The 67,723-nt window shown below is 36.9% G+C and overlaps 1 protein-coding gene across 3 annotated transcripts; it reads right to left on the bottom strand.

The window, feature by feature from the left end:
- Positions 1 to 29,071: 29,071 nt before the first annotated feature.
- On the bottom strand, positions 29,072 to 63,482 carry ari-2 (E3 ubiquitin-protein ligase ari-2). 3 transcript variants are annotated; one of them, XM_067123823.1, is made up of 8 exons: positions 63,176 to 63,482; positions 53,527 to 53,721; positions 45,935 to 46,223; positions 44,018 to 44,249; positions 38,208 to 38,325; positions 34,828 to 35,052; positions 34,135 to 34,347; positions 29,072 to 30,861 (listed from the first exon to the last, which is right to left on the bottom strand). In XM_067123823.1, exons 2-8 carry the CDS (start codon positions 53,719 to 53,721, stop codon positions 30,706 to 30,708), a joined length of 1,428 nt encoding a protein of 475 aa, XP_066979924.1. In that variant the 5' UTR covers positions 63,176 to 63,482; the 3' UTR covers positions 29,072 to 30,705. The 3 variants fall into 3 exon arrangements, with proteins under 3 accessions (XP_066979924.1, XP_066979926.1, XP_066979925.1); XM_067123825.1 differs by having other exon boundaries at positions 63,133 to 63,270; XM_067123824.1 differs by lacking the exon at positions 63,176 to 63,482 and adding an exon at positions 62,838 to 63,148.
- Between the last annotated feature and the right edge of the window lie 4,241 nt (positions 63,483 to 67,723).

Below are 67,723 nucleotides of genomic sequence, written 5' to 3'. Positions count from 1 at the left end.
AAACTCTCATTCCGAATATCACTTGCCAGCATTATAAAAGCGATCTGACTGCGACCAAAATAATTCACAATATCATTTTGACGATTTAAGCCAAGCAGTTTCATTCTCCTTTCCTTACATTTTTCTACTGTGGATCTTCTCTTCGTTCTTACTGCCTTTTTTTTTTTTTTTGTCCATTCCATTCTCTCCCAATCACATAATCCGTACATTTTTGCCTTGGGTCTTCTGCTTTCTCACATTCAATTTCCTTCTGGAATTTTCACACCTTTCACCGCTTACGAATTCCCTTTTTTTCTCTCGGGCAATTTCATCATCCTCTTCCTTTACGGCCTTTCCGTTTCCATGGTGCCCTGTCATATATCAATTTCTCACAATTCTTTTTCATAAAGGCACTTTACACGCTTTATTTGTGACCCCGTCAACAATTCATTAAATTCGACTCCAGGGGAAAAAGGTAAGTAAAAAAAAATTGAGAAAAATACTTCAATATTCTTCATACATAAAAGCTCCAAATACTGTTATATTTCATGGAGACTGAAAAATGCGGAGAAAGAATAGACCTTATCACCAAAACCTAATGAGCCTGGACAATAACTTTTTACAAAATCTATTTCAATTCTCTCTTTAATGCACAGCTTGAAGCTATCTGACAATACATCAATGACTATATAAAAATTCGGAGAATCAAACGTCTTCTGAAATCAACCCTTGGCTTTTCAAAAGCACACATCCAAATAAATTCGATTTCTCATTAATTCCATAAAAACAACAATAACAACATCAAATTAACCAATAACTTGATAAAATACCAAGAAATCGAATGAACAAGCAATGTATGACGAAGAAAAATGTTTTCTTAACTTTCTCGAGTTTTATGACAAATGTGAGACCTATGATAGACCTATGATACTATAATTCAAAGACTGATTCAAACGTTTCACCTGCTAAATCTTCATGTAAAAAAAATTTATGTATGAAAATTAAAACCGTGTCGAAGGGTACACAGCACCCAAACATATTTTTTCGATTGAGACTTGTTTTCATTACGGGGATATTAAAAGATTTTCATTTCGTTACAAAAGTTCCAGATATTACAGAAAATTATGGCTGTTAATCTACAATAACTCTCAATACCATTCGCACTGTTTACAGTTAAATGAATCTGGTTGCAATAATAAGAAATACTCTGGCAGCAACGATATGCAAGAAGGCGGTGCCCTTTTAGAAAACCTGGAGCGTTTTCCTGGAGGTTCCGCAATGGTAAAAAGATAAAAATAATTCCTTATGACTTTTAACATCAATAATCATTTAGACAATGTACTCATGAGTTCCAGCTCCAAGTCCTTGACTACGTGATATGACAGATTATTAACAGTACTTTTATTCGATAAGATCCTTCCTATTTCTGTCGGGCATACACCAAGTAAACATAAACGGAGTCTCCGTATCTGTAAATACCTCCATCCCACTCACTGAGGAAAATCAAGTGAAAAGTCTTGCCTTTCACAACTTCATCTGATGCTTTACCTTCACACCAACTTTGAATGAAATTCCTTCAACCGTGATGAAGTTGACATAGCAACAAGAGACAAACTGACAGAGACTGACAGTCTACTCGTACAGTTTTACATAATGATACACCTTTGTACAAAATCTGACGAGAATCGCTTCTCTCAAGTAGGAGGGGCTGAATGAAAAGCTAAGCATGAAATGCACAATGATGGACTAGCATGCGAATACTGACCAACAGTCCCCTTCGTACATCTCTATACATGATTTTCTGCCTTTTACCTAAGTTTGACTTAGATCCCTTCAACCATGTAGGGGTTGTGATAAGTTAAGTATACCTTAGTTTTACCAGACCACTGAGTTGATTAACAGCTCTCCTAGGGCTGGCCCGAAGGATCAGACTTGTTTAACGTGGCTAAGAACCAACTGGTTACTTAGCAACGGGACCTACAGCTCATTGTGGAACCCGAACCACATTATAGCGAGCAATGAATTTCCATCACCAGAAATAAATTCCTATAATTCTTCATTAGCCGGCCGGGGACTCGAACTCGGGCCTAGCGAGTGCTAGCCCACAACTCTACCGACTCGCCCAACGAGGAATTAGGAGTTGTGATGACATGGTGTGACATACATACAATCAAACAAAAATTTCACACTGTTGCGCGACTATGAATGATCGTCTACCTTCGTGCAAAGCTTGACTTAGATCCGTTCCACAAGGTAGAAGGGGCGGCAATAACAAAGTAAGAATGGAATCACACTAACATACAGGCAAACAGTCAGACAAATGAACTGACAAAGTACATTCACACACAACTAAGCAACTACCAAGTGAGACAAATCCCATTAACCGTGCTGGTTGATAAGGTAAGGGTGAAACACACTGATGGACAACAAGCAACGTCCCTTCACGTGCATCTTTGCATGGTGGTCTACCTTTGTACAAAATTCGACTAAAAACCATTCAACTCTGCAGGCAGATTTGCAATGATAAGGTCTGTATGACATACTGCAGGCATACAGGTAGTCAGAAAGACGGGTGAGCTCTCATGCACATCTATACATGATACCCTTTGTATAAGTTCGTCAGAAATCCCTTCAACCATGTTCGTGGAACTGCGTGGCAATATAAACACGAGAAATTGGCTGACATACAGACGGACAAACTAATCGACAAACAAGCTTTGTCACTGGGGAATAGTAATACAATTCTTCTAGTTATTATTAACACCGTCCTTTAGGCGGTAGCTCCAAAGTGAAACAATCTATTGCAACCACAAACCTTTTAGGAGAAACTAGTAGGAACAAGCTTCTGCAACAGCTCATAAATAGTAGTGACTGTATCCTAATGAACGAACGGGAATTCTGCTAGGTCACAAATGCGTTACTGCTACTGGCAGTGGTAGACCCCATAGTGAAATTTCATTCTTACTGAATAAGGCAAAAGGCTACTGATTAAACTAACAGGAATCCAGATATTTTGCACTTTAGTGAAGAGATAGAAAATAGCAAAATAAACGAAAAAAAATTTCCAACTATCAAACAACGGCCTGAAGTGTGTTCGGGTAAGTCATAAGCGAAAACAACCTAATACAATGGAAAGCAAAGACCAAAATTAGAAAATGTTGTTTATTTGGACCTCAAACGACGTAATGCAATTAAGGCACAAAAAAAGCACAGATTTCCCCCCCCCCCGCCCCTCCATACATCATAAATGAATGGAAGGTGTGCAGAGCACCCAGAAAGACCAATAGCATTAGTTACATCAATCATTAGTATAATTATTAATAGCAGTAAAAATCAGTCCTATCTCAAGAACCCCACACAACCACAAGACCTGAAATTTGCAAATTACTACTTACCATATTACAAATACACGTGTTAATAATTTGGCCATGAAAGTAAAATGGAAGGCTACGAGAAATTCTATTCAATCCTTACCTGATTATACTATCATCGCTCGCGTGCGATACTTCTGCCCAACTCATCCTGGCGAGACTGAAAACCTTGGTCGGTTATCAAATGCTGGCTGTCTTAGACTGAAACAAGAAAAAAACACATTATAAATAAACCATTGGCAATATTTCCTTCTCAAGCTTTCACGCACTTTTGTATTAGTTCAGAAGCATTTCTCAAAAAAATTAATAATAATTGTCACAGCCTACCCACTACATTTTTTTATTGCATTATGTACGCATGCAAAAATTTCACTCCTCATAAAAATTCAATTCCCTCACACATTGCTGAAACGAAAATTCTGAATTAAAGGAAATAATTTAATTTAATGTACACTATCTTACCGCAAAAACGATATCTGAAACCTCGGCAATACGCTATCACGAGGAGGTCTCGCTACTACATAAGAGCTTGAAATGCCTTCTAGGTTAGATGTCAGACTGTATTTGACGTTATCTCTCTTTCTCTCTCTCACACACACACACACAAAACACAAACTTTCTCTCGCTCTCTCTCTCTCTTTTCCACCATAAATTAAGGATAGTATGCTGAGCGCCAAGAATCATTAACTTTGTTAGTTTCAATCATCATCAATATTTATATTGTTAGTTTCAATCATTATCAATATTACGACTATCAATAGCACTGAAAACAGTCTAAATAAAATAGACTTAACCCCAGTACTAATAAAAGAGCTGAAATATGAACACAGGTGTTTAAAGTAATGAAAATGTACGTTTCAAAATTTGAGAATTTACATATAAAAATAATGAAAGGCTACGGGGCACTCTACTCGTTCCTTACCTAATAGTAATATTACCGCGAGCGATACTTCTGTCAAGCTCTCATCCTGGAGAGATTCCTCAAAGTCTGCGCGTGTCTCAGACTGAAAGGTGGAAAAAACACACAAGAATCAAACTGTCTGTAAAATTTCTTATTTGTAACATACTGAAGAATATAACAGATCAAAACAGTCTTATAACCAAGTTTTAAAAATCACACAGATTTATTTCTTATTGCATTACGTTAGCTTGTAATCATTTCACTACTAATTAATCATTGGTTTGAATCTAACAAGCATCTAGTCAAAACAAAATATGAATGTGAATTTTAAAGGATATTTCTATTATTTAATGCAAACTATCTTATATCATAGAAATATCTTAAACTAAGCAATTAAAGTGAAAGGGAGAGAGAGAGAGAGAAAGTGGTCTCGCTACATGCTTGAACCATAACATGCCTCACAGGTTAGATGTCAGGACTGTATAAGACGTTGTATCGTCAGTAGATCTCACGCACGCACGCACATACATACATATACACACACATATATTTATATATGTATATATACATATATGTATATGTATATATACATATAATGTATACAAATATATCTAAATATATATATATATATATGTATATATATACAGTAAATATATAACATACTATATAATATATATAAATATATATATATATATATATATATATATATATATATATATATATATATATATAAATATATAACATATACTACATATATATATATATATATGTATATATATATATAAACATATATATATACATATAATATATATATTATGTATATATATATATATATATATATATATATATATATATATATATATATATATATATATATATATATATATAGTGACTATCTATCACTTGAACTTGCGATATCTAAGCAGTCAGAGAACTTGAGAAAGGAATAAAACGATTAGTTGACCTAGCGCTTTCGTGTTTCACATACCCTGAGGATTAAGTGATATAAAATTCATTATTAGTTACAAAGTCATCTCCGCGGTAGCAATACCATAACATAAAAACTGTCGTACAACTACTTAAAACTAACTGTCTAAATATACTGTTTACAAGTAGTTTCGTCCAATTTGTAGAATATGTTAATAAGCTGGCTGTATATACGAGATTTCTTGCGTTTAGTGTAATAAACACTATGGGCGACAGTGGCAAGGTTCTCGCAATAAGATTAAAACAACATAAATATAATGTCAGAACAGGGAACACTGCAAGCAGTTTATTCCAGCATATGAATGAATGCAACCACACCAACTCGCAAATGCAAACCATTTTCTGTCAAGACATTACGAAACAAAACATTATAGAATCTTGCATAATACAGAAAAACCGTGTTGATTTAATCAACAACAGCTCGGGGATCTACAAATTGGACTATTAGCTTTTAAGTAGTTGTACGACAGATTTTACGTTAATGTATTGCTGCCACACAGGTGACTTTGTAACCAATAATGAATCTTTGTATCACCTGACCCCGAGGTGGTGTGAAAATAACACGAAAGCGCTGGGTTAACTTCTCGTTTTATTCCTTCTTCCAGCTCTCTGACTACACACACACACACACACACACACACACACACACACACACTATCTATCTATCTATCTATATATCTATATATATATATAACATATATACATATACATACATACAGGATACTGTACATGATAAACTTGTGGTAATGATCAATTATCATTCTTACTATCAACAATAACTCAAGTTTCCAAGGACATTTACGCGTAACACTCTAATAATATCAGAACTTTAAATTGTATCAATTACATCCACAATACTTCGAATTAATTACACTTCCGAACAGCTTCTTATTATCCTAAGATATAAACTCTTCCAAAAACTTAGCTTTGAAAAATAAATATAAACGCTTTTTCTAATACGAAAAAATTAGGCCTATAAAACTGACTTTGGTTTTATCTGATTTAAAAGAGAAAGGTTTGTCTTGCAACAAGCAAGCAACTACAGAGACAATGACCACTGCCACATCCACACGAACTCTTAATTAAGGATGAACCCAATTATAGAAAATGTCCACAACACTCACCAACGGATGTCGTTTCTGAAGTAAGAAATCGGCTCTTTCCTCGAGGAAATGCAAAATCAGCAAAGTACCATAAACCTATAATAAACGAGTGAAAGAGAAAAACATTATTAACAAAAGTACCGTTTACGTGGTTTGTAGTCTTATATACACAGATATATAGAAACAATAATTGAATGTGTACTAGAAAGAGAAACAGGCATATTTCCAACAAATGTGAGAAATATGAAAATAATAAGAAAACAGATCTGAAGCACTAAGCTTATACAAACCGACTGATATTCCATACGGGGCATGACGTCACTCCGCTTACGTAACCATTCAACACTGGAACCGCTTCGTGACGTCACTCGGATGAAGAAACTCGCCACACCGAACACGCAACGCGACACTGATTTGGTATTCAATGAAACGTTTACATTTAACAATGAATATCATTTGCTTCAAATGAATTTCAGTGTTAAATGTCTATAGAAACTCTTGATGATTCGTTTCGTACTTTATTGATATGCCTTTCCAATATTTGAGCGAAACAAATGTGACAACTGTCTCTCGTTTCCTGAAAAACTATTCTGGATTTGCTAGACAAATTCAGAATAATTTTTTCTTTCATTTCCTTGCCAAACGAGATCACTTTCGTAACGGTCTTCCCTGTCGATCCACAGAGGAAATTCTTCGCAGGAAAATAAGAATCGGGTCGATTTTTCCTTTATGTGTCTCACCGGAAGGAGAAAAATCCGTCTGAATTTAGCGACCAAAAACCAGTCGGTTTTTTCTCCCCAACTACGCGAACGAGAAAGAGTAGGCGCTCCGTCTTGCACAAGGGGAGTTAACCAGATTACGCGAGGCCTCGCGCAGATTAAAGGCTAACGAAGCCATAGGACCCCTTCCAATTAAGTCTCAACCTGAATGACATAATGACAGATTAACTGACCTGCTCCCGGGATTCCCAGGTGGAAATGATAAAGGCGTTGCTGGAACTCTCCGATGACGGCACCAGAAAGAATTGGCCTCGTTATCGCTGCTCGTGATTAGTTTTGCAGTTATGGGGGAAAAATACAGAGATATCGCGTTGTCCAGAATGATAATCAGTTAATCAGTAAATGTGAATCAGAATGTGACTGTTAACTAGTAAATGTGAAAAGCAACTTAGTTCAAAAAGGCATCGCCAGGATCCTAAAACAACTGATGTAAAAAAAAAAAAAAAATAGCAATCATTTGCCACTCTACAATGTCTATCAAGTTTTATAAATAAGTAAAAAACCATATCCATACACTCACATACACATACATAAAAAAAGAGAAAAGTTCGAGAACAAAAACACCTATTCACACACACACCACATGAGACCTTGAAAAAACCTTTAATATTTCATTAGCCGGTTAATTAATCAAAATCACAATGATCACTCCGACCGCGTCGCCAAAACTTCAAGAAACTAATCAAGAGAAAGAAAGGGGGTCAAAAGTTCCTCGCCAGACGCAGGGAGGCCATTGACGCCCTCCGACGCTCATCGCGATGAATCGTCCTGGCGTATTTGGTCACATCCGAAAAATCTCGCCCCCGATGACTCTAATTTAACTTCGCACTGAATGGAATTCTTCTAGTGGAAAGCGGAACCGTTATAAATAAAAGTTGGCGCTCGTCGAAAATCCGCGTGTTTACCATGGCGCTTGTAAATAGACCTCGCGCAGGTTTCCGCAAACCGATTATGTATCAAACGCGAACAAATACGGCCTTACTGAACGGTATACACAAGCTCTATATATATATATATATATATATATATATATATATATATATATATATATATATATATATATATATATATATATATATATATATATATATATATATATATATATATATTATATATATATATATATATATATATATATATATATATATATATATATATATATATATATATATATATATATATACATATATATGTGTATATATAAATATTATATATAAATGTATATGTATATATATATATATATATATATATATATATATATATACATATACAATATAATTAAATATATATAACATTATATATATATATATATATATATATATATATATATATATATATATATAAATTATATAAAATGTTATTTAAGACCATTCAATGCCAAATGACTAGAAACGGAAAATTTCTTTATTTAGAACATGTACATTATTAATACTACGCTAATGCTTGTTGCACAGCCAGTTTTAAACAAAAATCGTAGGAACATTTTTCACATGTAAGAAAAAATTTTAATGTAAGATTAAAATAATCAATCACACTTCTTAAAGCACTGAATTACAGGACTTATAAGGTAATTTTTAATTACTTGAAAGCTAAATAAATAGGTAAATTACGATGAAATGTAAGGTATTTATTGTACTAGGCACTGCGTGAAAATACTTAAATATCTAAAAATAAAAACAGGACGTACTGGAAATGATTTTGTATTAAAAAACATTATACAACACAAACCTAAGATTCACAAAATTGGATATATATATATATATATATATATATATATATATATATATATATATATATATATATATATATATATATATATATAATGTCTTTTCCTGTAATACTACAGTGTAATATGAAAATAAGAAGGCCCATAAAACACTATTTAAACGTTGAAACCATATATTTCAGGCACTTGTTTCTGTGCCCTGTTCACTAATATGGACAGGTGGAAAGTTACAATGGTATATATACAAAAACATGAAGGTGTGGCCTTAGGCCTCCGATGTTAAGGAGGTGGCGTTTCTTAAGAAGGAGGAGATTGACCAAATTCCTAGTGGTTTTGGCCTCAATCCCGTTTGGCGATGGATCTGGCGGTCGCGTTTCTTGGGTCATCTTCTTCAAAAAGGGTGCGAGGATTAAAGGTGTCAATGGCGTCCGATTTCCAATGTCCTCCTGACAGGTTCATATTGTTGGTTTGATTGATGATAGCAGATTCCAGCATCTTTCTTTTGTACGGACAGCTACTCTTGAAAACCAACTCCGCCCACTGAATGACATGCCCTGTATTTCTAATATGTAGGAAAATTCCCGAACTCTCGAAGCGTAACGTACTGATCTTTTGTGCTCTGTTATTCTTTGCGAGAATCTAAATTTGACATTTAATTCGCTCTCGCAAAGAATAACAGAGCAAAAAGATCAGTACGTTACGCTTCGGAGAGTTCGGGAATTTTCCTACATATTAGAAATACAGGGCATGTCATTAACTGGAAAATTTTCAAGAAATATGTCCGTAAAAAGAAAGATGCTGGAATCTGCTATCATCAATCAAAAACAATATGAACCTGTCAGGAGGACATTGGAAATCGGATTGACACCTTAATCCTCGACCCTTTTTTGAAGAAGATACCCAAGAAACGCGACCGCCAGACATCGCCAAACGGGAGCTTATAATCTCCTCCTTCTAAGAAACGCCACACACCTTCAACCATTGTAAGTCCATATTCACCAGTGAACAGGGGCACAGAAACAAGTGCCCCAAAATAGTGTTTTATGGATTTTCATATATATATATATATATATATATATATATATATATATATATATATATATATATATATATATATATATATATATATATATATATATATATATATATGGCCGGACCTATGTTATACAATGTGGCTGCAACCTGTACATAAATATATTTGAAAATACTCAGACAGCGACAAAAACAATAAAACAGTAACTTTCGTTAAGGCTGAAAATTCTTTTAATTTTAAAATACAGTCAAAGCGATGGCCGATACCCCCCCACCCCACCCCACCCCAGCGGGAATCGATGTAAACTTTCAGTACACACCGAGTGAATCAGAAATAATTTCCAAATTACATTTTGGACATTCTCTCTCTCTCTCTCTCTCTCTCTCTCTCTCTCTCTCTCTCTCTCTCTCTCTCTCTCTCTCTCTCTCTCTCTCTCTCACACACACACACACACACACACTCCAGAGCTCACAGTATATTACTGGTAATGTTAATTTAAGACATCTGAAGATATTTTATAACAACAATAAAGTTAATTACAGCACACTACATTACTAAACTAGTAGTCCATTTCGCGAATGAGCATTGCAAACGATTAAAAATATCACTTTAAACCCAAAACATTAATAAAAATACTGTTGAACTAAAACAACAGGACACTAATTTTATTGTTAAGGTGAAGCTGATTTCAGAAAATATGAAATTTGAATTATACTTCCCTTTAACAGAACACGAATGAATATAATACATCATTAAAGGATTCACAGAAAGAATAATAGGCTCAGTTTCTATAATCGCTGGCTACGCTTAGGAATAACTTTCGTTTCATTCTAGTGATGACAAAAGCATGAAAATAACTGACTAATAACCTTTCATAATCATTCTGGACAACCTGATAAGACACCAATTACTATGGAAATCACAGTCCAATATTAACATAAAGCAGACAAATATAAGCATATAAGATATTCATCGCTAAACTGAATAAACATTAAAAATACAAAAACAGCAACAGCATAAATATATAAAAAAGAAAAGCGTATGATAACCATTACAGCTAACAAAAATAATTACCAACCCAGCCTCAAAAAGGCACCAGTCATTTCAGTGATTAAATATATACATTAAAATACATGAAATATACAAACATCAAATATTCAACATACAAATATGACACATACGCTCATTTCACCTAGGTGCATTCCAAGCGTGACACCTGGGAAAATAATGACACCCACAAAAAAAACGGTTTGTAAAACAGCGCAGTGGCCGGATAAGGGATGCAAAATTCTAAAGCCTTACAAATACTGTCTTTACAGCCAAGGTCACCCTTAACCTAAGGAACACCATTTTGGATGGAAGCAACATCCCCTATGTACCTTGCAAATAACGGTTTGGGCAGAAACATGTTAGTATCTCTTGGGAGTAATAGTTTGAAACGATAGAACATCAGTAATATTTCTAGGAAATAATGGTTTGCGCAGAAACAAATTATTACCTTTTGGAAGAAATAGTCTGAATTGATAGAACACCAGTAATATCATTCTGAAATGATGGTTTGGACATAAACACATTTTACCTCTTGGAAGTAATAGTTTGAATTGACAGAACATCAGTAATATCTCTCGGAAATAATGGTTTGAACAGAACCATTTAGTATCACTTGGAAGTAATAGTTTGAATTGACAAAGCACCAGTAATATATCTCATATATAATGGTGTAGCCCATGTTTAAAAAATGCAGGCTTTAATAAAAATCAATATCAAAACCAAAAGCATATCTACAACTCTCAGGAAATGCAAATATAGTAGGATATCCAAATAAAATCATCGTCCTAGTAACAAGTGAATAAGATTTAAAAACATATTTTTGTGTTTCCATAGCAATGTGGTGTCAAAAGTCAAACCACTTACCTGCACCAGATGAGACCTGGAAAACAGAGAAGAAATACGACATAAGTATTCCAATCCGTACCTATTTACAAATGCCTAGATATAACTGTTTCCCTCAAGAACCCCCTTCACTGCTTCCATTTTCCTGATCTTACGCCATACCACAATCAAGTAAATGTGTCTTTCGCATTTTTCGGGTTTCGGTCCCAGCCATTTTTTCCCCCTTTTAATTTTCTTGTCTTTCTGGCCTGGGCTACAAAAGGCATAAGAGTTCCACGTTGCCTTTGGCACCGCATCAATCAAACAGTATCGGTCAACTAATTATGTGAAGAAATAATTAGTAATATGTATGGTAATATCGAGCGAGATTCGAATTTTAAGCACCTCCAGCACTGTACCGTGTCAATAAATTACATAAATTTTAGTTACCGACAACGGCTGCATTTCAAATATCACAATACGAATTGAGGTAATTTTTTTTGAATTAAATCAGTCTACATTGCCAAAAGACGATGCTTGAGCTCAGTCCTCGTATTCAATTAAGAAAACAGTGTGATCTGACTGGAGATAAAAAAAAAAAACTTTATAACGAGAAAAACAATCATTACTGAAACACCAGGAAAGCTAAGATAAAAATTAAAATACAACATTTATTAACAGCCTTTTATAAACATGAGAAAAAATTAATGGGATGCAACATTTCTTGTAAGAATCACCTTGAAACAACAAAAATCATAAACGAGAAAAGAATTGTCAAAGGACTGCATTACAGTTTATATCACAAACCAAGAAAAGAACAGAAAATACAAAATAATATTATTTATATATATATATATATATATATATATATATATATATATATATATATATATATATATATATATATATATATATATATAAAAATAATATTCAGCCAAGGCCACAGGAAAAATAAAAGGAGTACCAAGCGCTTTCGTGTTATTTCAACACATTTTCGAGGTACAATGCAAAAAACACCGAGAATATCTAACGAAGTAAACATAAAAGCTGAAAAAACGGAAACACAAATATTCAAGACCGGGTTAAAACTAGTACAGACAGAACAGCTCAACAGGTGATTAAAAACAAACAATCTTATCTCTTTAACTACAAAAATCTAGTTTAGTGACATAGCACACACAACATATACAATATACACAATATAATATATATATAAAATATTATATATATATAAATATAAATATAATGATATATATAAAATATATATATATATATATACATATATCGAGTAATCTTATTTTCTTTGAATCTGAATCCTGATTTGTTTATTTAGAGAATACTTAATACATACAATTATTGTTCAGTTTCCTACGAAGGCTACACATAGCAATGAAATGTACAGAAAGATATCTGCAACATACATAGAAACTTATACATAATAAACGTACCACACCGGGAGTCTGCATCTACATTTTTTTTTACTGACTTACCAGCTCATCTGAGTGATGACAAGCGACAGTGATGTCCTCGACTGCTTACTTCGAGATCTTTAAACCATACAAAAACTGATGCGTGGAACACCTGAAAAAAAAATAAAAAATTTTATGAAAACCTGAACCATTGTAAGAGTCACTCTAATAATAAAAAAAAATTCTATGATTAATAGATAATGAAGTTAATATTTCCTTAAGCAGAACATTATCACAAGAAAAACAAGGTAACGAAAAAAAAATCATTTTCAGACAAGAGAAACCAACTAAAAACAGCCGCTGCACGAAGTTGCATATGGAGCAGCTTAGTTATAAAATAAATATATTTCCATGCCATAATATCTATTCACATCAGGCTACACCTATACACTGATTAAGTATGACTGCATTACTATAACTTTCAGACCCGTTCAACCCTTTCGGTGGGCAGAGTTCATCTGTAGGGGAAATTCATCGTGACTATACATCCTTTGACATGCAGCAGCAAATGCCTGAATATAGAACTTAGGCCAAAGGCCAAGCACTGGGACCTATGAGGTCATTCAGCGCTGAAAAGGAAATTGGCAGTAAAATATTTGTAAGGTGTAGGCAGGGGGAAATCCTCGCAGTTGCTCTATAAATCATTTGTTAGGAGAGGGTGAAAAGTAAGATGGAAGAAAGAGAATATGAAAGGAGCTACAGTATAAGGAACGAAAAGGGTTGCAGCTAGGGACCGAAGGGACGCTGTAAAGAACCGTAAGTAATGCCTGCAGTGCACCGCATGAGGTGCACTGACGGCACTAACCCCTTAAGGGGACGAACTGATTAACTGATCGATTGTCACTTTACTTTCAGCTGCTCTTCTGCCTTTCTTTTCATTCATGTGTATTATATATTCTGTGGAAGTTTAGCAAGATGATCGCCTTTGTAGACTTGTTCAATAACAAAAACAACAACAATCAGCCCGTTTTTACAGCCATTCTACGGAGGTCCGGCAGGTCACATGTTACTTCAACGAAAGCTTTCAGTTTTCTTAACAAGCAGTTGCAAATTTAAACTAAAATATTACCCAAATTATGCAAAATGGCAAATACGATTTTGTATTATTTATAAAAACACTCAAAAACAAATCTACAGTATTTGCTATATGCACAATATAGTTAGAGAAAATTCTATATGAAATATTTACTTATAAAATAGGAAGCCGTGCTAGCAATCTTCCAATCTTTGAATTGTACAGTGACATACTGAACTATTTTGATTTGCAAAACTGGTTTTATTTGGAATTTCAGTAAACATTCAGTTCCTCTGACCCTGCCTGGCTAAGCCAATGACTGTACGGATAATGATGGTCCCATTAAAACACGGATATGTTTCCCGGTCAGATGTCAAGAATACCCAGCATGAAAACCTTCAATAAATGTCTCTATTCTCTACCTTGGAAATATTATATATACTGGAAGATTTATTTTACCAGATACTGCTTAACCGATTTTTCAAGTAAAACCATTATAAATGAGACCCAAGTTAATGAAATTTGTTAAATATGATGAAAATTAAAATCTCCCCACATAATGAAATTATTCATACGACCGTCGGGTTTGTAATTACCAATTTCATTCTTATCCCAACGACGGATGGGTAAACAATAACATTTGTCATCACTCGTGACCCGGCTGCTGAAAATAAAATGCTAGTTCCTCACTATAGACTAAATAGTCGGTGGGAATTTAGCAGGTATACGATAAACTGATTTATCAAAATAGGCACGGCTTGACTGACTGAATGAGGAGCTATCCGAGTTCCTATACACATATAAACTGAAACCCTGCATGGCCACCGCTCTACTACCTAGGTCACCTTAATCTTACTCATATTGGCAATATTACTGGCGCTCAAGTTCTGTCCGAGTTCAATTTCTCTACTGGAAACTCTCAGCCATTAAACCACTTCTGTTAACAGCTTACAAATCATAACTCTCATATTCTAGATGGGATCGCATAACAACAATACGATGCCTTGCATTTAAAAGAACAAACAAACAGAATTCGTCGGCAAATATTCGTACAAAATAGCGCAACGTACTAAATAATATTGAATGGCTTATAGACGTTGGTAACTACGCCGTTCATCCTGGATGCTTAATGACAAAATAACACTATTTTCCCACTTACATCTACACAAATCCCCGTTATAAACTTAAGAAAAATATCAATTAATAGCAGTGAGGCGATTGACATACACTAATCATTATGATGTCGCCTAGATTTTTTCACAACTGGAAACGTTTGTCCTTACAAAACCTGAGATCCAAATGGAGAAATTCATACACCTGTACAAGATTCATATTCCGTCCGAAATATGAGAGGGGTTGCGTTAACACACACACACACACACACACACACACACACACACACACACACACACACACACATATACACATATACACATACATATATATACATATATATACATATATACACACACACACACACACATATATATATATATATATATATATATATATATATATATATATATATATATATATATATATATACCATCTCTTAACTCTTAACCTAATTCAAAAACTACTCTAAAAACCGAAATTATAATAATGATGATTTAAATAAAGGTTGTTTTGCTTTCTGCATCCATTTACAGTGTTTTGCATTATTATTATCATGTTGTTACTGTATTTTACAGAATATAAACATTGCCACCGTACGCCATTTGCATTTGCCATTGTTTACAATCTCAAAATCTCGGCAAATGGAAAACTACCGTTGGTCTTGGTACTATCGTCAGCTTCATTGCCATTAGTTGCTAGAAGAAACGTAATTCAGAGATTTTTTCCCTGTAAATTAGCAAAGTTGAGTTTAAAAATTGCGCCTTACTTTATTGTATTACTGTAGCAGCAATTGTGATTTCGCCAGTTCCTGTTATCACTCCCGCCTATTACAAAACGTTTTACGCCTGCCCTTTATTCGTTTTATTCAGCCTAGGCTTTAATGTATATAATTTTTACTTATGGAAGCCACCATTGAGAATCGGCTAGTTTTAACAACTTGCTCATTTGATAGTTACGGTAAATGACGTCCCAATCAGGTGTTTCTCGATTCGGTTGTTCATGTCGGTACAGTGTGTGTGTGTGTGTGTGTGTGTGAGCGTAAATCATGTAATATTGCATATTTTGCAAATACTTATTGGTATCCTAATATTCTTTCAAACAAAAAGTCAAGTTATTAATGATAGCTATGGCTTACTAATGGCAGGGCTTCCGTTTTCTCCTTAACGGCTAAAATACTTCAGAGAAAATTCCTCTTTTGAGTGGGTAACTAATCTACAATATCCACCATGGTACGGTATTCACGCTTACTATTTATTTAGATGTTCACTGGCAGCCTAGCAGATGAAGAGACCGTGAATGATGCTCTACGATTTTCGACGTTGCTCTTCACAACAGAAGAGTGAAAAGAAACATGACAATATGCAAACCTCAACAAGTGTACTTTCAATTTAAAGGATCATTTCTCTTTAAACTTAGTCACATTGTACCTTTTTCTGATGAATGTTTAAATCAAAATCCCTTAAATAAACAATGTTCTTATTTAACAACACTACTAAATCATCCATAAGTACTGTGCCCCATCCTGCAATAAAACGTCAGAACGCCTGACAATCTTATAGGCATAAGAACCCACTCATAACTGCTCATAATGTAATGATAGAAATCCCTCATTAAAATTAATCCTTCGTAATTTGTGTGCTGGAAAAACGAATTGGTTTTCAATTTATTAAGAAGTCAAGTCGGCCATTCGAAGTTAAGGTTGTCTACGATTCTCACCTAGCACTCTGCTGGCCCCGCGTTCGATACTCCGACCAGCCAATGAAAAATTTGAGGAATTTATTTCTGGTGACAGAAATTCACTTATCGGTATAATGTGGTTCGGATTCCACAATAAGCTGTAGGTCCCGTTGCTAGGTAACCAATTGGTTCTCAGCCACGTAAAATAAATCTAATCCTTCAGGCCAGTCCTAAGAGAGCTGTTAATCAGCTCAGTGGTCTGGTTAAACTAAGGTATACTTATGATCAAGTGTGCGTCGGAAGTGCATAAATGGAAGTGCATAGTTGCGTTAACACAAATCGGACCGTTCTAGACGCGTACGACGGCGCGAGTGGGGATAAGGAATGTAGCTCTCCTTGTCTTGCATTTGAAATGCAATAGTTCTTTATAAGGTATGCACGTCTCTTAGTTGATAATGCACATGTTGATTTTGCCATAACACTAATAGTGTTTTGTAGTTTTAATTTGAGGTAGCACCAAATTACCAAGAACTGTTATGGTAATGTTACGCAAGTTGCACTCTGCTGAGCAAGCATGTGGCTGCATCCGTAGGATAAGTTGTGTGATAATCTTCCATGCGTTTTATGAAAATGTCAACTCTTAAGTTAAATGCTACTTATGACACGCATATAAAACCAGGCTACCTGTGCTGTGTAACAGTTAAAGTAGGCAAGAGTACAGTATAGTCATAGAGGCGAGTTCTAGGCAGAAACGAACTATGGTTGAGAACCAGTTCAAAAGGGAAGTTATGGAAGATACCCAACTAGGAGTAAGAAGCTTGCTTTAACAATGTATCCAGCTACTATAAAAAGATGAAGAGGTATCAAAGAAACCGTAGGAGTCAGACTTTCCATTCCTCAACCTTAACCTCAATATGATTTGTATGTCTTCGACTTCAAGTGCCAGTTCCAACTAAGAATAGGCCTAAGATTATTATTCTGCATAATTCTATCAGCTTACGCAAAAGCTAGAATTGATATGTATAGTCGTAATTAATTGTCCTAAAACAGAACAAGTGAAATATCAATATAGAACCATGTACAAGTACTATTATAACAATGTTTCTCATATTAACTGTACCATCCCTTCTCATATTAACTGTACCATCCCAAGTAGAGGGGGAGACAACCAATTATGTCTACCACTTGCTATGTTGAGGCTTACTTTGAAAAAATGGTCACAGTTCACTGATGAAACAAAAAGTCCTGGAAATGACACAATGCAACTTTTTGTGTGCAATGATCAGCCAATATTACATGGCACTTATTTAATCAGTAAAAGTAGCCTCACCAATACACGAGAGTGTGAGTGCTCTTGGTCATAAAAAAAATAATTTGCTATCCGTGAGGAAAATAGCATACTGGCGAACTTAATACCGTACTTTACACTGTATTTCAAAAACGAGACAGAACACTGTATAGTGCTGATACATAACTACATGACCTAACAAAATATTTAAATTTTAAATAAAGTGTTCTGATTGCAATTCTGATGCAAAACATGAAAGTGCTTTTTCATGCACTGAACTGACACAACATTTTTTAGAAACTGCCATTCAAATGAAGTTTCTTGGAGAAAAAGATCAAGACAGTCTGGGAGCGATTTGGTTTTACAACAAAAAGAAGAGAGTAAATGATTAGTTTCTTGCCTCGCATGCAGTAGATGCCCAATTTGTCCGCAAGAATGGCAATGATTCGTACTTGTAGTCTAGTTCTGCCACTGTAACAATCGTACTGTACTCACGCCTAACTAAACTGTTACATTACACAGTCAGCTTAGCTTTACATGCAAAACAGGTGGAATTTAACTCAAGAACTGATATATTCATAAAACTACGGAAGAATATTGCACATCTTAGCCTACGGTTGGTGGCACCGCAACCACATGCCAGCTCATCATGGTGCAACTCCCGTAACATTACCATAACAACTCTTGGTAATTTGGTGTTACATCAAATTAAAAATACAAAAGAACGCTATTAAGTGTTATGGCAACATGTACAATATAAACTAAGATAAGTGCATATCTTTCACAAGGGAGAAATATGGCATTTCAAATGAAAATAAGGGAGCTACATTCCTTTCCCCTCTCAAGTCGTCGTACATGTCTTGAACAGTGCGATTTGAGCTTACGCAAATTCGCACTTATGTACGCACACTCGATCACAGACAATCTCAGTTTCGCGTAGTTAATTCAACTTCTTGATAAGATGAAAACCAATTCGTTTTTCCAGTCCACCAATTATGAATGGTATTGTCATTAATTCAAAAGAAGGACTTCCATCATTACACAAAGCCTCTTGCTTGTCTATCAACTGTCTTACTTTCTCAATCAAAACCTTACAATATATACACCTTCCTTGGCAAACTATATACAGTAAAGTTATCCCTTACAATTTTCAAACGTCACCTACTGCACTTTTACCTTAAAAGAGAGGACCAATTATTCCTCCCAGCAATTCAGACCCTTTTCCTCATGCAGACACACTAATAATACATCACTGCAGCACATCAGCATTCCACTTTTAACAACATCAACTCCCGTCTTTCAATTCTTCACCTTCTTAATCAGACTCCTTGCAACTTAAAGTCATGTCCCCTAGCATTCTCAATTTTACATCAATCCCTTCCACTTCTGAATTTCAAAAAAGCACCTCATTTGCATTTTTTTTTATTTTGAGATCCTTTTGTTCACTAAACAGTACCTGCAATATCCAATTTTTATGAAGAAAGATCCTTTTGTTCAGAAATAATAATAAATACAGTCAATGGTGAAGGAAAACCGTGACTTTGAAAGTCCCTAAATTTCCACCTCATGAGGTTAGTGATACATGCAGTAGTATACTGCACTGGTAAAGGTGGCAGTCAGAAGTGCCTGTTTTTCACACTCACGTCCAAAACAACTACTTGTTGGTCACTAAGGCCAATTTAGCAAGATAATAGATCCCATCCCAAGATAAGAGTCTGATAGTAATACCATGTGGGTGGGGTGAACATGAGCTCCTGGGTAGGATTACATTTTGTAGTACATGGGCACACATGAAATCTGCCCATGTTAATGGAGTGAAAACTGAAAACCTACGAAGTAGTTTAGATCTGTGATGTGTGTGCTCTACTGAAAAAGTGTTGCGAGTTCATTTAGTCTTTGAAAATGAACTTAGGGCTCACACTAGGACAGATAGTTGTTCATACTGCTATACAGGTAGATGAAGTTAAAGATGACATCAATAAGACTGACTGGAAAGGTATTCAACACTGAAACATAGAATTCTTTGTAAGCTGATGTGATAAGAAGCAAAATAGTGCAATGAAGAATCTTTTAATTGTTTTGTCTGCAAATAATGTGCAGTGTACAATAAAAAGAGAAAGCTGTAGTTATAAATACTGTATACTAAAAATTTTGAAACTGAGGAAAATCTCATAAGAACCTGACTTCTAGAAATTAATGTGCAGGATGTCATGAATACTGACAGCAAGATTTCATATATCTTAATAAGCCAGTTGCTGGGTAGACTAAGCATTACAAATTGGAATGCGATCCAATTTAATTGAAACTTAATTGATAAAAATCATAAGATGAAACTTGTGTGGAGAATATATGATGTAAGATACAAATATCACATTACTGTCTGTTTCTAGTTAAAGGTATGGTCTTATGAACAGACATGCCATGCCCTAAAGAGGGATGTTAACCCTCGGTACATCTAATGTACAGTGAATCACAAAATAAGGGATTGTAATTCAACACTTCAAAAATGGATAAACTGCATGTCATTTCACAAGTCTGACATGAAACATGCAAAGCATGAGAGATGGCCCGAAGGATTAGATAAAACGTCTGAGGATTCTGAGAGGATTAATTCTTCATTGGCCGGTCAGAACGGACTAAGGACACCAATGCTGAATGGTTGCAAAGAACATGAGATTTTATAAAGAGTAAATGGATGAAAATGAAACCAACTGAAATTAAATGAAGATAGAATTGAATGTCTTAGTAGAAAAGTCTGGGGTACAATAATGAATAATGTGCTAAATCCAGTAAAAGATCTTGAAGTGATACTTAAGAGCTTTTGAAAAATAAGCCCCAAAATTATTTCATGATGGTATTCTTGAAGTGGTACTTAAGAGCTTTTAAAAACTAAGCCCCAAAATTATTTCAAGAGGGTATTAAATACATTTTTATTTACTGCCTGCTACACCTAGTGAAAACAAGATGAGTGATGCATACAGAATAACATGAATTGCTTTATGAGGTGGCCTATGGCACTAAAGGGGGTTTCTTTTGACAGAGAGGCCTACTGTTGTTATTATTATTTCAGTAGATGAAACCTATTCACATGAAACAAGCATACAGGGGACATTGGCTTGAAACTCAATATTCCAAAGAATGTTGGTTTCAACCTCCAAACACAGACCCCACACTGCAACAGTAACTGATCATGATAGAGAGCCAGTGATTTTTCATCCCCCTTGGGGAGACATGAACCTGCAACATCTGAGTGGCATGTCACGACACTAACCACTATATAAGCGGACCAACTAAGACTCAAGACAATATCAGTAACTATAAAAAAAAAAGTACATTCACATCAGCCGTGCATTTGGTGCCTAGCGCTGTCCCTTACGACGTTCCTGATTGGCTAGTGGTCAGCCAATCACAGAGCTGGAAAATGGCTAGTGCACTGCAGTCTCTCTCAAAGCTCAGGAGTCAGGAGAGTGAACATCGCTTCGAGACCTGAGGAACATGTCTTTCAAAAGTTATAACTTTCATTAAACCTCAGTTTTACCCAAAGAATAGTGGTTTCCCAATTTCATCACTAAACATGTCAAGCCAATGGTTGAAGGATTATAATATATGAATTATTTACTTCAATAAACTTAATGGTAAGATATTTGGTAGTGAAATAAACAAGAAATTTTAAAGATAAAATGTATTCTTTCATTCCTTACATGGCATCGCAGTGCATTCATCATTTATCGTCTTGTGTCTCATAAAATTTCGTAGCTTAAATGTCATGGATGGCAATGCTACCTAAAAAGTATAGGTAAGGCTATCAATCAATATGAAAATAACAAACACGCGATTAAGAATATTAAAATGTGCGAGGATGCATGCAGACTGTAGCCTATCCCGGGCAACCAGCCAGCTCTTTACACATTCCTTAGGCCTACTTCTAGAAGAATCTCTTGCTTTCGCTTGTTGTTATTTGGCGCCATACTTGAATGACGCTTGTATGTCAGATCTTGCATTCTAGTTCAATAAACGAGCCTAGGATTATGTAATGACTCGTCTGTGGCCGTCCGAATAAAGAGGTAACTTCTCTACGCGGGTGCGACGAGCTGCACTTGACAACAGGCCTACAGTAGCGCCCTATCAGGGGCCGCGATACGGAAAACAATTAAAATGAGTAATTATAGACTACATACATACGTAGATACATAGAAAAGTATGGTATGTGTATGAAACTTTTTTTGTAGGGGGCCGAGGAGGCTCACAATATTAGTAGTGTAGCTGATTGCAGACGGCCATAGACGAGTCATTGCATAATCCTAGGCTCGTTTATTGAACTAGAATGCAAGATCTGACATACAAGCGTTATTCATGTATGGCCCCAAATAACAACAAGCGAAAGCAAGAGATTCCTCTAGAAGTAGGCCTAAGGAATGTGTAAAAGCTGGCTGGTTGCCCGGGATAGGCTGTAGTTTGCGTGTGTCCCCGCACATTTTAACATTCTTAATCGCTTGCTTGTTATTTTCATACAGACTGATAGCCCTACCTATACTTTTTAGGTAGCATTGCCATCCATGACATTTAAGCTACGAAATTTTATGAGACACAAGACGATAAATGATGAATGCACTGCGATGCCGTGTAAGGAATGAAAGAATACGTTTTATCTTTAAAAATTTCTTGTTTATTTCACTACCAAATATATTCCCATTAAGTTTATTGAAGTAAATAATTCATATATCATTATAATCCTTCAACCACTGGCTTGACATGTTTAGTGATGAAATTGGGAAACTACTATTCTTTGGGTAAAACTGAGGTTTAATGAAGTTATAACTTTTGAAAGACATGTTCCTCAGGTCTCGATATGTTCACTCTCCTGAGCTTTGTGAGAGACTGCAGTGCACTAGCCATTTTCCAGCTCTGTGATTGGCTGACCACTAGCCAATCAGGAACGTCGTAAGGGACGGTGCTAGGCACCAAATGCACGGCTGATGTGAATGTACTATAGAAACACATTAGCTGTGTACAGTTTTGCAATGAAAATATTACAAGTAGCTATGGCTCCCCTAAGCTAGATTCATTCAAGTATTTCTGGTACAAAGATCTTCCATTAAATCCAATGAGTTATAAAACCATGCTAGGGCTACCTGTTATAAAAGTCAACTCAATAGCAGCCATGTCATAACATTTGCAACCAGAGTAGGTTTTTACCATTAACCCTTGACCTAAGCTACAATAATTATTATGAATGGATTTGACTGATTTATGAAATTTAGGCTGTCATGCTGAGTACTGGGGCAATTTTGGCAATTTAGCAATCCAGACAGTGAAAAGAGGGAGCTGGAGTGGTTGGACATTAAGCTAAAGCGATCAAGAAAATAAAGGAGATAAAGTACAAGGGTTCAAAGGTGGAGCCAGGAGGAATCCCCCACCTTTGTACTAAGAAATAATAGCCTAGTCTGAGAGGTTAGACAGCAAGATTGCAGTAAACAAGAGTGAAGGTAAAATAGTCTAAAATGCTATGAAGTGGGTGCAACTTGGGGCCGAAGCAACACTGCAAACACCCTTTGGAAATAATTAAAATGCGTGGAACCATTTGCCTAGGCTTTACAATGACATTCTTTCAATACCTCAGCCCTACTACTAACCTAACCTACCTCTTTATCTGGTACCCATCTAAAGAGTAAAAATAAATAAAAAGTGCAGGAGAAAAATCAAAAGTGGGTCTAGACCTAATCAAATAGATCATAGACCTAGTTCTGGTTTGTCTTTTCTCGGAATTACCACGTATACAAAGTGGGTTACATGACAAGTCTCAACCTTATGAGCCCAGCTTGACATAAGCATTTTCATGGTAGCCCTATGGTAGAAACAAAAACATTTTTATTTTGCCTAAACCACCTTACAATTATTTCAGCACACTTTGTGTCACGTAACTGTTGTAACATTTTAACTACAGGAACACACCACAACCTGCCAGGCAAGTTTTCCTCTGGGTATGGTCCAGGTCTAGCTTAACATGGCTAGCTAGCTTATCTAAGCCTAGGCCTAGGATAGCCTAAATATCCTAGGCTACTCCTAAACATTACGTTTTTTTTTTTTTTTTCTTAAAAGGGCAGTAGTTGCTTACCTGATTAAATAAATCTGCTTTTCAAATCCTTCCTACGCCTGAATCTAGCTAATTTTGCGCAACACATAAAACTGACATTTTTTTATGCTAAAACGCACGTTACCGCAAGACACTTCAATGGGTCTTCAAAAGGGAACAGTTACTGTCTGTCTCTGACGCCGGTTAAATCGGATTGTCAAGTTGATGTCAACCGTCTTTAAGGACTAACATGGAGAGGCGATCTCCCTGCCAAGCGTGTGACATCGGGCAGCCATATTAAGACTCCCTGTCTGGCAGTGTTTTTTTTTTCTGTGTGGAATGAAATATAGAATTCGGACGAAAGGCCATGCGCTGGCACCTTTGTGGTCATTCAGCGCTGAAAGGGATACTGAGAGGAAAAAGGCCTTAAAGATGTAACAGGAGGAAAACCTCGAGTTGCTCTATGAAGCAATAGTTAGGAGAGAGTAGAAAGTAAGATGGAAGAAAAAATATGAACAGTCACGGTAAAATGAATGATAGGGATTGCAGCTAGGGGCCGAAGGGACATTGCAAAGAACCTTAAGCAATGCCTATAGCGTTCCGGGTGAGGTGCACTGACGGGACAACCCCTCCTACGGGGACTTTACTGTAGAGACAAAATACTACTGCAGCTCATACGTTCTTTTCTCTTTCTAGTGTTATTATTTGAAGAAGATGTCATCTTATTACAGGTAAGTTAATCATTAGTACGCAATATGATTTGAAAGATTGTTTGTCCTGAGGTCAATTGTAGTTGAAGGAAGGAATTTTACATCACAACAGTAGATATATTTTAAATATTGGAAAGCGTTCATACCAAAGGCAGAAAAGGCTAGAAATGTAATTTCTCTCTATTTTAAGCCTTTGGAACGGTAGGCTATTTAGAGAGAACTGATAAATGAGGACTACCATAAAAAAGTAATTTTGTCTTATTTGGAATAAGACTATTCTTAAAAAGGGAGATAATGATAATAATATCTGTCGAATCAAATGGCATAAGCCTAATGTTTGTTTTGGCCAAGATTCTTTTCCATGTCGTTGCCATCCTTATAGGCTATATATTTTTTTAGTTGGCATGATGATTAGTGCAAAGAAATTATTCTTACATATTCGAAATTAAGTTGTACTTAGAATAAGGTTGAAATGATATAACATCTTACTAAATGAGTAGTTTGAGGACATAGGTCTAGCCTCAACTAGCAAACTTTACATTCTTGTTATCACTTGATAAAAACAAATTAAAACAAGATTTTTTCTTTTTTTGCATATATAAAGAATACAACAATTTTCCACTACTAAATAGATAAGAGAATTTTTTCTACGGTTTATTTATGACATCCTAAAACATTCTCGTAGTAACATGTTTAAAAGACTGCATTGTTTACACAACCAGTAACCCTATAGGCCTACTGACTATTAAGCATTTTTAATAACAAGCAAGAAATCATCATTGCTCTTATGTGCAACAATAATAAACTGAAAATATAAGATATGTTACTGGAGAAAGCGTTTCCACTGTTATCAAGGCACTATCCGACTAGCTCAGTTGTGCTTTGCTTACCTGTAAAATGTAATTCTGTTTCCTCCTTGAAGAATTCTTGTACCCATATCTGTCATTATAAACTGCAAACAAAAACAAAAAAATTCGCTGGACACACTGGGCGACGATTTAAGTAATGCCTACAGTGCACCGCATGAGGTGCACTGACAGCACTAACCCCATACATGGTTTTGTAAGTTGCATTCCTTTTCAAGATGACCACATCGGTTACACATATCTGTCCCGTGAGGCATGCAAGTCACATCCTACATCATTTTTATCATTATCACCATGAACATCCTTTCGAATTTGGCAGGTTTCTTGAATAAATAGCCCAACCACAAGTAAGTTGCCTAAGACACTTTGACCAGCTTCATGTTACTACCCATAAAGCGAAAAAAATTACTTTTACGCTTCAGACTATTTTGACCTTGAAGCATGTTTGTCTTTAGGAGTTGCTTTGCAGACAAAACTAATTCGAAATGGGCTGACCTGGATGGCAACCCAGTTTAGTCATTTTTCAAACTTTTACTGATAAAATTGAACATATCTCCCAATTATTTGCATAAAACAGAGCTGCTGGACTTCAGCCTCCAAGATGTACATTGGGTTGTTCATCTCCTGGATAAGGAACTTCCTACTCCCCAACAGGTCATTTGCTATTACAAGAAAAAAAAAAAGCCACACAGCATTCAAGAGAGCTGGAAGCCTGCCTTTCAATCTTCTTTTTTAAGGAATGGAGTTTCCCTCAGTTTCTCATATTTCTACAGCTGTCTTTTCAGATCATTATGTTGTAGATAAACAGAATATAGAATTTAGGTAAAAGGCCATGTGCTGGAACCCATGAGGTCATTCAGCACTGAAATGGAAACTTACAGTAAAAATGTTTGAAAGACATAACAGGAGGAAAACCTCGCAGTTGCACTATGAAACCACTGTTAGGAGAGGGGGAGAAGTAAGATGAAAGAGAGAGAATATAAATGGAGGTACAGTAAAAGGAATGAAAGGGGTTGCAGATAAGGGATGAAGGGACGCTGCACAGAACTTTAAGCAATGCCTACAGTACACCACATGAGGTGCACTGATGGCACTAACCCCCTATGGGTTATTACGTTGTTGCTATTCCCTTTAGTCAATATAAAAATGTCTCACTGTTATTCCAACTTATTATCACTGCATGTCCATATTTACTCATATATTTTAATCGGAATTCCCCAAATGGTTAACTGTAGGCCAAAAATTTTTTTAGAATACTGCCATCCATTGAAATTTGATAGAAAGACTGTCACTGGAGACTTGTATTTCATCCAGAAATGCAATGCCTTAATTTTGAATAAGAAACACATCATCATCATCATCATAAAGCCTTTTACGTCAACTTTCATTTTTAATGGATTAGACTGAAGTAGAACTCTACATTGCCCAATGCTTTTTTTTACCCGAGCTCATTAGCTCTACATCTTCAACATATTATAATAAAGAGTTAAAGTGCACTAGCTAAACTGTACAAATCATAAGCTTCTCCAAGGCACACTGGCAAGTCTGATGCAAATTACTGTACTGTAAGTGGTTACAATCATCCTGCATTTTTTAACCCCTCTGCAATACTAAACAAATACTAAACAAACACTTTTATATCTCCCAAACATTTAAGATGAAACTCCAGTAACATCTATCAGGCAAAACTATATTTTTCAAAATAAATTACACTGCCGTATGTATATTACCATATGAATACCATGGTTGAACCGCCAGAATTAGAACAAAAGATTTTACCTGTCTGACTCCTCCACACGGGCTTGGCTGTACTTTTTATTCACCCTGCAGCATATCATTCATCCATGAAAGTCAGTGATGAATCTATCCTCCAAATTGTAAGTACAATGACTGCAATAAAAATTCCAATCTGAGAAATCATCTGGTTATCAGTGTTAGTATTTATTACAAGAAATAATACACAGTATAAGCCTTATTAAAAACTACCCGATGGAGATAATTATGTGTTAGATTTCTCCCAAAGATGTTTCTTGCCGAACAGCTGCATTGATTTATCATGTGACCTACATCCCATTCTCATGAAATGTCTTTATGCAACAAAATTCTTTGATAGCACTTGGAATGATTATGAAACAATACTTCCCTGGCCAACTACAAAAGCCATTCCACTTATGCGTTAAGAGTATTGGTGAAATTTTTTTAGTTCCAGAAGAAATGTATTATTTCAAGGCCCTTCAAAGTACATGATACAGTAGTTTTTTCTACAAGGTTTCTAACATTTTACTAACAACTTTTCCAATCACACCTAGAATTGAAAATCTTCTGAACATAAGCATAAATTTTCTTCAAAATTATCACTAAACCCTTCTTACTCAAGACCAGCTTTAATTTTTCAAAAAGGTTGCATACTCCTCCCAAAAACATGGCAATGATAGTATAGTAAAAACTATGGCCAAACCAGTAATTAATATCCTAGCATGTTAAGTTCAAAAACTTGAATACCCAAGTGGGAAAAGAGCAACTAAAAAGATGATTGGTATTGTTTACAGGGTTAATGACGTCCGACCTCATACAATACTATCGATATGTTCAGAATTATAAAAGGCAGAGTCATGTCCAGAGTGCACTCTGCAGACTTTATCATTAATGAAGACATTTCAAAGACAGGTGTTTTAAGTAATGAAAAATGGAAAAGCATCTAATTAGGAAAGTGATGTATGCGGGTGTGTGATATTGCTGCCCAATGAGAGGGTCCATAACCACCACAAGAGAATGGAGGGATTTCGTCAGATGCTAACTGAGCAGGGGTGGAAACTTGGTGAAAAATACCAATGATTCAACTTACACACCATAACTTGCACAAGTATACACAAAAAATTGTTTTGATCCTCTTTCTATATTTTAGCTCTGAATATCTCAACTATCTTCAACACTAACAACCATCAAACATTGCGAGTGCCAAACCTCTAAGCCAAATTTGGGCTTTCTTGAGCATGCTTTGGTCTACCTTGCATTAATATTAAAAATGATGAAAAAAATCAACACTTAGCTAAAGTATCCTCAAGGTTGTTATGCCTTCTGTATGGTAAGTTACAAATAAAACAAATTTCAAAACATTTCCATTTATTATCACAATAATGGTAGAAAATGAATGCCCTGCAGGACTGCCATAACACCATACAAGCAGCCCCAGTCATAGTTTTTAACAATTACAGACAAATGCTTCAAGAGGTGACAGCTAAGCCCATAAACTCAAACTACTCAACAAGTACTGTATACAACTTAGTAACTGACGTGATAAAAGAATTGTACAAAGGTATTTTCTTAACAAATGTTATCAGCCGGATAAAAAGTGATAGAAACAGATCCCTCTGCTGTTTTTTCTATATTGGAAACAGTTTCAGTATCAGCAGAAAAAAAGTACAAATTCACTTCTTTTATAAGCTCTTTTTATAAGATTCCTTAACACTAAAGAACATACACCTTTTCTCCATAGGGAAAAGTTAGTAAACACAGTTTTCTCATTATTCACACACGCTTCCATTATAAGATGGTCTTAGAAAAAAAAAATAAAGCACAAAAACCAATCAGCCATTTTCTTAATTGCCATGTGTAATCTCGTCCATCTACTGGCTGTATGTGAGTCAGGGAAATGGAGGGTGGGTTATTCTTATACAGTGTAACTTCATTTATTTAGATATACAATTTAAATATAAAAAGAAAAATCCTTAAAAAAGCCTCTGATATTTGCCAATTAAGTAGCAAAAATATCTTTTGCTAAATTTTCTAATTCTCTACTTGTGGGCTTCTACAATTAGCTTAGTCATTGCACATGCAAGGTAGTCCACCTGGCCCAGAAGGGGCTCCACATCCCATTATACGGTGGGTAAAAAGCCAATATGGACCAGACAAAATTAACTATCTCCACATCCTGGTCGGATGTTTAAGTTACCTGAATAAAGGTTGGGTAACTGGTTATATCAAAAGCGCATCCATAATTTCATATCTGACAGTTCCATAGCCAACTATATCCCCTTCAAAGACAGTCCATATAGTATACATCAACAGATTTTCCAAAATGCAATTCACCTTCTTAAGGTAATTACAAAATAATCTAACAACTGGATGCATGTAAAATCAATCCACAACCTATTCGGATCACGGAGATACCTCATCTATCTTTCAATTCTTTGGTGACAAAATAACATACATTTAACCAGACAAGACAAAATAACAAAATATAAAAAGGAACTGAATGTCACTCATTAACTATTCAAAGGCAAAACTATCAACATATTGGCCATTTTCTAAGTTGCCAATGTCAATAACAAAACCAACTTAAGTCAGCAAAACAAGAGAACCTTAACCACTTAAGTTGGATAAGCATGTGGTTAATCATGCACTTCTGGAACCAATATGGTAACTGGAATCAGACAAATGATGTCAAAAACCACATTACACACCTACATATAAAATATTTTACATGGTTACAAACAATAGTACCAAGCTCAATACAAACATCCATTCATACTAAAGTTAATAAAAAATCATTAGACTAATGAGATACATATACGTCAAACACAGAAAACACTCATCCGGTGACTCTGTTAAGGGACCAACCATCAAGTTCATCTACCTCAGAGGTCCTTAACTCTGTCCTCTTTACAAGATATGGGAAAGTGTATTTCTGCTAACACCAGTTTTCAAAAGTAGAGAACGCTTCTATTTTGATAACCCCCATCAAACTTGTAGGAAATCTGTAAGAAGTGTTGTTCTCCTCTTCTCGACTATGTCCATTTGGTTTTCCAAATCTCCTCTATCAGTCATCTCAGCACGTTCAATCTTCCATGAAAGATTCTCAATTTCAGCTTCTAGCTGTGCTTGCTGATACTCAAACTGAAAGTAAAATACAGTTTCAGTGTATAAAGAAAAGCACTTTGAAGACATTAAAAAGAATGATCTTGGCAATAACAAAAATGAGGAACATTTCTGATAATTTTGGAAGATAATAGCCTTCCAACCTTATTGGTAAAATAGGGTCTTAACATTTCCCATAAGTCATTTCCTTCTCTGTAATCAAATTATAATTTATTAGAACTTAACTTTGTTCAAAACCTTTGTTCCCCATAACACTGAATTCCAAGCAAATCTTTACTGCCTTTAAAAGTGGTCTGAAGCAAGTAAAATTCTCCTAAAGATCTGATTTATACCAAACAACTGTAAAATATGGCTATTTTACATATTTAATAATTAGCATTGATTCACTATTTCTATCTGGTGTTTTGTTTGCTTGTGCTGTACACTTGTTTTTTCTTGGCCTCCATTTACCTAAAACAAAATAATTAGGAAAATTTCAGAAATCAAATTTCCATACATCTAGTAACTACTAATTTTAAAAAATAAAACTTAAAATACAAAAAAATTACCTTTACTCTATTGATTAATAGCAATACACACTGAGAAAAATACATCTGCTGAATTCCCTCTGTATGCCTTCCAATATCACATCAAGCAAATAAGTATTTTATCTTTCTATCTTTCAATTACTGAATGTTCTTAAGCAGGTTAAGATATACATACACCTTGAGATTTCTTTTTAAATAGGAATATATTTGTTAATATGTATTATACATCTCTGAGTTCTTGATATCGCTATCACTAACAGGGACCCACATTCTTGGACATTGATATTGAAGTAATTAATAATAATCTTTAAGTAAAAATGTGATAAAACATTTTAAATCTGAAACATTAAGACTTCCATCTCTCCAAACATACTAACAAACAAAGGGTGGTCGGCTCAGTTTTACATATTTGTTAATGGTTGTATGGAAGGCAGAGACTTTACATTAAACTGATAAATTTTATATGAATAAACTGCTTCATAATGGGCTTGAAACTTGGCTACTCAAGAATTTCGTAAATAAATTTGAATGTAGAAAGTTATATTCTCTTAAGATAAACTTTAATAAAAAACTTAAAACTTTTGAGTTTAATAACTCTGTTGCACCTGGTTATTGTGGGTTACACGTTAGGGTATTGTCAATAGTTGTGTGTAAAAGAAAAGTTTATTGTAGTCATGATACTCTACTAAATGATATAATGGGTATGGTCATTACTTGTATGCCGTATGTGTTAAGAGGTATTTAGTCTCTGTATAGTGATAGGCATGTTGATTATTTGTTTTAATTACTTAACCATCAATTAATTTACCATATTTGATGTTATCTAAGACACTTTAACAAAATTGCTAAAAAAAAATAAAAAAACCACTTGAGGGTGATTTTACCCCAGATGGTCAGTACCACCTAACCCAACTCCATTATATCACTACTTACTAGAACACATTGTATTATTATTATTATTATTATTAAGAAACCTCAATTATCTAGATCTTCATTATCAACTCTCAACATTATCTGATAGCACCAGACAAAGAGCCAAAGATATACTGTACACCAATACAAAATAAATTTCGAAAAATTTTAAAAAACCACTCTCCTATGGTTGGCAATGCTGTGTGGCCAAAGGAAAATGTTAGCAACACTGCTTACACTCATGAAGAGACTCAGAAAGGGTTTTGGGGATGGGGAAGGCCTGTGTTATCATCATGTATTATTATACCAGCAGTCGCTGACCAATAACCAATGCAACTTATGACTATTCAACTTTACAGGCATTACAAGACCGTAAATTTGTTGATATGACTCCATCGAGAAGCATACATTCGTTAGGCTTTATGTTAATAGTAATACATTCAACCAGGTACCAGACTTTTGGCTTGTCTAATATTTAATTGCTCTTTCTTACAATTAACAACCACTTAATATTTCATGCAAAACATAGGCATAAACCACAGCAAGTAACAACATAAACAACTAAACTGAGAAACAGCCAATGTTACTTATCATAACTATCATTCATTTATTAGGAGTTGCTTAACAGTTATTGATTTGTTGAAAACTTGCTAATTGTCAGTTGTGGCTTCCACGAATGAAAATAATTCAAAATTTTATTCATCCTCCACACAATGGAGAAGATCTTAGGAAAGTATACCACTAAATTGTAGCTGCAGCTGAGGAAACAAACATGAAGTCTGTAAAACATTTTAAAACTGGCAAAAGCAACATCCCAAACTAGAGAATCACACCTTTTCTTTATTTAAAATTTACTGCATTTGCAAATAAAGGTAATCTGCATTTTGTTAACTCGGCTTTGTTAATTTATGAAAAAGTGTACCTCCAAATTATGTTTTATTAAGACTAATGGCAGTGAGGATGTCGGTAGTAATCAGTCAGCTATCATTTGGCACTACATGGCAATGATGATGTCTGTGAAACTCAATCAGCTTATGATTTTAAGAATATAAAAAGTACTAGAATACAAATGGGACATAACTGCAAAATTCACAGTTTATAATATGACAATACAATACATGCAATATAAGTGAATAAAGTATATGAAATCTCCTTTAAATACAATTGTATTAAAAATTTTTTTTGTAACTAAACTCTGTCAGCCATAGAAAATGTTTTGTATTGCAATGCTAGCTTTAAAAATTACATGCTTAAATACACTAAAAACTTTTCCACAAATATTCCCTGCTGAAATAGGGAGGCAAATTGTTTGCGTATGTATCTTATATGCTGCCCAATATAGTAAACTGTGTAATATTAAAATATCCCATCTTCATTCACAAGATCAATATAAACTGTGCAAATGAAAATCACTACACTACTACTATATAAATATACTACTGTACACCATACATAAATGTTCTACAGGAACTAGTACAATGTGTGGTTAAAGAATAATCAATTAATTACGGGAAGTTTTCTGGTGTCACAACTACTAAGGTCACAATGCCATGGTTATGAAACAATTATGATTCATTTACAAAATTTATATCCTCAAAGTACATATGGCTATGTGTGTTTTAAAGTGGGATATTTGTTTTCATAGAAGAACTTGTACTACTTGTAACAAATTTCCAAGTTATCACTTGAAAGTTTGGCAATTAGCCAGAGGAGACCCATAGTGGAAAGGTATTTACAAGCACCAAATTCCCAACTGCTTACGACAAGCCATCATAGTCATTGGTTTTACTTTCTTTTTTTGTATGTTAGGAGCTGGTTCAACTGTTAATCATAAAATAGTCACTATACTAACCAGATCTTTTCTAGGTCCAGACTCGAGGTAATAAGCAAAGGGATAAGTATTCTGAAGTGTGTAGCGGCAACGGGCAAGAAGCGCAGCAGCATCCAAGAGGTACTGCCAGTCAATCCAGGTACCTGTTCCAGCCATAACTTTTTCTTGGATCCTCTCCCGAATTTTGGACAATGTATCCTCTTCCAACTTCAAACTCTTACTATGATTCTCCCACTGACCAAAGAAAAACATGAATATCATACAACACCTGTTTTAACATTTTGCAAAATCACAAGGATTGCACAGAGTACCAGTGAATACTACTATTATACCTTCCATATCAGTCATAATAAAAAGTTACATGAGCATTTCAATATCATACACATCAGGTTAAGCTAGTAATTAAAATATAAAAAAGGTTAATCAGCAGTTCCTGATTTTAACACAAGAGGAATCTGAATATAAAAACATCAGTTAAAATTGTTAGGTTAATCAATGCTACCTCCAACCGACCAAAGAGTTCAATGTCTTGCTAATCATTAAAAACATAAGCATCCCATTTAAATAAGAAATATAGGTCTGATGTCAATTATAACAATCAAGCTCTTTAGTGAACCTGGGCCATAAAAAATTAAGCTACACAAACCCTACAAGGAAATTTCTATTTTAAGTGAATGAGAGGCAGTTCAAAAGCAAAACGGAACACATACTTACACGTTCATAATAATGGAGATACTTTTTGAGAGCCTCCCTAGCTTGTGCATGAGCAGATTCATGGGCGATATTGGGATTTTCTTTGTAACGTGAGCATTCATAATACTCCGAGCCATGGGTTTTCCAGCAACCCAAACACATCCAGCAAAAGTCATGCTTACAATTATAACATTGCATATGATTGCAACCACCATTTTTTTCAATACAAATGTGGCACTTGGGACACTGAAAAAATAAAATTTATGTAAATATAATTAAAAAAAACACACACACAAGTAAATGGTATCAAATTCTGAAGACATTTTGCTATTGTATAACAGTAAAACTTCAAACTAAATTCAGACAATGCAACAGTGGTTTTTCCTGGCAGTTAACCCTTTAAGATTCAACATATTCCTGATGACTGAGATCCTGATGATGTGGTAGTAAATTTAAATAAATTCATTAAAAAAAATTTCTGCACATGGAATCATTTGAATGACATCTGCAATCTCCCTTAACTAGGAAGATCTACATAACAGACATGCTGAAGAGGTCATCGTTTTTTTTTTTTTTTTTGGGGGGAGGGGGTTTATAATATTTCACCTTTACCCTTGCATTTTCCTGTATAGTACCTGCCATACTGTAAATCACTGGAAAAGCAATTTAGTGGTTTTGCATTGTGCAAAAAATTTCATTACATGTTGAACAACAAGTACCTTTTATCGAGGATTTAAAGTTTGTTGGCAATGTAAGTATGGGCATTTCATATTTAACAATAACACTTTTATGATAATGACGATGATGAAAAGAAGTGAAAGGCACACAATACATACCTCTGAAGATAAAAACAGAGTACCTAATGTAGTATGGAAAGGAATGATGGAGGCAGCAGTGTACTCAGAAAATCTACTTATGAATATGATGAAATATGAACTGGAAGGTATTGACACAAGGGTCCAATACAAATTGATGTCTAGAAAGGTTTGGGGAAGGTTGGGAAAGTGAAAAATGGAATGGAAAAGTCTCAGAAGCAGAAGCACAAGGTATAACAAGAAAAATGCTACCTTGGCTTTATGCCAGAGAAATCATTAACAAAGGCAACCTTACTGAGGCAGCTACAGATGTACCATGCAAAAGAGAGGTCATACCACATCTCTGTGGATCTTGAGATGGCATTTGATAAGTGTACCAAGATAAGCAATTTAAAGGACATTATGAGAGCAAAGGATATCATAACTTTGGAGGAGGCTGCTGTGATCTGCCATGAGCCTATGACCTAGTGTTAACATCTGATTCAGTTGAAGAAATTGCAAAAATGTTCAAAAGATGGAAAATTGAAATGAAGTCAAACAAAAATTGGTGCAATCACAACATAATTTATGTGGATGAGGAGGAAACAAATGGAAAGTTACAATCAGGAAAATGACTACTAGAATACTGTGGGAGGTGTGTGGAAATGAATGAAATATAAAATTTAGGCTATAAAACCAAGCACTGATGTATTTTCAACCACTGAGCACTTGGGAGAGGTGTGGGAGTGAACTTAGCACTATACTATGTCAACTGTAACAAATGGTGTTACTGGGGTGTGAATATCTTATGAATACCTTATAAGGCCTTTGTGTTTTGATGGTATAAATTTTGATGGAGCAATGAGCACTTATGGCCAGAATTTTTCATGTCACTTCTCTCTTACTCTCTCTCCAACATAGCTGGATCCACAACAGCTGTCTTACAACAGGATACATAATTCATTGCTTCGATCAACAGCAGTAGCACAGATTTTTCAGGGAATGTGCCCAGGTGCCCCTCCTCAACCCATTTGAGTTGAACAAACATCACCCACTTGTGAAACAGATGCACTATGAATATGAGAGAGAGAGAGAGAGAGAGAGAGAGAGAGAGAGAGAGAGAGAGAGAGAGAGAGAGAGAGAGAGAGAGAGAGAGAGAGAGAGAGAGAGACCCAGCAATCTTTAGAAAAGGCCATACACTCTGTAACTGCAAGAATGGAAAATGTGGTCCAACAAGGGATTGGTCTTCATAAGAGAAGAAGAAGGGGAGAGGGAACGAGGGAAAAGAAAGTTCTAGGGGAACCAGGAGTCACCTCCGGTGCAGGAATACGGCTAGAAGAAATGTCCTGCTTTGTTTGCCTCCACCTTCTCTAATAACAATCCAACTAAGGAGAAGACCAGGAAACACATTCAGGGCTGGACTAAGCATGCAAGAGTATCCTAATCACAGGAAAAACCTTATGGTGCATCCATAAGGCCTGTAGTAATCAACTTACAGATTCTCAAGTGGTGCATCTAGAAAACTGTGATTTATAAGTGGTATGTTGTAGGTTGATTAGATTCAAAATAAGGAAGATTTGTTGACAGGGTGTGTCCACAAATTGAAAAACAGATTTTAATAGTTCAATTGGTTTGGATAAGTGATGTAAAAGGGTAAGGAGCACTCAGTAAGGTAAATAGCAGATATGAATGTTTCAAGACAAGACCAGTGGAGAGACATAAAAGTTATGGAGAACGAGCAAGTATGAAGCCCTACACACCTGGGAGTTCCTGCAGAATAGTACAAGACTGATGACAGTAGAGAACTCATTTAATATCTAATCCCATACAGGACATTCAATAATGTTGATAATGGGCTTTAGTAGTTGTCCCCAAAATCAGATATTTCTTTTAGGGATTTTGTCCAATACTTGTTGCAATTTGGCTATTCACGGAAAATAATGTTTTTTTTTTTAAATGTACTGAATTCTATAAATTTGTAAAATGGGCCATGAAGTGTGCCCAACTGTCAAAGTGAATTCAAAACATGAGAAATCATAAGGTTTGCCCAGAATGGTTTCCACCTCAAACAAAAGAACCTATGATGAGAGATCCTTTATGCACAAGGATAACTTTGCTATGAGATCTCATTTGTTTCAACCACTTCAGTCACTCAAATTCTACAAGTAGGGCAGTATTCTGTCCAGCCCAAGCCTGGATCTAGTTGAGTTACTATTACAAAATTTAGATATTCAAAATTACTTTAATGAGGCCAAGTTACACTGACAGACTCCCACAGGGCTTGACAAAACTAACTGATTCTCAAATGCAGTGGAACAAAGATGGTTGACATGCAGCGGTAAAAAAAAAAAAAAATACAGCTGAGCACTGAAAGGACAAAACTGAGAAACTTTAATACCACACAACTACTGGGTTCACCCATGATCACGGAAAATACAAAAAAGTTTACAATATAAATTATGGGACACATACCAATACCTTATGGATAGTCACCTTACAGCGCAACAAGAGATATTTTAGCTTCTCCTTAAAAGGTACCTTTCAACCTATAGTAAAATATTTAGGTTTGGGTTTATGTTTGTAGTGTGAAAACATCTATTCACTTACATCTTTGGTATGTGCACTAATGTAATTTGCAGTTTCGCTATCATCAGCACATTTAGTTAACCATCTCTTGATAGTTTCGCAATCTGTTGGCGCATGATAATCACCCCCACATTTGTAACTGTAAGAAAGAATTATGAAGTTTTAAATTCTAAACCAAACCTCAACACAGTACAAGACTGCTACAGTTCTGTTTACGCTCTACAGTTACACACCAACAGAATAGACAGGTGATGGAAAAACACTGGGGTCTTCAGAGAGCACATCCTGACTCTATAAAACCAACTCATTAGAACACCTCAAGATTTTACCATTGTATCTTTGCAATAAAAGCCTGGATCAAAAATTTAAAATGGTACACTGACCAGTCTGGATGAACCACTATCATCACTGTAATAAAACTTACAATATGGCCTACTTACTACCAGTGCCTCAGGAATTAACAGCAAGAAACTGCAAGCTTACATTAAAATAGAAATAAATGTTAATATGAGAAATTCAAATAAACAATGCAAATACAGTTCTATTATATCTAAAAAACATACAAGAGAGCCTAATTAGCAATATCTAAAGATAAACATTCAACAGAGAAGAGAGTTAAAGATTTTTTAAGGAAATTCAACAGAAATCAACAAGTACTGTATATCCAAAGTCAAATTAATAACACAAGATTTAAAAGAGAAAATGGGGAAGTTCATCCTTAATGACAAAACTGTTTACAGCAGTACTCGGAAATACAAATAATGGCAGCACTCGACAGAGCTTTACCAGAAATGTTCACTGATTAAACATGACTTGAATCTAATAACAGTTCTGTTTTGACCATTCAGTCTGACAACCTAGTAACAGAACCATTATGTTATTCAGTCCATTTGACTAAAATTTTAAAATCTGAAACAATTGCTCTGGTCAGGCTATGAGCAGAATGCAGTGGTCATGGGCTAATAATACCCACCTAAAAGATCAAGAAACTGCAAGAAGTACAGTTCCTCATTAAGAGAATTAGGAGATTTTGTATTTGACTGCCAAATGATAATGGTATCTTTAGTAATATAAATAATGATAAAACAAACATCCATGTAATGATTATACTGTACATGACTGTGCACCAAGCAAAGAATATTCACTGCAATTTATAATTTCAAAATTAATTATAAATACTTTTCTCTATGAATACTTGAGTATAACAATAGCATAGCTCACAGATTATGAATCCTTAGGGTTCATTGATTAAAAAAAAAAAAAATTAACTGATCTAATTAATCGTGCCCAAGTCACTGCTTCTCCCACAATTACTAATCTTAGATGAAAATCCTGTACAAATTCTGCCTGAGTCGTCTGTGCACCATATCATGTTTTAAAATTTCCCATGTTTTTAATGAGTAATTCCAGATCAATCTCTGCTATTCTTATGAGCTCAGTGCAGGGTAAGAAGATGAACTACTTGAACTACATCACTGAGTTTTGTGATTTCTCCAAACACTTTGGTAAACAGAATTTATAAGTTACATAATCTGACACTGAAGAAGAGATGGCCCTGAGGTGACATTGCTGGCCACTGATAGGCAAGCATAATCTTGAGAAATTTGTTTTATCATGAGACAAGTCCATACCTAATTATTGATTTCTATTAATGTATATACTGTACTCGTAATGTTCGATATTTAAAAGACAATTTTATGGCCTAAAATTTTGGGGTCGAACATTACAAGGTATAGTTTTGGAAAAGTGCAAGATTTTGGGACTAGGCTATGCCTAGACTTTGGATTTCCTGATAATGGAAGTCAACAAAGTAGCATTTCCTTCCACAGAAGCTGAACTATTTTTTTTTTTGTAGAATAAAGACAATAAATACAAATGTTGTTTTACTTATCTGAGAATCTTTTATTATTTTTATGTTTCTATATTTATGGCTGTTCTAGGCTATAGTAAGTGTAGCCTACATTTCCCGAATGTAAGCAAGTATTAGTCGTCATTTGTATTTCATCAGCTGATTTCTCTTCGCTTATGATTCACAAAGAATCGTACATTTGACGACATACTGAAGGGTATTGAGTAAAAATATTATGAAAACTTTTGATATCAGAAACAGTAACAGGGTGATAGTTAAAAGAATAGTGGAATTGGGTAAAGAGAGATTAAAGAATAGAAATGAATGATTATTATACTGTTCGCTAGTTTTAGTGGTTGAAGAAACATTAAGAAGAAAAATGTATGATGATTGTACTGTTCGCTAGTTACAGTGGTCACTTGGCAAGCTTTCAGTAGTAATGACAAAACGATTGTAAACAAAGGTCGGAAGTTTTTTTACTTTTGTTTATTACAGTTAGCATAATTTTAATGATTTGAAATGAGTATATACTGATTTTTTTTTATACATTTTATATGCCTATTCTAAGCTTTAAGCTTCTTAGTTCAACTCAGCTTTAAGCTTCTTAGTTTAACTCAATTTTTAGATGTCAGAATCTTAGATTAGGCTATGGTAGCGACTGCTAACATAGCCTAGTCTACCAACATGTTTTGATTCCAAACATATAAAAACGTAGCCTAGGCTTATTGCCGGAATCAAAACTCAAACACTACATGTATGCTAAAATCCTACTAAATGCAGTAAAAAATTGGGGTCGAACATTCCACGGAGTCGAGTATTACACGAGTATATATGGTAATTCTGTAACTTCATGACACTGAAGTTAAGTTAATGTCAATCACCTGAGTTACATAATTATACGACATGATGTACCTTTCTGTCAAGCTTCTTGGTCAAATGAAGACGTGACAATAATTAATACTAATATTGATTTAGCAATAATATAAGTATGGGCAAAGCGACAAGCTTGAATATGGTTATTAAGTTATCACAATTCAAGATACCAAAGGTTACTGTGATAATAATATTAAGTGAGAGACACAATCCAGAACTGCAGGTGTTTCCTTCTTCCCACAACTGTTTGGTTAAACAGTAATTCCACACAGTCCACTTTATTCAGATCATCTTTTCCCCTCTTTGCTTGAAATGATACTCATTCTACAGGACTTTCTTTCCCCCCTTTGCAAATGCTGCAAATGATTGTTTCATGTTCTTGTTGTCTAAAAAAAAAAATACAAATTGCTAAGCAACATCATTTATTGTTTTGACCAAGTTGAAATAAAACTTGGTAAATTATTTATTTCTACTGAACACAGACATTTCCCTGAAGATAGTCCTGTCTATAATATTTTCTTAATCTTATTCATCTGCTCATTAACCCTTAAACGCCTACTGGACGTATCATACGTTGACAAAAATTGTCTATTGGGTGCCAAGAGGACGTACCGTACGTCGACTACAAAAAATTTCAACCTTCGGTCAACTTTAACTCGACCGAAATGGTCGAAAAACGCAATTGTAAGCTAAAACTCTTACATTCTAGTAATATTCAATCATTTACCTTCATTTTGCAACAAATTGGAAGTCTCTAGCACAATATTTCGATTTATGGTGAATTTTTGAAAAAACTTTTCCTTACGTCCACAAGTAACTCAGCCGAAAATTTCAGAAATTCTTTCGTCATTTTGTCGTAATTTTTTGCACTGTTTTATATTAGCCATTACGTAAAGTTTTATATATGAAAATGTGCGCAATTTCATGTAAAATACAACAAAATACAACCCATGGTTGTAGCTTTTATCAGTTTGGAAATATTTTCATATAAATCTCGATAACTGCCAAAATTTCAACCTTTGGTCAACTTTTGACTCGACCAAATGGTCGAAAAAACGCAATTGTAAGCTAAAACTCTTACATTCTAGTAATATTCAATCATTTACCTTCATTTTGCAACAAATTGGAAGTCTCTAGCACAATATTTTGATTTATGATGAATTTTGAAAAAAACTTTTTCCTTACGCCTGCGCCAGAAATTCTTTCATCACGCTTGTCGTAATGTTTGCACCGTTTTATATTAGTCGTTACATAAAGTTTTATATATGGAAATGTGCGCAATTTCATGTAGAATACAACAGGAAATAACTCATGGTTGTAGCTTTTATTAGTTTTGAAATATTTTCATATAAATCACGGTAACTGCCAAAATTTCAACCTTCGGTCAACTTTAACTCTCGACCAAAATGGTAAAAACGCAATTATAAGCTAAAACTTTTACATTCTAGTAATATTCAATCATGTACCTTCATTTTGCAACAAACTGGAAGTCTCTAGCACAATATTTCGATTTATGGTGAATTCCTGAAAAAAAAAAAACTTTTTCCTTACATCTGCGCCACGTAACTCGGCCAACATCTCAGAAATTCTTTCGTCACGTTGTCGTAATGTTTGCATCGTTTTACATTAGTCGTTACCTAAAGTTTTATATATGAAAATGTGCGCAATTTCATGTAGAATACAACACAATATAATTCATGGTTGTAGCTTTTATCACTTTTGAAATATTTTCACATAAATCACGATAACTGCCAAAATTTCAACCTTCGGTCAACTTTAACTCGACCGAAATGGTAGAAAAACGCAATTGTAAGCTAAAACTCTTACATTCTAGTAATATTCAATCATTTACCTTTATTTTGCAATAAATTGGAAGTCTCTAGCACAACATTTCGATTTATGGTGAATTTTTTAAAAAAACATTTTCCTTACTCCCACGCGGTAACTCGGCCGAACATCTCAGAAATTCTTTCGTCACGTTGTCGTAATGTTTGCACCGTTTTATATTGGTCATTACATAAACTTTTATATATGAAAATGTGCGCAATTTCATGTAGAATACAACAGAAAACAACTCGTGGTTGTAGCTTTTATCAGTTTTGAAATATTTTCATATAAATTACGATAAATAGAAAAAATTCGACCTTCGGTCAACTTTAACTCGACCAAAATGGTCGAAAACTGCAATTGTAAACTAAAACACTTACAGTCTAGTAATATTCAATCAATTACCTTCATTTTTCAACAAACGGGAAGTCTCTAGCACAATATTTCGATTTATATGGTGAATTTAAAAAAAAAAAATTTTTTTACGTCCGCGCGTTACGGATGCATGCATCATATTGTGATAATATTTTCTCTGTGTTGCTTTGATCGTTTACAATTTGTTATATACCAAAATCATCGCAATTTAGTGTACAATACAAAGAAAAAAAATAATCCGTTAGCTTTAACTGTTTTGCTCACAGCGATTTGTATAAAATTATATATGAAATTTTTTTGCGCTGTCATATATTTCAATATTTATATATGATAATGATATTTTTTCATTTCTGATGGTTGCATACTAAACTTCAGGCAATGACAAAAAAGGAGCCAAAAATGAACTCTTAATCTTAAAAACTAAGCGTGCTGTGATTTTTTGAAAAAACTTTTTTTCTGCTTGGCGCTTAACTCCCGAACGCCGCCGGCATACGGGAGACGTTTTTGTAAATAGAGGCTCGGTGTTCAAGGGTTAATTAGACTGACGGCTAAATTTTCCAATCCACACACCTAAAAGGTTTGATAAGAGCTTATATTGGACAATTTTTTAAACCAAATTGCATATCTATATGACAAAAGTCTGGCTCCTGAAAAAAATATATAAGCCCCGATATTATTTATAAGAATTTTCAGACTAAATTTAATCTATAAAAGGGTTAGTTAGATTTAATCCTATTGACAGATCTAAGATTCTAAGTTGGCAAAAGAATGACTTCTACCCCAACCACACCCCAAATGCCAATTCATATGTCATAATGTCACCATACTATTTCCAATTAGCAACTTTTGTTCAAACTAAGAACATGCAGCTTCAAAACACATTCAAAGAAAAACATTTTACACTTACCAGAACTGAGTTTTACAGTTGGTACAATTGACTCGCTTTGCTTGATTCTCTTTAGCTTGAACAACAATATTACAGTTTGGACCCGGACAGAAGCGTAATTGTGGATGACTTCGAACATAGTCAGCAAATGCATACTGCTGGTATTTTTCTTTAAGCTGCGGACGGTTTAGTAGACAAACTACAAAATCCTCAGGCGCCAAAACCTGACAATTGTTGCCCATACACTCAATCCCTTGAAAAAAATGTTAAAAGAAATCCATTAAACTGAGATACTTCAATTCAACTATCAAACTACAGTATACTACTCTGATAACATAACTTGGACCAACATATTGGCACATGCACACAAAGTGCATATGCATAAAAAAAGTACAAAGGCTAGTAGTACAGTAGTTAACCAATAACAATAAATAGAATATGAAGCCAAGGTGACAAAGAGGCATAAACACAGGAAACTCACGTTTCTGACACATATATGATATAACAAACTTTGGGTTTCATACAAGAACAAATACTGTAATAACTGATGGAATGTATTGCATTTATTCACCAACCACTGTGACATAAAATCATGTTAGATCATCTACCCTACAAGCCTAGACCTGGCCCTCAGTGATTTTCACCCTTTCACAAAACTGAAAAACTTTATGAAGAAAAACGTTTGGAAATTGAAGACACAACACAGGAAGAAAAACAGAAGGTACCAGAAAGACTCATTATGACAGTGATGTCACTAAAACAGAATGATGTAGAATGAACACATACACAGGTATATCAGAAGATGAATGTTGCTATCCTTCAAGGATCAGTTCTGAGTCCTTCACTGTTACAACAATACAATAATAGAGGACGCTATAAAGAAATGCAGAGAGGGAAGCAACTGGGAATTGCTTTTTTGTTGTAGACCTGGTGCTAACAGCAGAATTTGTGAAAGAGGTCACAGAAATGTTTAAAGGACAAGTACTTAGAAAGAAGACTGAAAAGCAACAAAAACAAAACAAAGCTTATGGTGACTGGAAAGGACGCAAAGGAAAAGTTCATTTGTTGCAGAAAAGGTGACAGGATGAATGCAATACCATGTTTTTATGTACCAGTGGTGTCACAAGAAGGCAAAAAACAAAGCAGGAAGTGAGGGAGAAGGATGAGCATGTTGCAGTGGACGGACCAGCTTTGAAGGGAGTTGAACGACCTGTAATCTTGAAACGCTGGATTGAGAGTAAGAAACAAATAACTGTCACCTTGAAACACTGGATTGAGAGTAAGAAACAAAATAACAGCAACAGCCTAGAAGAGGTGGAAAGATTTTTAGACAATTAGTTATTTGAAGTATCCCAATAATAGAGTAAAAATCTATGTCACTATATAGGGCCTGCACTACTCAATGCAGAAGAGAAAGAAACACAAAGGAAACTTATAAAAAGCCAAAATTCATGGCTTAAGTGCACAGGAAAATCAGGTTACAAGTGAAGAAGTGCTGGAAGACGTAAAGCATAGAGACTGAAAAATAGACACTGAAATATCACACTGTGACAGTGATGCATCCAATCAGAAGGGAAGGAGTCAGTCAGAATCAGTCAGAATGACAAAAACATATATATAAGTACTGTACTATAAAAGAATAAAGATTGTAAGAAGGCCCTTAATATCATATACAGAGGGCAAATCGGGAACATTAGCTCAGCGTATCTAGGACAAGTGCTACATATGATATTTAAGCAGAACAACAAAGCAAAAAAAAAAAAAAAAACTGTGATGAACATGTGGACAGATCACCTTGAAGATGTTTAAAAGCAACACTTCTCAAGGAAAAAAACTGCAAAACAATACCAATGTCATATATCAATATGTACTCTTAATACAGCAACACTTCAAACACGGATGAAAGTCATGTCAAAGACTAAATCAATGTTCCTTTACCTGTTGATGTCCCTTGCATGATCTGGACTTCAAAATGCGCACTCCAACAATCCCTGCAGAACGTATGACCGCAAGAAAGATGTCTGGCATTATCTGGAGACATAGGAGCAAGGCACACAGGACACAAAGTTACCTCTCCCTCCTTAAACACAGCCTGCTGAGGAGGTTGAGGGGGTTTGAGGTGTACAGAGGTGAGCAATTTATGACTGTCTTGGCGATACCCAGCCACAATTTCCAGCTGATTCCAGTTAGACATATGGAGTAACATCTTTGCTAATGATGGTGTTACCTGAGAAGGACAAATCTACAATAAGCAAACAACAATGGAAACTCAAGGCATACTGAATTAGTAGAAATTACCCATTCTGGGATTACCTATAAACAGTAGCTACATACCTTTAACCTTGATTCATGACAAAGTTAGACAAAGAAACATGTTGCAACTCACAGCTCTTAAATATCAAGGTATACAGTATTATCATTTAATACTGTACAGGTACAGCATAATACATAGGAACAGTGTACAGTAACTTATATAGCTCTGTATATATTCAACTCAAGCCAAAAACAATGTTTTATATTTTATTTTGAATAAAAAAAACTTCATTTATTACAAATTTACTAAATTACAATTAAACCAGTTTCCACATTTACTGCAATGCTACAGGTCATTTAAACATGTATGAAAGATTGCAATCATAGCAAACGATTACAGTCTATGGGTTTCTATTGTTTTATAAAGAATTTTGTATTAAATGGCCAACACAGTGTGTATCTGGATAAAATATTCTGTGGAAAATGATGTAGAATAGATTACCTAAATCATCTGATAAATACTGTAAAATAAATGCTTGCCTATATATTTCAAGAACTGAGAAGTGTTTGATTATCTTATTTTAAATTTAACAAGGAAGGGCTAAAAAATGTTATTTCCATTATAAAATTAAGTTTCATATATACTTACGAAATAATTACACAGCTATATTTTCCACTCATGTGACAACTTAAATTTTAAAAATCACGGTAGGGCTTCTACTGTTTTTGTATAGGTGACTACACCGCCCACTGTCGGAGAATAATAGGAACATCAAAGCAGAAAAACTCGCTTCTTTTGTGCCCTTATGTCCATGAGAGGGGAGGAGGGAGGGCTCTGATCTGTAATTACTTGCTAAGTATATATGAAACTTAATTTTACCATGAAAATAACATTTTCAAATAAGTAAATTACCTAGTAATTATACAGCTGAATCCCACATTGATGGAAGGTGAGATCTACGAATGTATTCTACTCCAAAACATTCAGTCATGAAAATGAATTTGAAATAGACAATCTGCAAGCACTGATACAATGCCTGTTGTTTCCTTACCTGGTAAAAGAGCTACTGCAGGTAATTACTGCCTCTGGTTGGTGCTCATCTTGACCTGTAGTGACGTGGCAGAATAGCCACAAGGTGTCTCTACTTTTAAGTGGAAGCTTTGAAGCGAAGGACAATTCTGATTGTTCGCAAAGCATAAAAAACAGCTGCCCTTGCCCCAGGCACAGTACCAAAAGAAAACAGTAACCAAACAATGCTGTCACCAACACTGAAAATTAAAAAACCACCACCAATCCACTAAAAAACTGGTGGGCACTCCAGGTACAAAGTAACCCCCAAAGATCCCCAATGACTGACACCCTACTTCAAGGCAAAGAGATAAGGATAAAAGGAATGTTTCCTAAGCTTCTTCCCCCAATACCATGCCAGCCACTGACAAAGGACCTAGGGTACTGCAGTTTTCAAACACTGATTCTATCTTTTTTAAAGTCTATTGCGAATATGGACTTGCACTTCCTGTAAGTAGACTGAAGATGTGCATAGTGACTTATTATGTCTGAAAGCAAACAAGGTGGCAACTGCTCTAATGTTGTGTGCTTTCACCTTAAAGGTAGTCAGGAAGTCCTCCTGGATCTAAAAATGATCCTCGGCAATCCGATCCCTAAGGAAGAACGACAATGTGTTCTTAGATAGGGGTCGAGAGGAACTCTTAACGGAGCACCAGAGATTGCTGGAAGGGCCTCTGATTTTCGCGGTTCTGTCTGGGTAATACCGTGGGGTCCTAACAGGGCAAAGGACCTTTTCCTCCTATTCTGGCCTGAGGATATCTATAAGGTTCTTAATAGTGAACGAGCGCAGCCAGTTGGATAGTGCCTTATTCTTGGCCAGGAAACCTAGAGTGAAAGTGCAGACTGTGTCCCCCTCAGTGAATCCTATTCGCTTGTCTATGGCCTGAAGTTCACTAACTCTCTTGGCAGTCACCAAAGCCACAAGAAACAGTGTCTTTCAAAGATAGGTTCTTGAGAGTCGTGGAACGGAGAGGCTCAAAAGAGAGGCACATTAACTACTTGAGTACCACATCAATATTCCCAGATGCAGAGTTGACATTCATTTGCTTGGAAGTATTGAAGGATTTAATAGGGTCGGTTACATCTTGGTTAGAGGAAAGATCTAGGTCTCTGTGTTGAAAAACCGAACTCAGCATTGATCTATACCCTTTCATGGTGGAAGAAGGGCCCCTTGGTGGTCCTCAGGCACATGAGGATGTCCGCTGACTGAGTTACAGAGGTTTCAAAAGACATGTTATGTCTACTAAACCATATAGGAACACTGCCCACTTAGATTGGCAGACTTAGTGAGAAGCTTGAAGTCTACATCTTGCAACAGGCTACGCAGCTAATCTTGAAAGTCCATTTGCTCTGACGAGTCTCCGGACAGTCTGAAGCCTGTCAGAGCTAAAGCGGGTAGTCCTTGGAGGAACCACCAGAAGTGGCACTGTTTGATTACATGCAGATTTTACGGAAGCAGTCTGGGGAAGTCCACTAAGAGTCTCAGGAGGTCCAGGAACCACTCTTTGAGAGGCCAAAACAGAACTACCAAGGTCATTGTCACATTGTGATGAGACTAATTTGTTCAGTATTTCCTTTACCATGCTGAACAGCAGGAATGCATATGGGTCTAGATCTGACCAATTTAGAAGCATGGCATCTATTGCCCATGCCAGAGGGTCTGGGACATGAGAACAAAAGAGGAAGGTGATGATTCCTTGTTGTGGCAAATAGGTCCAATGTTGGTCTGCTCTACAGTTTCCAAAAGGTTGTTGCAGACCATGGGGTCAGGGTCCACTCTGTGGGGAGGACCTGTTTGTGACTACTCAGTTCATTTGCCAATACATTCACTTTCCCTTGAATGAAACATGTGACCAGTTTCACTCGATTCTGGTCCACCCAAATGAGAAGTTCTTTCGTCGCTTTGCAGAGGGAGAGGGAATGGTTCCTGCCTTGTTTCCTGATGTAGGAAAGAGCAGTGGTGTCGTCTGAGTGCACCACTACTGTTTTGTCAGCAACTGTTTCTGAAAAAGACATGAGACCTATATGAATGGCTGTCAATTCCTTGACATTGATGTGTAGGTTCCGCTGTTCCGGAGACCATGTCCTGGAAACTTCCATGTTCCCCAGAAGGGCTCCCCAACCTAGATCTGAGGCATCTGAAAAGAAGTCTAGGTCGGGGCTCACGTACTTACCCTCCAAAAGTCTTTCTTCAGACGTCCATCATCACAGGTCCGACTTGATCTCTATTATGGGGAACACCAAAGAGCCTGGTTGCATTTTTGTTCATATTTCTCTTCGGAAGAACTGAAGGACTCTCATATGTAGTCTGCCTAATTTTACAAAACGTTCTGGAGGCAAGAGTTCCTGAAAGACTCATCCACTGATTTGCCGAACAAGTTGGGAGAGAAAACGGCGGATTGTCTGTATACAGGAATCGATTCTCTTGGAGGATGGAAAAGCCCAAAACCTCTGAGAGTTGATCCTCATCCCCAAAATAAAGAATCTCCTGAGTTGGAGTCAGCTGCGACTTCTGCAGATCAATCATAATTCCTAGCTCTTGGGCGAGGAGAAGGGTTCTTGGTAGGTCCTTCGTGCACTTCTCCTGTGACGGTGATCAGAGGAGCCAGTCATCCAGGTACAGGCATACACTGATGCCAAGAAGATGTAGCCACTTCGCCAAGAAGATGTAGCCACTTCGTGAGAGGGGCTAGCACTTGCATAAAAACTTGAGATGTAGAGAGGTTGAAACACGGGGCCCAAAATTGAAAGACTCTGTCTTCGGAGATGAACTTGAGATACTTCCTGGAGTTTGGATGAACAGGGTCATGGAAATAAGCGTCTTGTATATTGAGAGTAATCATCCAGTCGCCCCTGGTGAATGGATGATAGTACCGGCTGGTTTGTCTCCATTTGGAACTTCATCTTCTGGACGACACCCCCACCAAAGGTTAGGGACTACGAAAAGATGGTTGTGAAAAACTTTTCATTGAGCAATCCTCTACCTCCTCTATAGCTCTCTTCCTGAGAGGGGAAGATACTTCCTCTGAAAGAGGCGCATACTTCTCAGAGCCTTTGGAGTAAGCCATTACAGTAATGTGATTGGCATAGACATTAACAGGGTATACTCCTTGAGTAGCCCTCCTTCAGGATCTTGACTGTTCAAGGCTCTGCTCCTCTGGCACTCCACCTCTCCCAGAAAAGGAGAAGTCTGGCTCCCACTGGTGCATGAAGGACTGTCGTTTCATTTCTTGGACGAAGGTCTGGTGAAAGCCCTCTTGATTGAACTGGCCGAGAAACGAACCTTGGAGCAAGGCTTGGGAGGAAAAGCCCGTCTACTCCCACGAAAGAGATGCTGCCGAAATGGAGAAATTGACTATGAGCCAAAAGAAGAAGGCTCTTTAGGGCACTTAGAAGACTGCGCCAACAGGTCCTGGGTTGACTTTTTCCGGAGGCCCGTAGCTATTTCCTTGACTGTGGACTAAGGAAAAAAATAAAGGTAGTCCAAAGGAGAGTATAATACAGGAGACTTCTGTATAAAACTTACTCCTTTAGTAGTGAAGGAGCACCACAATTTTCTCTTTTTGAGAACCCCCAGCAAGAAAAGCGCCGCAAGCTTTAGGGAGCCGTCTCTAATGGTTTTGTCTGCGCATGACAATACGCCAAGCTAGTCTGCAGTGAAGTCTCCTGCAAAATCAGTGCTGTCCTCTATTTTCTTAGTGAGGGCCCCAACCGTCCAGTCAAGAAAACTAACACTCCGAAAACTTTGAATATATTCTTTACAAGATGATCCAGCTCCATGAAAGCGAACATCAGTTTCACTGACAAGAAAGACGGAGCTTCTCCTGTAGCGTATGATAGGTATCTCCTGGCTGTCAACCTCGAAGGTAGAAAAGCAAAGGCAGCCTTACCCTGCTCTCTCTTCACCGAGAGCCATTAACTGACCTCTCTGAGTGCCTTCTTCAAAGAGGAGGAGAGAACCATCTTAGGAAGACAAGCGCTGACATCAGCTTAATTTCTCATAAAGAATGTCGAGGCGGGGGAGACCGGAGTGGTTGGCCGGAAGTGCGATGGAAAAGTTGCCAGGAAATATCTCAGCATAGATGCATAAGCTAAGAGGCTGGCTCTTGCATAAATCTTCTACCACAGGCGCAGAACTTGAAGCTGGCAAAGATGGAGTCGGGCACTTGACAACTGGTGCTGAACAAGAGAGCTGGTGCCAGGCACTCAGAGGCTAGCAACAGGTGCTCAGGAGCTGCCAATGGGCACTCTGAAACTGGAACTGGCGCTGGGCGCTCAGGAGAAGACACTGGGCGCTCATATGGGTGACTGGAAGAAGATGAAGAGTGTTTCTTGATGATGGGGTGATTGGGGGCCAATTACTGGTGCTCCAAAAAAGAATGCTTAGGCAAAAGGTAATCAGGACTGCACTAAGCACTGCAATATGGAGTGTGAGGAGGATCCTTAAAATGTTTGCTAGGAAGAGGCGAAGAGCTGTCCACGTCGTCCGTACATCTCTTCAAGGGATAAGACTCACTGGAAAATGCCAATGCCGCTACTTGCTGGGACCGGAATTCTCCGAGTCTAAAGATAACTGATGTGCAATAACTGAGACACCTTTCCAATGGCTGTCTGTCAAAGCCTGGGCGTGTGCGATAGGTTCGACTGAGGGGGCAACTACCCGTGGGCAAAGACCACCAGCCTCCTTTGGACCTCCGGTAAGTCTCCTGCCTGGTTCAGGGGAGTATGACAGGGACCTTTGTCTAAGAGAACTGGCAGGACGGACCAGCTACTCCTCCACTTACACAGGTATAACACTATTCACTTTGTCCACAAGGACTTTTAGGGACGCTCCTAATTCACCCAGTGTTCACCACAAAATCAAACTTCCGGTCAAACCTGCACTCGAGACTGGCAATGACATCAGGATTGGAAGCGTGGGAGCTAGGCAAGGGAGTAGATGGTACAATGTTAGGGGGACTGAGGATGGGAGACAAGGCCAGAACAGGGAAAGAAGGAATGGCAAGATCATCTACAACACTAGGTCTAGGTGTAGGTTCTAGGCTACAAGCCTACTCTTGGCCCTAGAGGCCTCTTCCTATCCCTATCAATCTTATGCATGTGGGATTTTAACACCTTCCACTGCCTATCGTCCCAATCTTTACGCTCATCACCAGTTAGCTCTTTCGAACATATCTGTCCCCTACAGTTTGAACAAATCGTGTGAGAATCAAAAGTGGCTTTTGTTAACCTGGTCTTACAACCCTCCCAATAATACCTACTGCTGGAGGAACTTGAGTCCGACATGCTAAATCACAAAATTAGGTATAAAACAATCTTTGCTAAGCTAACAAGCTTGAACGATACACAAATAAGTGAATACTACACTAAATCCAGGAAGGACAGACTCAAAATACCAATGAAATAAATAAAAAACAGCTGCTGCAAACATTTCATGTTACATCAAAGGCTAGCAGAAAAGAAGTGAGTTTTTCTACTTTGTTGTTCCTATTATTCCCCGATTGTGGGCAGGATAGTCACCTACACAAAACAAGAGAAGCGCTAGCACGAGTTTAAAAATTTAAGCTGCCGAGCGAGTGGAAAACATATTTGTGTAATTACTTGGTAATTTACTTAAATGAAACTAGCATATTTCAAAACTTCACTATATTGTCCTCATAAACTTTTTATTGTCATAGTGATAAAAATGAAAAGAGGCTGAAGTATTTTAATATGAAAATTAGTTTTAAAAGTAAATTATAAAAATTATATTTTGACTCAATGGATATTCAATGGTAAGCCTTTAAAAAAAATTATACATTTCCTTACTTCAAACATTCATCAGTGCTTAACACATTGTGAGCTGCAATATACTGTATCAGGAAGTAATCATATAATATATATACCTCTGTCAGTGGAAAAAAAAAAAAAAAATTTGGCACTGGATCAGCTCATAATCTAAACAGCTGTTCTTTGGCTCTCAAAGGCAAACATTCAACAAATTTCGCCGACTTCTTGTTAACAACCCAAAATGCTTCCTGGATATGGACGCATCAAATAATTAATTTTTCCTTGGCCAAAACCCCATTCCTCCTTCACAAAACTTCACTGAAACCACATAACTCGTTAGATGTCTTGTGGGCAGATGCAGAAGAAACAAAAACACAAAAACCCTGTTCAGCTTCACTGGCAAGGAATGCCAACAACACCAGTAACAAATAAAACTGACCTGTATGCTGTTGGATAGCTGTTCTACTGATTCATTAAGGAGTCGTTCAACTTCTGTGTCAGTAAGACATGCAACATCAAAATATTCTGGGTCATCCTTTGGTGGATCTACATGGTCAACATCACCATCATATTCTACTCCGTAGTAGTCATCAATATCCCCATCATCACTAAATTCCATTTCTTCATCCGACATCTAGAAAGGAATAAAATACAAAAATGTGAGTATATTAGGACACTAATCATTTTACCTAAGAGCAAAGTAAAATATACCATACATTAAAGTGCAAGTGCTATACACTTTACTAATCCTAAATTACTGGGCTACAAGACTTAAAAAATTCCCCACAGTAATGACCTTCCTCCCTTACTAACAACAGTAAATGTACACAATGATAAAAGGATATTCAATACGATAGTAACAGCATGAGGCCAGTTTGTACAATTAGCTAATGGAGTTATGAAAATATTTTTCATAACCTTTTGGAAAACAAGCATAGAAATGATAGTTTCATAATAAAATTAAGTTTCACTTACCAAGTAATTACATAGCTAATGTCCCTACCTCGCGCAGACCCTTTTTTGAATTTTGCGGTAGCACTTCTTTTGTTTATCATGTAGGTGACACCCAGCCCTCTACTGGGAAAGAAGGAACAACCAACACCCATATTCAATTTGTTTGTGCCCTCATGTCCATAGCGAGGAGGAGGGCAGGCTTTGATTCTGTAATTACTTGGTAAGTATATATGAAACTAATTTAATTATGAAAATATTTTTATAGAAGTAACTTACCAATTATATAGCTGAATCCCACACCAAATGGATGTGGGATACATGGACATATTCTACTCCAAAACATTAAAGCATGATAATGACCTTGAAATAGAAAAAACTGCCAGCACTGAATGCAACGCTTGTTGTTTCCTTACATGGTAAGAGAGCTACAGCAAGTGAATACTGCCTCTGGTTGGAGCTCATCTTAACCTGTAGCAGAGTGGCTGTTGTGCTGTGGGGTACCTCTACTCAAGTGGGAGCTTTGTAGTGAGGATGTGGCTGATGACTAGCAAAGAATATAATAAGGTGCCCTTGCCCTGGGCTCCAGGGTGCAGTACCAAGATTAAAAAACGACAACAGTGTCACCTACTCTGAAAACATTTGATAAAGCCACAACCTACCCACTATGAACAGTGGATACACCAGGTACCCTGTACCCCCAGGCTCCCCAAACCTCAAAAAAGTGCTTCCTATGATTTTTCACCTAATACCATGGCAGCCACCTAGAACAGACCCACGATACCGGAATTGTTAAACACTGTTCCTACTTCCTTTAAGTAATGAGAAGCGAAAATGGACTTGCACCTCCAGTGGGTAGACTGGGAAATGGAGGTCAAAGACATGTTATGTCTAAAAGCCAAGGAAGTAGAAACTGCTCTGATATCATGCACTCTCAGGACCACATCCAGATTCTATGAAATGTTGTCTCTTTTGTGTTCCATCATATCAAAAAATTTTCCAAGTCTTTAATGTCAGAGATCAATGAGAGATCTACGGCTCTATGCTTGAAAATGGAGCCAAGCATTGCCCAATAGCCTTTAATGCTAGAGGAAGACAAGAAAAAAGAGTAAATTCACAATTTGTGTCAAACTGGTCTCAGAAGATGAGACACTGCGGTTGTGGCACCACCATCGGAGGACTGACAACTTGGCGTGATAGACAAGGCTAGAAGACTTCCTTCTGCACTTTGCAACAGCCTCTGATGCTTCCCAGAAAAACCCTTTGCTTTGACAAGCTTACAGACAGACTGGAGTCTGTCAGAGCGAGAGTGGGCCACCCCACGTGGTGTCTTATTAAGTGGGGTTGTCGGAGTAGTGATACAAAAAAGCAGTTTCAGGTAGTCCACCAACCACACTCAACTCTTACTGGATAAAGGAGTGATAAGAGTAACTTGTTTTGGTCTGTTCACAGCAGTAATTCACTTGGGGCTTGACGGGGGGGAAAGGAATGGGTAACACATTCTTGAGGATAAGCTAAGGTCATGGTATCATACACATGCACCACAACTGTCTTGTTGAGGACTAGGTGTGTAAAATTCTGAAGGCCAGGCTGAACTGCTGTCAGCTCTCTTACATTGATATGTAAGTTGTGTTGTTCCGGAGTCCATGTCCCCAGACCCCTTGATTGTCTAGCAGGGCTCCTCAACCAATGTCCAAGGCATCGGAAAAGAAGTCTAGGTCAGGGTTCAGAGGATAAAGGGACTTCCCTTTTGACAGCCTTTCTTCGGATAGCCACCACTGCAGGTCAGACTGTATCTCCATGGTGATCAGAAAAACCTGACTTTCTGGCTGTGTCTTCTTGTTCCAGCTGGCCTTCAAGTAAAACTGGAGTACTCTCAAAATCTGGATATGTTTTCTTGCAATCTGCCCTTTCTGATGAACATTTCCACGTTAGCCATGGAAGCCAAAGTCACCAATAGACTTATTCATTGTTGAGCCGAACATGATGATTGGGTTAGAAAGTTCCTGGACTGTTTGAAAAACCAAAAAGCCTGCAAGTTCAGTGTCATCCCCAGATAGAGGAAATCTTGGAAGGGCTCAACTGGGCCTTCTGGAGATTTATAAGAAGGCTCAGCTCCTGGGCCAGAAGAAGAATCTTGCGTGTGTCCTTCATGCACTTGTCCTTCGACGGGAATGGAATGGAACAGAGCAGAATATAGAATTTGGGCCAAAGGCCAAGCACTGGGACCTATGTGGTCATTCAACGCTGAAAAGGAAACAGAGTAGAAAGGTTTGAAAGGTATAACGGGAGGAAAACCTCATAGTTGCACTACGAAACAATTGTTAGGAGAGGATGGATAGAAAGAAGAAAGAGGATATGAGGTACAGTAAAAGGAATGCAAAGGGGTTGCAGTTAGGGGCCAAAGGGATGCTGCAAAGAACCTTAAGTAATACAATGCACCGCATGAGGTGCACTGGTGACCCCCTACGGGGATCCTTCAATGGGGATCAGAGAAGACAGTTGTGCTTCCACTCACTTCATCTAAGTAAAGACTGACACTGATTCCAATTAAGTGGAGCTATTTCGATAGCAGAGCCAGGACTCGAGTGAACACTTGAGGGGCTGTGGAAAGACCAAAGCAAAGAGTCCGAAACTGGTAAATATTGTCTTGGAAGACAAACTTTAGATACTTACTGGAACTTAGATGAATGGGGATATGAAAGTAAGCATCTTGCACATCTAAGGTTACCATCCAATTGCCCTGGTGAATGGATGCAAGGGCTGAGTGGTTTGCCTCCATCTTGAACTTTGTCTTCAAGACAATGTGATTGAGGGAGCTTACATCAAGGGCTGGTCTCCAACCCCCGATGCCTCTGGTACCACAACAAGACAATTATAAACATCCCTCTGAGCTGGTGTCCTGAAGCTCTTCTGTGGCCCTTTTGTGTATGAGGGAAGAGACTTCCTCCCAGAGGGCTGAATGTCTCTCGGAGCCAACTGAGAAAGCTGTGAATGTGATGGGAGAGGTAATGGGGGGGAGGGGTAGCTCTTCAAGAATGGAATGTTGTAGGCCTCCTTTAAAACAGTGATAATCCAGGGCCTTGCTCCTCTTATCAGCCACCTCTCCCAAAACTCTAGTGAGCTGGCTCTTACAGGCGCATGACGGACGTCTGTCTCACTTCCTATGTGGTTTGGAAGAGCTCTTCTTGATGGCTCTGGATGAAAAGCGGACACTGAGCGGGACCTGAATGGCTTTGGAGATCTCCCTACACAAAAAGGCTGCAGCTGGAGGGGAGAGGTGGTCCTGTCTTGAAAAGGAGAAGAATAAGCTCTTGAAGCAAGATCTTGATGATCCTTAATTTTCTTGGTCAATGCACCCACAACACAATCAAGGAAAGTGAAGACTTCAAATACTTTGAATATTTCCTTAACCAGATGATTCAATTCTGCGGACATAAACATGACTTTGGCCGACACGAAAACAGATTGACAAGACAAGCTAAGAAGATTGGAAAACTCCCCTTAGGAGGAGTCAGCGACTCCCAAAGAGGGAGCCTACCCAGTCACGTAGGACAAGTACCTCTAGCGTACAAGACAAGAAAGAGGAAAAGCGAAAGACGCTTTACTCTGCTCTCTTTTGGCAGAAAGCCAGTCTTCTATTTCTTAAAAGACTTATAGAGGAGGATGAAAGGATCATCTTGGCGATGCGTGTCCTGTCATCCAGCTGGTTCCTTATTAAGAATGCCGAGCCAGACAAAGAAGTAGTAGCTGGGGTGAACAAACGGGAGAAAAATTCTCCATCAAGCACCACAGCAGGGCAGCCTATGCCAGAGGAGAAGCAGGTTCTGGGTGAATCTCCTCTACCGAGGAAAAAAGGTTACAGGTGATCACCCTGAAGCACAAGGAGCTTTCATAAGCAAGTACTTAATCTGGGTGAACTGTTGTTTTTATAAGAAATAAAACAATTTATTATAATATAACTTATAAGTAATAGGACGAAAAAAGGTGATGGGTGTCGCTGGGTGCTCAGGAGCAGGTGCTGCTGGGAGCTCAGGTGGGGGCGCTTGGGAGCAGGCACCACTGGGCACTCAGGATTGGGCGTTGGGTGCTTGGGAACGGGTGCTGGCCTCTTAAGTGAGATGGTCTCCGGACTGTTCCAGGGAGACACAGGTGGGCACTGATGGACAGGGGCAGGAACAGAAGGGACCAAGGAGAAACTACAAGATGGTCTGGTACTGATCAGAGTCTGCTTATACAGACTGACAGAGTGACTGGATGCCCGCTATTGTCTTCAGAAGGGCACTTAAGGGTTGGGAAGAGTCCAGATAACGTTTGAGGCATTTCTTGTCCACCCCATAGTCACCTGAAGAGCTGGAGGACAACGAGGCATCTTCATGGACAAGCCTTTCCAGTTATAATAGGCAACTACCTGGAGCAAACCCCATTGGCCTCCTCTGGAATTTGGTATGTCTTCTCCCAGGTTTGGGGAGCAGGACAGGGACCTCGGCTAGGTGAACTGACAGGACGGATAGTGATTCCTTCACTTGCACCCCTGGACAAGCCTTTCCTGTGACTGTCTGCCAACACTTGGGAGTGGAGCACAGTTGTGGCTGAGGGGGCAACTACCCGTGGGCAAACCCCATCGGCCTCCCTTGGTTTGGGGAAGCAGGATAAGGACCTCAGTCTAGAAGAACCAACGGGATGGGTAGCCACCTCCTCCACTTCACTGTCACTATCACTTTGCACTTTCTCTGCAAGCACTTTCATAAGACTTTAAATCTTCAAATCAGCAACAGTACTTACTACTAGATTAAGCATTTTATCAAATCCAGACTCGAGACTGGCGATCGCATTAGGATCAGAAGCATGGGAGCCAGGCAAGGGAGGAGAAGGTTGTCTAGTATGAGGGCAAGCACAGTAGTAACAGGAGTAAAAGGGAGAGTAACAGAGTTAACCTCTACACTAGCTTTTGGTGTAGGCTAGTCTCTAAACTGTAAGTGTTTTCAGCTTTAGAAGCCACTTTACTCTTTCTATCTCTCTTTACATGTTTATGAACATTACATTCTTGCCCCCTATACTTAGCACAGATCATATGAGGAACGTAACAAGCTTTAGGAAGTCTCAACTTGCAGCCTAACTTAGCACAATAGCAAATACTAGAATTCTGACATAATTCAAAGAATTACCTGAAAACTGGTGAAAAATATTGCCTAAGCACTGCCTAGCATAAGTGCAACCAAAACAAAACAATTGTACTCGTACTTCACCAAACACGAATGAACTACAGGTAATCCAAAAAAAACCTGCTGCAAATGGTGTGATATGTTTACTTAACGACCAGCAGAAACAAACTGAATATGGCTGCTGGTTGTTCCTTCTTTCCCACAGTAGTGAGTAAGGTGTCACCTAAATAATAAACAAAAGAAGAGCTACCGCAAAATTCAAATAAGATGCTGTGCAAGGTAGATACATTAGCTATGTAATTATATACTTGGTGAGTTACTTATATGAAAACCTTATTTTACATTATACACATCAGCAAAAAAAAAAAAAAAAAAAAACAAGGTGAAAGGTAAGAGGTTAGCAGAATGCATAATTTTTCTACAGGGCTATGGACTCACAATAATTTCTAGAAAAATAAGTAACAAGGGTAAAATACTGTATGCACATAGGACTGAAATTACAGTGGCTGGAGAAATAAATATAATGAGGCTGAAGCTTCCACATACAGTATTTTGGGAAAATAACATCCAATACAGGTTCCTTGAGTTGGAACTTTGTGAGACTAAAAAAATTTGCAAATAACACAATGGACTGGCTGACTAAGATTTGGAAATCAGACTGAAATTGCTTACAAAAATAAGAATACAGCCTACACTAGTCCTGCTAAACCTGTAAGGCCATAGGGACAATCATATCACAACAATGAAACTACCTGTACTGTATATACAGTTCAAGTATATAATAGACTTTTCCAAAATACCCCTTAAAAAACAGGACCCGATAGAGCAAGAAAGATACTAAAAGGAAGACCGTGATGGTTGCATGAGTAGACAAGGTGACTTGGAGATGGAAATGGTCTGCATGTCATTTGAGCTACCCTGGGGAGTTCAGTATAAATGTGATAATGTTAACGGGCTCCTGTGGCTACCAGAAGAGTTAGAATATCAAGTTCTCCAGTATTTAGATGAGAACTACGAGACACTGCTGGAGACAAGTAAAGATCTATGCAAGATGAAGAAATGTGTACAAAATGACACAGGCCTCATACATTGCATGGAACTGTAGATAATGATGTCGTTGAAATGACTTCTTTGTCCATGAAGGTAAAAAACTATGTAGTTAATCTAGTGTCATGAGGTGAATTACTTAACGGCTAGCCCTTTGTTGGCCGAATTGGTTGAGCTTCAGACCGTCATTCGATGGGCCGAGTTCGATTCCCGCCGCCGCTGATGAAGAGTTAGAGGAATTTATTTCTGGTGATAGAAATTCATTTCTCTGTGGTTCGATTCCAAATAAGCTGTAGGTCCCGCTGCTAAGTAACCAATTGGTTCTTTAAGTGTAATCCTTCGGGCCAGCCCTAGGAGAGCTGTTAATCAGCTCAGTGGTCTGCAAAACTAAGCTATACTTACTTTACTTAACGGCTAATATTGAACTTAGTTATTCACTCAAACTGATGAAACGTGATTTTTTTATAATTTTATATGTAATTCTGACAAATCTTACTTTCACATTTTCACCACAAATGCCTGGTTAACCCATAACAAATCCCCATATCAAACAATGAGGTGGAAACCCAGCGAGATGCCATACCTTCAGGTTTAGGTTAGGCAGAGTGGGACAAAGTGTCCAAGTTAGGTTGGCATCTAATAATACCGAAACAGATCAAAAGGCCCATAACTCCCTAAAAAATTTTGAAAGATCATTTCTTATCTTACATGCAAGTTATCCAATAAAGCATTTCCCTTACTACATTATATACACTTGGAAACATGAATAGTAGAGACAAACAAAATCTTAATCAAGTTGTCCATTTCAGCCCGCTTTGTCTAGAACTCTGGTGTTCCTACTGATGCTTTTAGGCAAGATTAATAACATAATTTATTCTGGGCACTACAAGAGTTGGAAGACCAACAACTACTTGGCTGAAAACTAGATGGGGGGTGGCTAGCGAAGAGTGGCTAGCAGATTTGAGGAAGTGACAGTACAGGAAAGACCAGAGTGGCTGAAGTTCACAGACGCCTTTGCACTATATGATTAATTAACACCACAAATGTTATACTAGACTGAACTGAGATTTTACACAAATATTTTGCATGGGGAGAAAAACAAATTCTCTGAAAACTATTATAGAAAATTTACATTTCAGTACTAAAGAAAATTTTTTTACATAATTTACATACCACTTAAAATAAACATAAATCGTGACTTAACTATTTTCATTTCTTAGGTCATTTCAGATTGTTTTAGTCCATTTAGCTTATGAACGGGTAGCAATGTTTTTGTACATCCAGTTTTTCACTTAGAACTAAGGGTCCCGTATTATATTTTTTATATAAGGATTAGATTTATTTTACGTGGCTAAGAACCAATTGGTTACCTACCATCGGGACCTACGGTACAGCTTATTGTGGAATCTGAGCCACATTATAGTGAGAAATGAAATTCTATCACCTGAAATAAATTCCTCTAATTCTTCATTGGCCGGTCAGAGAATAGAACGCAGGGCCAGCAGAGTGCTAGCTGAGAATGGTACCCACCCATCCAATGAGGAACAAAAATAAATATCATATTCTTAATGCCAAAAAAACTTACAATTTAATAAGCTGGGCTTTAGGCTACTAACCTAAGGGTATATACTGTAAAAAACCAAAACCAACCAAAATTATCTGAAACAGCCTGAATTGGCCTCAAAAATGAACAGTGGTCACAAGAAAAGTTAATTTTGTCTTGTAACATCCAACGAAACTGTTTCCCCACTGCTTTGTCTACAAGGTATACTACTGATTAGATTACATAAACAACTTAGACTAAACCCTATCTGATGACGGTAGATCTTAGTTGTAGCTCTGCAGCAGCGATTTCCTTCTAACTTAACTTTTTCTACAGTTTTCTGGTTGCTAATTATGGATTTACCTTCAATTTTTGTCACACAAATGTAATTAACCTGTAATTAACCCCTGAAGTCCATCCAACAAGGGGTTTCCATACGCAATCTTCACAAGACAGAGCATGGCTACGTCTGTTGGGAACGGTTCGTATTCCATCCGGCAAGTGCAATAACTTGTTAACGTATGGGTACCGCCCCCAAGGGGCAGTACTAAACACAGCAAAGGAATATTCCATTTGGCCGACAACAAACAAATTCACCACCAGTATCAGAAGCCCTAAAAGTGTAGAAAAACCAGTCTCCAAGGTGAAAAGAGGCGCGGAGCTAATAATATGAATTACCCTGATGACAACCAGACTCTACAACCAAAACCAAAACAGGGTGAAAGGCATTAAATTCTCAGAAAACTACAATAGAACAGTCGCATGGAAGAAATGGAAAACCTAGTTTCATATTACAGTTAGCATATGACAAAATAACCTTCAAACATGACCGTTTCGGCTTTATGGCGAGCAGCCAGCCAGGCCTAGCATGGGTTGGTCTACTCCCAATCAACACGGTAACCAAGGTTATGGCTTCGGTTATGTAACTTGCATTCACCGATAGTATGTTAATGTTAAATTAACCTCAAGCAATAACGGTTCAACAAAATCTGCATAACAACGCTTTCTCAACCTTAAATTTGCCAAACAGGCTAGAGACCTTGCCTTTTAATAATGGCTCAAGCTAGGCCTACGTCGTCAATACGAAGGCCAAAATTTCAGCAGTATACGTCCCAGACCAAAGGCTGCTTTGGAATATATCACAATCCGTATCGTGGATTTACATAAATCTCACGGCTTAGAGCAATATGGTTAGATAAAATGAAAGGGTTTCATCCCAGGAGAGGACACTTCCCGTGAAAAAACAAGAAAATCGGAGGGGAAGACGTGATGGGACTTTTTAGGCCTTCACTTTTTCCTCTATTTCTCCACGTCATGTGACCCACTGAATTTAGCTTACATGGCGAAATACACAAGTTATGAAATTCCTTTCCAGACAATACCTTGCCAGTGTGAAAGATATGTCACACTGCTACACTAATCCAAAGGTGCGTAATTATTGATGTTTTTCCAGATGCTTTAGTTTACTATTTCTCTCTCACACAGAAGTTCCAGCAATATACTCTCAGTAAATCGACGTCACACATGTCACCATGGAATAGTATCTTAATATTTGCCACGAGCTCTCTTATACACAATATTAATTAACATGAATTATTATTTAATTTAGGATTACTTTTTGAACATGATTTAGCAGACTATTATTTTAAAAGATGTAACTCTCTAGCCGCAAAAATGAGTCGAAATGTCACCGTTTTCTATGTGAACAGGAACTTTAATAGAACTCACATCGCTGGTCTGAATTCCTATTGAACAACGTTGCAGATACTTCTGCGCAATATTTCAGACTTCCCTGGCCATCGAATTTAACCCAGGCAAAGAAGATTAATTATTTAACTGCAGAAAATTGATTGATGTGACATTTTAGATATACAGTGGCGTACAGATGTTAAAAAGACTTCAGTTAAATGAGCTGAGTCGATCATGCTACAAAACGATATTTTGCAGAGGCAATAATGCAGCTAATTTACCAACTAATTTTTTCGTGAAAAACTTTCTTATTTTCTTATTTTTATTATCGTTTTAACAATATTCTGTCTTATGACTACTTTCAAAGATGATGTCATCGTTATCTTCTTCAATGTATTACAATTACATTTCAATTCACATGCATAGGGCAACCATTTTTTCTCCTTTTTCTGAGGGATGTGGGTTCATAAGTGTGTTTGGGCTAGGGACAGAAACCAGCATTAATTGGGGAGCAACATTTTGTGATGAAATATTTTTGAAACGTACTAATGTTTTTGCATCGACATCTAGATATATAGTTGTTAAATATTTAACCGAGAACACCGAACCAAATTTCTCGATTCTTCCTGTTCCTCTGTTAGTTTAGGTAACAAGTTATGTACCTGGTAGTCGGCCTACTGTGGTGAGTAGCAGGATGGAAGAGGGCATGAAACATATAACCTCATCTCAAATTATTAGATATATAAAGATATTGTTATGATGGCTAAGCCACGTCACTTTGCGTAAAGACCTCGAGACTATGGGTAAGAAATATGAGGCAATATCATAATGTGCAAGGCAACAACATAAGGATTTTTGTGCTCACGACTCCCTAGTTATAATTCAGTCTTGGTGAAAGTAAATACCAGCACATGAGCAATCAAAAAGAAAAGTGTGCATGAGTGTACACACACACACACACACACACACACACATATATATATATATATATATATATATATATATATATATATATATATATATATATATATAGAGAGAGAGAGAGAGAGAGAGAGAGAGAGAGAGAGAGAGAGAGAGAGAGATACTTTGATAGCCAGTGCAAGTATAAAGCAAGCAGCGTAGCTAAGAAAGGTGGAAGGTCTCCGGACGAGACAATTTTTTAAATGATCCCATTGGAAGGGCCACTAAAAAATTATTTTCAAAACAAGAATCAGAAATTTATAGAGTCTAAATTTAAAATCATCCATACCAATTATATGATGCAAAATAAATAGATGGTTATAAATGAGAAGATTTTCGAACGGCACGAGTCGTCATTGCGTAACACCAATAAAAGTAGACTTCATATAATTGCCGTAAGTGTGGCTTTAATTACCGTTGGTTAGTGTTCTAATCCGTTCGTCAGTTATAATGGTTATCATTACTCATCATGAACACAGTTCAATATGGGATAAGTCCATTCATGGACTAAACAGAATTTTGTGCACATAAATAAATAAATAAATAACAGTATGCTCACGTGTGAACAAAATTAATAAGTAAATAAGTAGTTGTTACAGGAAGTTAAAAAGTGCAACGACAATACTGTACGTTACTTTCAGGTAACCGTCCAGTCTTTATTAAATACAACACTTTCATGGGGTCAAACCCGTCTCTTTCAGTTACCCATACTGCCTTTACTAAATTTCAGAACGTCAACGTCCGTATCACCGTCGGGAAGACTATTCCCTTTGATACTTGGCAGTGTGACATTTGGCACTCCATTAGAATACGGACGCTGATGATGCGCTGAGGGACAAGCGACACGCACTGGTTCGGAAGGCGCCGACTCTAAAGGTGGCAATAGATGTTCTTTTGAAACAACGCACCAGCAGAAGAAGATCTAGATCATATTTGATAGGAGAGAGTGAACTGGTACTTTAAGCCAGTATGTGGAGGAGGCTGCAGACATCCCTACAGGATGGCAAAACAAGTTTTGAAGCGCGTGGCATCAATCCCGTCGTCCATGAAGAAATAGGAAGTAATACAGAGTATACCAAGTTTTCTGGCAAAAAAATTATGTGGAATGTTTTTCAGTACTGTTAAGAAGAAAGATCGGAGCAGGGAGCAACACCAGTTTATGTATGTATATATATATATATATATATATATATATATATATATATATATATATATATATATATATATATATATATATATATATATATATATATATAATAAATTCAGAATCATCAATTACAGAGTGACCTACGCACTATGAATCAGTAAGGATTTTGTTTGATGGAGTTCATTCATATCGCAAACAGACAACATTACCGACTGATATGGTCTATGTCAAGACTTTACCAGCCACTTCGGATCTTTCCTAGATAATTACCCCAAAGGGTTTTAACCCGTTATGTATCCACCTTTGCGGGGTGTTTAGTACAAGCCCGTTTGGGATGATCGTTAAAACATAAACAAAAGACTGTAAATATCATAAAGATAATGACCCCAAAGAAATATTAGTCCTAGATAACGACCCCCGAACTTTGCTGGGAGTCACTATCTAGGAAGGATCCGCTACTTCTGTATGCTTGCTTCACAATGACTTCCAACTCAGTTCTTGTAGTTAAAATTAGGTCATCATGCCACCTTATTTTAAACTTGGTCTGTTTATCATAGTATTGATTTGTTTGAACTTTGAAGTATCAAATCAAGGTTGTTCACATGTGTGAATATGATTAAGTCTAATTTAATATCTTGATAGTTAAGGGTCTATATTAATTTCAAAATCTTTATACCAATAGAGTCCCGTTCATTTATAATCCAGTTAACACGTGGATTCCACCACTTTTTTTTTTTTTTGTAGGTACCAATAAGCTCAAACATTAGCCTCAGCTATGTAAGACATCTGTTTGCACTCCTGAGAAAACCTGCCCTGCTGATCAGTAACTCATGGGTCAAGTCAGCCTCACCAAAGAAAACAATTGATGTCTTGCAATCGAGGGATTGAGGTAGGAACTTGTTTTTTTTTTAACAAGCAATCAAAAGTAGCAATCACTGCTAGGGTTGTGATAGACCCCCAAAACATATTCGTTTTGATTTTTATGCTGTGAAATTTTATGGTAGGTACGTGTGCAGTTCCTAGAGAGATATGTGGGGAGACTGGTTTACAAAAAACGCCGTACCCTGAACATGACAAATTGACAATGCTGCAGTGGTAAAGTTTGTCGAAGCTTGGAGTGTATCCGTTAACTTTTCTCCATTAACGTCATTCTTGGTTGATTTAACAGAGTCCAAAGGGTCACGCCAGGCCACCTCTTATTTTCCCTAGCAGCTTACTACACGGACCACCTGATGGCAAAGTGATGTGCTGGCATAAGGTAGGAATTTTTGGGAGAATAAATTAGAGGTAAGACTTAACCTTAACTATGAAGGAAATCGTTTTATAATGTATAAAATTTCTTTTATTTTCACATACCAGAATCATATCTTACCCATGATTAACTTATATGCTATACTCACGGTGTGTATAATTTCTGATCTCAAGCAATTCCTTCAAACATCTTTTTACCATGAGTTGTTCACTCATACATATCTTTGATACTGTTTTCTTTTGGTACACTTTTCGATTTTGGTCGCTAACTCATTTCTCTTCATATGCTAGTAAAATGTTTAATGGCTGCCTGAAACTTAGTGAGTTTTTACATTCAGACCTGTAATAATTCTACTATACTCAATATTATTCAAGAGATTCAAAGCCTTGAAAGTTTGGGCGTCAGCTATTTCAGAAATGTCTAAGGACAAAATCAGAAAAGAATATTGTGTTACACCTTCTGCTTCGGATTATCTCCTAACCTTTAGAGCCAGAATTATTGTAAAAATTGAAATAATAATGACGCCATGATTTTGGTGCCCCCAAAAAGTCAGTAGACATCACGAAGAGACTGACGCATTGTTACTCTCTGTCAGCTGCAACTTGTCTGAAGCATCTGCGTTGTTACCCTCGTAGGGGGTAGTGCCGTTAGTGCACCTCCTGTGGTGCAATGTAGCCATTATTAAAGGGTATCTAAAGCGTCTCTTCGGCCCCTAGCTGCAACAGCTATTTAGTCTTTTACTTTAACTCCATTCCATCTTGCTGTCCAACCTCTCTAACTATTACTTATTAGTGCAACTATGGCTTCTTTTTTTCTCCCAGTTCTAACTTCAGATTTCTGTACTTCATCTCATTTATCTTCTGGACCTTTTATCTTGCTGTC

The sequence above is a fragment of the Macrobrachium rosenbergii genome, chromosome 21, assembly GCF_040412425.1.
Source record: "Macrobrachium rosenbergii isolate ZJJX-2024 chromosome 21, ASM4041242v1, whole genome shotgun sequence".
Classification (NCBI taxonomy): domain Eukaryota; kingdom Metazoa; phylum Arthropoda; class Malacostraca; order Decapoda; family Palaemonidae; genus Macrobrachium; species Macrobrachium rosenbergii.
This window is presented reverse-complemented; position numbering and strand designations above follow the sequence as displayed.

Coding starts and splice junctions, on each gene's coding strand:
- ari-2 (XM_067123823.1), bottom strand. CDS start 53,721: ATGTCGGATGAAGAAATGGAATTTAGTGATGATGGGGATATTGATGAC. Junction 46,224..53,526: donor AGCTATCCAACAGCATACAG/GTCAGTTTTATT, acceptor TGTCCTTCTCAG/GTAACACCATCATTAGCAAA. Junction 34,348..34,827: donor ATCTCCATTATTATGAACGT/GTAAGTATGTGT, acceptor TTCTTTGGTCAG/TGGGAGAATCATAGTAAGAG.